General features: G+C 45.4%; 1 long non-coding RNA gene and 1 other non-coding gene across 2 annotated transcripts; both read right to left on the bottom strand.

Annotated features, from left to right (window-relative positions):
* Window positions 1-6,401: 6,401 nt before the first annotated feature.
* TRNAR-UCG lies at window positions 6,402-6,486 on the bottom strand. The gene has a single exon. It is a non-coding gene; the product is annotated as a tRNA-Arg (tRNA).
* A 4,655-nt stretch (window positions 6,487-11,141) lies between these two features.
* On the bottom strand, window positions 11,142-38,093 carry LOC120222854. The gene is made up of 4 exons (XR_005526126.1): window positions 37,980-38,093; window positions 37,674-37,841; window positions 26,486-26,571; window positions 11,142-11,631 (listed from the first exon to the last, which is right to left on the bottom strand). It is a non-coding gene; the product is annotated as an uncharacterized LOC120222854 (long non-coding RNA).
* Window positions 38,094-72,089: the final 33,996 nt, after the last annotated feature.

Here is a 72,089-nt window from a genome sequence, read left to right on the forward strand (position 1 = left end):
ATTGGTACAACTTTCCCAGAGAACTATTTGTACCGAACGATTAAAAAATTATATATCCTTTGAACTCAGTCATACTTCTAAGAATCCTAAAAGAAAGAAATCATTGGTATGTATAAGCCCGTTTGTATAGAATAACTTGTAGTACTAAAAATTGTTATTATCCAATGTCTAATAATAGGAGATTGGTTTAATAGATCATAGGGTGACCATATTAAACAGCTGAAAATCATGTTTTAGAATATTGAATGTTATGGAAAAGCTGTGATAGATTGTAGGCAAATCTGGACAAAACCTAACATGTAAAAACATGAAAATATATATTCACAGCTAATGGGAGCTAAAAAGAAGGGGAAGATATATATCAACCTGCATTTAGTGGCTGGGTTTTTATTTTCTTCTTTTGTGTTTTTCCTGCATTGAATGCTATTACCCTTATTACCGAGGAGGAGAAAAAAGGTTGCAGTTCCTGAAATGACAATCTTCTCGAATTTTTACATTACTTCAATGGGACCAAATTCCAGCTAAACGAAAGTACCCTAACAAAACAAATGCCAAGCAGGGGATAATGAAGTATTTGTATGTGCTGTCTTCTTTTTGTAAATGTGATAAGTAATTCATCATCAGTCAGGCACTTTCAAATCAGAGTTTCTTTATGGGGCTAATGGACGCGAACAAAGACCCCAGCTAACGCTGACCACCCACATCGCCATACAGAGGGTACTCGGTGTCAGGGCCCCAAACCCGGCATAGATACCGTCCCTGTGGGATTCTGACTGATTTTCACCGCGCCTTGACCCTATCATAGATTTCATTCATGTAAACCTGCCCTAATGAATGCCACACTCAATCCTGGATTCTTCTCCAGTACAGCATCCTTACTCGCTTTCCTACCGTGAAAGAACTTCTCAAATATTAGGAGAGTGACAGGTCATTATGTCCGAGCTATACATACGAAAGGAACTTGTAAATTTTATCTGGGGAGTTTATTGTTCACCTGATGTAAATAAATGTAATGTTAACCAGAGAATTTTTAAAAAATCAAACGTGACAGAAGGGCGTAACATGAAAAGCCGGTAATCCCACCTCGTCAGCCCACTTCCCAGAGATAACCACTTTACCATTTTGTTGGGCATGATTCCAGATGAATTTCAGGCGCATGTACAAAGGGTGAGTGAGACTGTATCACATGCATAACCCTACACCATGCTCCTCTCATTTAGTAGTAGGTCTTGGGTACTCTCTTATATTAAGACATTTAGATCTATCTCATTCTTTTGAACAGCTACATGGGTGGATGGATGATTATTTACTTAGGGGATCCCACGGAATAATGTCACATAAATTCATTGACACAGGAGTTCAACATTGGACCCTTAAGCTGAAACCTGGTTAAGGAAGTCAAATGAATAGGGAGTGAGCTGGGCTATGAGAGTGCCTCGCTGGAAGGTCACCCGTTCGTTCCCAGGGTTGATAAGAAATCATGATAATTTATGGAACCCCAAAGAGCTCAGAGATCACTTTCTCCTATCTTCTTCACTTAGGTCCCTGGATTTTAAAATATTACGTAAGCGTCATATTGAAGTAAAATAAATGTACAAGAAATATCTAGGTTCCTTCCACTTTTGAATACAGATGCAAAATTCTGAAAGGAAATAGTAGGGGTGCCTGGTGGCTTAGTCGGTTAAGCGTCCGACTTTCGCTTAGGTCATGATCTCGCGGTTCGTGGGTTCGAGTCCCACGTCGGGCTCTGTGCTGACTGCCAGCTCGGAGCCTGGAGCCTGTTTCAGAGTCTGTCACTCCCTCTCTCTCTGACCCTCCCCTGCTCACGCTGTCTCTCTCTCTCTCCCAGAAATAAATAAAAACATTAAAAAATTTTTTGACAGGAAATAGTAGCCAAATTAATATAAAAATGGAACAACAAAACAAAAACAGATTATGTTTACACCAAGAATTAAAGGAGGCTTTACAACAGACTAAAGGAGAGAAGGCATACATTATTTCAGTTAATGTAGTGAATATAATTTGATATAATTCAAAGTTTATGATTAAAAAAACCCTCAGCAATCTAGAAGTGATTTTTCTGGCATAATAAAACTTAAGAGCAACATTATATTTATGATAGAATATTTAAGTGCATTCCTCTTAACATCTGGGATAGGATTAAAATGCCCACAGGGATGGGGCGCCTGGGTGGCTTAGTCGGTTAAGCGTCCGACTTTCGCTTAGGTCATGATCTCGCATTCGTGGGTTCGGGCCCCGCGTCGGGCTCTGGGCTGACTGCCAGCTCAGAGCCTGGAGCCTGTTTCAGTCTGTGACTCCCTCTCTCTCTGACCCTCCCTTGCTCATGTTGTCTCTCTCTCTCTCTCTCTCTCCGAGAAATAAATAAAAACCTTAAAAAAAATTTAAAAAAAAAATGCCCACAGGGATGCCTGGGTGGCTCAGTCAGGTGGGCGCTGGACTCCAGCTCAGGTCGTGATCTCCTGGTTTGTGAGTTCGTGCCCCGCATCGGGCTCTGTGCTGACAGCTCAGAGCCTGGATCCTGCTTCGGATTCTGTGTCTCCCTCTCTCTCTGCCCCTGCCCCCACTCATACTATGTCTCTCTCTCTCAAAAATAAACATTAAAAAAATTAAAGATTAAAATGCCCACAATAACTGCCACTAATTAATATGGTACTGTAACTGTTAGCCTGAGGCATAGAAAAAGAAATAAGAGGTTAAGTATTAGAAGGAGATATGTGAGGGGTGCCTGGGTGGCTCAGTTGGTTGAGCAGCCAACTTTGGCTCAGGTCATGATCTCATGGTCATTGGTTCGAGCCTCGCGTTCGGCTCTGTGCTGACAGCTAGCTCAGAGCCTGGAGCCTGCTTCAGATTCTGTGGCTCCCTCTCTCTCTGACCCTCCTCTGCTCACGTTCTCTCTCTCTCTCTCTCTCTCTCTCAAAAATAAATTTAAAAAAGCATTTTTAAAAATAGAAGGAAATATGTGAGATTAGCATTATTTTCAGACAAGTTCGTCTCCCTAGAAAGGCCAATAATAAATAAGTTGAGCAAAATTGCCAGATACAAGAAGAGTCTACACAAGATGATATGTTCCACTAGATCAGAAATAAATAATACCATTGGTAAAATAAAAATAATTTCCTTAGGAAACATTTAATCCAAGAATACATAAGACTTCTTTGGAGAAAACTTAAAAATTTTACAAATGACTGTAAATGCTGATCTGTGTAAAGGGGAAGAAATTTCATTTTCTCTGATGGGAAGATGATTTTCTAAAGGTCTCAATTCAATCTAAATAAATTTATAAATTCAATGCAATTCTAATCAAAATCCAAGGTGGATTTTTGTTTTTTAGAAACACCGTATATTTGCTTTAACATTTATATAGAAAATAAAGGTCATAAGGAGCTAGGTCAACCTCAAAAAAGAGGTTAGGGGTGCATCCTACTCAATAATAAGATCTTAATGTCTGTAGGATCTGCAATGATATCCCCTTATATTTCACATTTAATTTGTGGCTTCTCTTTCTTGTTTGATCAATCTGGTTGGAGGTTTTTCAATTTTATTGATCTTTTCAAAAGCCAGGTTTGGGCTTAATTGATTTTTTCTATTGTTTGTATATTTTCTATTGCATTGATTTCTATTCTTTTTTATTTCCTTCCTTCTACTTATTAAAGGCTTCTTTTGGTCTTTTTCTAGCTTCTTAGATAGAATTTTCCATAATTGACTGAATTATTGATCTTATCTAATATAAATATAAATATTTAAAGCTCTCCCACAAACTTTGATCAGCTATATTTTCATTTTCACTCAGCTAAAAATATTTTCTAGTCTCTAATTTTTTTTACCTCTGGATTACTTAGGTGGGCATTAATTTAACATATATAGAAACATGTTTTACAGCCCAAAATATTATCTATCTTGGTAAATATTCCATGTGCACTTGGAAAGAATGTGTATTATGTTGTTGAGTAGAATGTATTATAAATGTCGATTAGAATAAGTTGGTTGACTATGTTATCCAAGTTTTCTATATCCTCATTAATTTTCTGTATTCTTGTTCTATCAATTCCTGAAAAGAGTGTTGAAATCATTGATCAAGAAAAAAAGGGAAAACACGGATTCCTTAAAGACATAAATATGAAAACTGACTCAAGAGGAAACAGAAAATCTCAAGATCAGTATGTATTAAAGAAACTGAATTCTTTTTTTAATTTTTAAATGTTTATTTATTTTTGAGAGAGAGAGAGCAAGAGCGAGCACGAGCAGGGTAGGGGCAGAGAGGGAGGGAGACACATAATCCGAAGCAGGCTCCAGGCTCTGAGCTGTCAGCACAGAGCCCGACGTGGGGCTCGAACCCACGAACCATGAGATCATGACCTGAGCTGAGGTCAGATGCTTAACTGACTGAGCCACTCAGGCGCCCCTAAAGTGAATATTTTTTTATCTCTAAAAACAAAACAAAACAAAACAAAACAGAACAAACAAACCAGACTGAAATTTTAAAAGATATCATTTCTAACAGCATCACAAAAGGTCAAATACCTAGGAATGAATCTCATGCATGATATATTTAGAGTTCTATGCAGAAAACTACACAGAAACTTACACAGTTTCATGTAAGAAAATAAGGAAGACCGACCAATGGTGAGATCCCAGTCTTCATGTACTAGAAGCCTCAGTAGAGTATAAATGTCAATTCTCCCCAAATTAACTACCATTCCAATTAAAATTCTAACTTTTTGGTCAAAATTGACAGTGGGTTCTGAGATTTACATACAAATGCCAAGTGCCTAAAATATCCCAAGCAATATCAAAGAACAACAACTCTAGTGGATACGAAAACTTATACAGCGAGGGTAGTAAAGGTAATGTGGTGCTGGCACAAGAATACTCAAACAGACCAGTGGAATGGAATAGATATCTAGACACATACATATAAGTACATCTGATTTACAACAAAAGTACTCCAGAGCAGGGAGGGAAGTCTCGTTAGGTAAATTGTATAGTCCTCTATGGAAAACTGAAATCCGATGCCTAATGCACCCAGTTTACAAGATCCAATTCCAGGAGAATTGGAGGTTTAAATGGGAAAAGCAGGGGCACCTGGGTAGGTCCGTCGGTTAGGCATCTGACTTTTGGTTTCGGCCCAGGTCATGGTCTCGTGTCTCGTGAGTTCGAGCCCCACATCAGCCTCCTTGTTGACACTGCAGAGCCTGCTGGATTCTCTCTCTCCCTCTCTCTCTGCTCCCCTGCCCTGACTGGCTCTCTGTCTCTCTCGAAATGAATAAATAAACTTAAAAAATGAATAAAGGTGAAAGGCAAAACAATAAAATTTTCGGAGTAGGGAAAGGTTTTAACAGGGAACAAGAAAAAATCGCACTATTGTAAAGAAAAGATTGATAGATTGGGTTAAGAATGTTTGATCATCGAAGCCCCTGAGACCATGAAAGGGACATTAGGGTAAATGATATTTGTAGTAAAATAACAAAAGGCTTATATCCAGGGTATATGAAGAGTGCAATTCAAGTAAGTCATCGAGTAACCCGACCCAATATAAACATGAGCTTGAACAGGTACAGCACCAGCATGGATATCTAAATAGCCAATAAGCACATAAAAAAGTGCTGAACTTCATTAGTCATCAAATTAAATGCGCCATAAGATACTGTTACGTACTTAGCAGAGTGGTTAAAATTAAGACCTACGGTGCTGTGCTGGTGAGGCTGTCGAGCAACAGGAATTCCCATACATGGTTGATGGAAGAGTAACGTGTAGCTAACAATCACCAAGTAACGTTAACTGGCATTATCTACTAAAGCCGACTTCCGCGTACCCTATGAGCGAACATTTCTACTCCTAGATGTACTTCAACAGAATGAGGGCGCTTTGTGCCATCAGGCCACAAATGAAAGGACGTTCGTAGAAAGAATACTCCAGAAATGTACACAACTGGCTACGTCCGTATGTTTACTCATGTAGATTCAGAGGCGACAGACTACAACATGGATACGTTTCGATGTTTTGAGCAAAATAAGTCAAAACCAAAAGATTATGTACGATATGATTCCACTGATACAAACTTCATTACCAAGCATGGCTAAGCTGTAATTTTAGACTTCAGGATAGGAGTCACCTTTGGGAGGAGGAGGGACAATGACTGGGACAGACACACAGGGGTAGGGTTTCTGAAGTCCCAGCCATATTCCATTTTCTGATCTGGGTGGTGGTTACACAAATCTATTCAGGGGGGTTTTCATTTATTTTATATATTTTTAAGTTTCTTTTTAGTGTTTTCATTCATTTCTGAGAGAGAGAGACAGCTTGAGCAGGGGAGGGTCAGAGAGAGAGGGAGATACAGAATCTGAAACAGGCTCCAGGCTCTGAGCTAGCTGTCAGCACAGAGCCTGACGCGGGACTCGAACCCACGCACCGTGAGATCATGATCTGAGCCGAAGTCAGACGCTTAACCGACTGAGCCACCCAGGCACCCCAAGTTTAGTTTAGAACAGAGGGAGTGTGCGCGCATGCGTGCACGTGAGCGGGGGGGGTGGGGGGGGTGGGGGGGAAGGTAGAGAGAAAGAGAGAGAGACAGAATCCCAAGCAGGCTTGGCAATGTCAGCGCAGAGCCCGATGCGGGCTTGAACTCCCAAACTGTCAGAACATGACCTGAAGCAAAATCAAGAGTCAGATGCTTAATCTACTGAGCTACCCCCATTTATTTTATGTACGTTTTCCCACAGGTGTGCTGTATTTCAGAATCTTAAGTTAAAAATTAGAAGAACATATGAACCTCACAGAAAACTCCCGAAGTTCAAATGAATGTGGAAAAAAAATGTCCTTGATCACTAGTAACCGGAGAAATGCAAATCAAAACAGTAAGATGTCACTTTCCATCTTTTAGACTGGGAAAAACAGCTTCATCGTGTTAATTACTGGCAGGAATGTGCATAAGAAGTCTCATTCACTGAAGTTGGAAGCACACTTATCAGGGAATTCCGAGGGCCGTGGGGTGTGTGTTGGGGGGGGTGGGAGATATATCTTCTATGACCCAACAACTCCACCCTTCATAATAGGATCCAAGTAATTTCCTACACGGATCCAGGAGACAGGGGGTAGAACGTTTACTATGATGTTATTTGTGGTAGCAAGGTATCGATTCCCATTTGAGGTCCATCTTTGGAAATGGTATCCTTCAAATGCGGTGGTTCTACCCCATAGAGCACTGTGCAGAATTAGAAGCAACAAATTTGGACAGCAACATGGATTGATCTTAAAAACATTGTGTTTAATAATAATAATAATAAAAAGAAACAGAATGGGATAGAACACAATTATCACTCATATGAATTAAAAATACCTGAATGTCAAAAAGGATTTTTCAAGAACATATAAAAACTAAATGGTGTCCATTAAACAGTTAACTTTGGGTGGGGGTGGGGGGCGAGGGAAAATGGAGAGGACAAGACGGTGATAAAAGAACTTTTTATTTTATTATTATTTTTTTTTTTTCGAGAGGGAGAGAGGCAGAAGGAGAGAGAATCCTAAGCAGGCTCTATGCTCAGTGTGGAGCCTGACACAGGAGGCGATCCCACGACCCTGGGATCATGACCTGAGCTGAAGTCAAGGGTTGGACTTCAACTGACTGAGCTACCCAGGCACCCCAAAGGAAACTTCTTAAAAAGCAAGAAAAATATAAATAGCCAGGATCGAACACCAACTTAACCAAATGGTCAAAGTTAACAATGCCAGGAGTGGAACAAACCAATACAATGTGCTTCCTAATGGTCACTGAGAAAAGCAAATGGTCACTTCTCTGGTGTCCTTGGCGTATGTGTAACCCGAAGCAGAAGGAACCATCAGAGAAATACACATTGAAGGGTATTCTACACAGTAGCTGGCTCGTACTCAAGTGTCAAAGTCATGAAAGACAGGCAGGCCGAGGGGACTCTTTCGGGTTAAAGGAGACGAGACACAGGGCAACCAGATATGGGATCTTAAATGGTTCTTGAACCTGAAATTGGACAATAGTGAGACAGGTGGTGAAATGTGAATTGGGTGTCTTAGATTATAGTATTATATTGTTACTTTCTGAATTTTTAAAAATTTTATTTATTTCTGAGAGAGAGAGAGAGAGAGAGAGACAGCATGAGCAGGGCAGGGTCAGAGAGAGACGGAGACACTGAATCCAAAGCAGGCTCCAGGCTCTGCGCTGTCAGCAGAGCCCCACATGGGGCTCGAACCCATGAACCATGAGATCATGACCTGAGCCGAAGTCAGCCACTTAACCGACTGAGCTACCCAGGTGTCCCTCTGGCTTCTTGGACTTAGTGTAATGTTTTGAAGGTTCATCCTGCATTGCAGTGTGTAGTGTAGTCATTCCTTCTTATGGCTGAGTAATATTCCAGTGTGTGGATATATTCCACTTTTTATCCATCCATCAGTTGATGGACATTTGGGTTGTTTCCATCTTTGGGCTATTATGAAGAGTGCAGCTGTTAACATGGATTCGTTGCTGTGTCTGTTTTCACTTCTTTTTTTTAATGTTTTTATTTTTGAGAGACAGAGAGAGAGAGACAGCGTGAGCGGGGGAGGGTCAGAGAGAGAGGGAGACACAGAATCCGAAGCAGGCTCCAGGCTCTGAGCTGGCTGTCGGCACAGAGCCCGACGCGGGGCTCGAACCCACGAACCGTGAGATCATGACCTGAGCCAAAGTCGGACGCCCAACCAACTGAGCCACCCAGGCGCCCCTCGGTTTCACTTCTTTGGGGTATAAACTTAGGAGCAGAATTTGCCCCGTCATATGGGAGCTCTTTTTAACTTTTGGAGGAACTGCCAAACTTCTCCCAAGGGGCTGCACCATTTTAAGCTCCCACATAAAGTACGGTCTTCTCTTTGTAGTGTTTTTTGTAACTTTTTGCAAATCTGAAATTGTTTAAAAATGGAAAGTTTAAAAAAAAAAAAAGGACTATAACCATGTTGCTGTGCGTCTTTTAGGAAGAGCCAACACACCAAATGTCCATCCATTTCTCGGTTCCCGTCCCTGGCACCTTGAATCTGGCTTTCGGGGTCAATTCAATACTAGCTACATTGCACTTGGACTTGAGTGGGAAATAAAACCCTGACCATGTAATGAGTTCTCCATGGTGGGCCCCGTTGGCAACACTTTTTTTTTTTTTTTTTAATAACAGGCAAAGGGACTCAAAGGGCATCACAACTATGGAAGTAGACAGAGGAGAAAGCAAACTGTCCCTTTGACAGCTATGATTTATTAAATATAAGCCTGCCACCCAGAGACCTTTATCTCTCTTCTAAGGATGTCAAATAGCTCAAGTGCAAGGACTTTCTCTCCCAAAGCACACAGGCCAGTGGTTTCAGTGCAGAACAGATCACAGAGAGGTGGATAAAAGGCTAAAAGACACAAACTAAAGCACACACAAAAAAGTTCCAAGTTGTTAGCTTTATTTTTCCTGAATTCAGCATGGGGTGACAAAAATACATTATGATCACAAAAATCAACTATTACACACTAACATTTCCTTATCATTCACTTTCTACTTTAAATCTGTGAATTCATAGTAATGAAAAACACATGATCTCTGACTAAAATTCTCCATGTAACCAAGAGTTTATAAACTTCTCCTTTAAAAAGTTATATTCCTTTCTTACTGAGAATCTATTGGTTTAAATTGCTTAGGGGATTTACATTATTTAATGATTAGGGGATTACATTATTTACTAGGAGCAGACAAACAAACCATAATGTAAAAAGTTTTCCAGAAGCTCTTCCCATTCTCTTCTTCCGTTTCTCTTGCAAACCGGTGTCTTATCTTTACAAGTTCTCAGTCATGCCATAAAGCTGTTCTTCTGGTTTCATAAAAGAGATGGTGAACAGTGGCATTAAAAAAAAAAAACAAAAAAACCCCAGAACTCCAGTTTATGTAAATTCCAGAGTTCAATTTAGGGAGCAAACGATGGGGTTGAATGTTGGGGCAGAGTGAAAGATCTAGAATCCGGTGAGACTGAGAGTCACTTACGGAAGTTACAGGGCTGTGGTAAAGGGGGAACAAAACTAAACTGGGGATCTGCATATGGGCGAGAAGCCAAAATGAGCAGGGAAGTGTGATCAGACCCATAGAGGCTATGCCTGGTGATAGTAATTATGAACAGAAACCAAATATGAATTAATAACACGTAAGCGACCACTCGTTGAGAGTTGAGGCCGAAGGAAGGATGCATGGCATTACACCTTTTCTCTGGTTCACTAAGTTTCCTAGGCTGGTGTGGGAGAGCATCTTGGGTGAAATCAGAACAAAATAATTCTTTGCTAAGGCGATCAGCTGTCATGAGGTTCTTGCTTAACGCTCTGTCCAATTCTAAAGCCCACTGGTTTCTGCCTCTTGGGAAACACTTATTCCAGACCCCTGCAGGTGAAGCACTGAGGGTATAACCATGAAGAAGATATTTCCAGGTAGCCTGAAACCCAGCAGACAATGTAGCTGTTGCCCAAGAAACACAGATATCTACATTGTATGCCAGGTTCACGCCCCAGACCTGGATGCAGGTCCTCCCCATGCATGATTTCAACACACCTGCCTGCTGCGTTCAGAGTTCCTAGTATGTATCGTATCTACCACACTTTTGAAAAGACACATCAGAATGCACTGCTGGGACCTATCAACTACAAGCAAAATTTCCTAAACTGTCATATGGTAAAATTGTCATTATTAATCACATGATTGTGAAAATGCCATTTAAAAGTCAAGAGATGATAAAGATGGATGGGTGGGTGGATGGATGGATAGGTGGGTGGATGTATGTATGGACGGATGGATAGACAGAAGGATGGATGGGTGGATGGATGAATGGGGGGATGGGGGGATGGGTGAATGGATGGATAGATGGATGGATGAGTAGATGGATGGATGGATGGGTGGATGGATGGATGGATAGATAGAAGGATGGATGCGTGGATGGATGAATGGGGGGATGGGGGGATGGGTGAATGGATGGATGGATAGATGGATGGGAGGATGGATAGATGGATGGATGGGGGGATGGGGGGATGGGGGATGGGGGGATGGGGGGATGGATGGATGGATGGATGGGGGGATGGGGGGATGGGGGGATGGATGGATGGATGGATGAGCAGATGGGGAGGTGGCTGGCTGGCTGGCTGGATAAGGTATACAGGTAGATAAGTAAGTAGGTAGACGATTTTGTGACCAGAAGACACCTTCCACATGGGGAAAAGAGGAAAGAAAAAGAAAAGTCTACGGATTCCTCTTCCTTGTGGTGCTGAAATCAATTCACCTCATCATTCATTCAACCTGGAGGGTTCTCACACTCCAGCTAATAACGGAAGACGTACCACTCCAGAACTTAATTCTACGTGTGCGTGTGTGTGTGTGTGTGTGTGTGTGTGTGTAAATCAAGGTAACACGTGAATTAAGAAGGACTCCCAAACAACCTCGCTCAGGACACGGTCACAGATGCCAGAAGATGCCATCAGAGACCCAGTAGCCAGATGTAGCTACTGATTCCTAAAGACAGGGTCTACACTGGCTACTGAGCCCTTGAGGGCACCTACACACACCAGCAGCTAGGTGATCCGCAGCCTTCTGGGGAGGGGCTCTGTGAAAGGAAAGAGAAGAACATCAATACTGGAAGATTATGGGGACATGATATTTACACAGACAAACACACACCCCAACCCACCCTTTTATTATGGTCTTGGTGAATTTTTGTTTGCTTTTTGCCCCCAATGTGCATCTCTGCTCGATTACCCAAGTGAAAGTGGTAAAAAGCAAACAAAAATGCAACAATGCACACAGGTAAGATAAACTACAGGAAAGAAATTCTATTTCCCCGCTATAAATGGAGGATGATAATGTTATTTCTACCAGATGTCTAACACACCCAAGAAACCTGCAAAAAAAAAAAAAAAAAAAAAAAAGAGATGTCACAAAGTATTCAAAGCAGCAGCTCGCCAGCACGTCAGCTCCAAGCTGTCCTCTCCTAATGCCATGTAGGGAGACAAACGGTTGGAGGCTCGATGTCCTCTCCATGGATTCATTCATTCATTCACCCCAGAAATGCCTACGGAGTGCCTTCTCCGTACTTTCTGCTGGGCACTGGAAATGCGACACCGAGGTGTGTGTAGGCAAAGACAAAGAAGAAACTCAACTGATGTGTATGATCGTTTCCCAGAGTAATGTGACAGCAAAGAGGAGCGCTATTTGCATAGGTAGTCGGTGGAAGCCTCATTTGAGAAGATCCCTTAAGGAGGCGGAGGAGGAGGAACATGTCACAGACCTGGGGTGAGAAAGATCACCGCAGAGAGAGGCAAGAGTGGGAACAGAGGCCCCAGCAGGAGAAAGCCTGATTATTTTTGACTTCTAAGAACATGTAGAATCCTACCCTCTTATGAATTTAAAACGCTCTGGCTGTCACTTTGAAAAGATGGAGGAAAGGGATCATCAGTTGGAAGAAAGCCTATACTTAGAACCTTAAATCACGACAATTCGACCGGACGCGTAGCTAGACCACAGAATGACACTGAAATATTCGTTGCCAGGAGAAGTGCCTTTAAAAAATTGTGTTAGCTGGAAGACAAGATGACCAGCATTCTGGGAGCTCTAAATATATACATTTCAAGGGAATGATTTAACTACTTAATCACAGATGTCTAATTTTAAGAGAGAAGCTACTTGCCAAGTTATAATAATAGGGTTTCACCAGGTGGCTCGCTCTTAGGGGAGGAAGGTGAAATTTATAAGGTGAAGTAGGTTTTTGTTTGATTGTTTCCTTTTTTTTTTTATTTTTCAATACATCAAAACCAACTCTATCTATGAAGTACAATTTGGCACTGCCTGAAAGCCTGGGCATACGTACCAAAGTTGGAAAAAAGAAAAAAAAAAGACTGTTTGTGCAGGTTTGGCTGGATCTCATCCTCAATGTGAAATGAAGCATTTTATAGAACACGCCAATTTATATTTCATAAACCACTAAAACTAAATGTTCATAACTCCACTTTTATGAATAACTGACAATTACAGTGAAGCAAGGGTTCGGTTTGGTTAGTTTTAATGCCAAAACCCAAAGGATTAGCTTTTATAAGTTTTGGTCTACATTTAAATTAGAAGAATGGTATTTTTAATTGTTAAAGCCTGCCCTGCCTATCCTCTGAATGTTCCTAAATTTAAAGAACTAGGAGGTTAAGATGGTCTTTTCCCCCTCTTTTTAAACTTACCTAGGTAATACCAAAAGGGAAAACGAAATAAGATTTTATTAAAGACTATGCTATAGATTAGTATCAGCCACGAACACATTTTTAAAGTTTATGAAAATATAAAGCAGAATATCGAAGGAATATACTATAGCACAGACTATTAACCAATAATACATTTTCAAAGTTTAGGGGTACCCAGGTGGCTCAGTCAATTGAGTGTCCGACTCCTGATTTCAGTTCATGATCCCAGAGTTTTGGGATTGAGCCCCGCGTCAGGCTCTGCAATGAGCGTGGAAGCCTGCCTAAGATTCTCTCTCTCCCTCCGCCCCTCTCTCTGCCTAAAGCACGCACTCAATCTCTAAGATTAAAAAAAATTTTTTTATTTTAATATTTTAATGTTTATTTTTGAGAGTGAGACAGAGACAGAGCATGAGCAGGGGAGGAGCAGAGAGAGAGGGAGACATAGAATCCGAAGCAGGCTCCAGGCTCTGAGCTGTCAGCACAGAGCCTGACACGGAGCTTGAACCCATGAACCGTGAGATCATGACCTGAGCCGAAGTCAGACACTTAACCAACTGAGCCATCCAGGCACCTCCCCCCAAAACATTTTGAGGTAAAAATTTTAAGAAACCATTTTCAAAGCTTATAAGTAAAAGTCAAAGAAAAGGAATCCAGTCCAACTAAAAACGTCACATTATATAATCCCATTATCTAACAATTAAGAAGCCAGCTAAGCCCCAGGGACCAGTGACACAACTGTAACCAAGGTACTTGCTGCTCAAGTCTCGTTCACGATGCAAACAAACAGAATAAAGACAACCACTAAAACAATGTCTGTCCATTCGGACTAAAGACCATTTATCCGAGGTGTACAGAATGGAAAGAGAGTTTAAAGGGAGAAGACTGATTAACAGTGAAGCCTGCCACCTGCTGTTGAAAACGTTAACCTAGAATTTGAAGAGCTCACCCTCCAGAATTAGAGCAGGGGTGACCTATAAACCAAATCAAGTACAGAAGCCCACTGGTGTTTCAAGCTAAGATGACAGATATAAAATGGCATTCGCATCGAAGTTCCACTGGAAATGAACGAAATGCAGGGTGTGTGTGTGTGTATGTGTGTGGTGGGGGGGGGGGGTCATTCTATTTAAGAAGAGTGGGCTTACTGTGTCTCTTTGAAGGGATTATTGAGAGGATTCTGTTTGCCCCCCCCCGCCCCCAAAAAGGACCACTGACTTTAGAAATTGTAGTTTTTGGAAAGAAACGTTGACCCAAGGCACCGTAGGTGGACGTCAATGAAGAGGGATGAATAGAATGTTAACTTTCCCAAGTCAAAATGGTCAAGTGTGACTCCAGATGCCCCTCTCACCCCCACTCATGAGATTTCACATATTTTAGCGCATGTCCCAGCAGCTTTTGGAAACTGAATAGGAACACAAATATATTTATGGATCTGCCAGATCCACCCCAGAAGGCTCTTGTAACAAAGTCAGAGTTTACTTTAGAAGCGAACAAAAAAACGGTCTCCCATGGGGTAGATATCATGTTAAGTGTTCTCAACACACACACATGGACACAAGGAAACTTTAGGAGTTACTGCTTATGTCTGTTACACCTTGATTGTGGCCATAGCATCATGGGTATTTGCACACGCCCAAACTCATCAAACTGCATACAAGAAATAAGGTATAGGTTCTTTGTAGATCAATTATCCCTCCATAAAGTTGTTTACAAAAAACAAAACAAAACAAAACAAAAAGAACTAGCAAACCACCCCCTGTGTGGTTGAAAACAGAAAGTCTACAGAACTCAACGATCGCCCAGGGAAGAAATGCACACATCTACACACACCGTGCACCCTGGGATGAAACCTATGTCAGAGTGGCGGGGGGGAAAAACCCAGGCTTTTAAATACAGGTGACTAATTCAAGTACATTCTTGCGGACTTGGATTCCTTTGGGGTTACGCTGAGTTATGGGAGCCAGGGTCTCACCATGACCAGCACGTGATTGCTGTCCATCGAATTCCTGCATACCTGAGATCCTGTGACCAGACGGACCAAAAAAACATTCACACCAGCTGATGGTCACTTGAAGCCCGAGGTGAACATTTTCTGAGACGCTCCTGCTCAAGACATTGTTTTTTTCTAAAGGACCTCGCCTGCCAGATTATTCTAGTCTGAACAGGCCTGGGAAGGGACGGGGTTGGCATGAGATCCTAAAACAAGCTTCTAAAGGCGAAACCACTTAGAGCCCATAAAGACAGACTCAGACTAGTTTCTTAAAAATACTATTTAGCAATTTAGACACATGCCTTTCATCCTTGCAAACGAAAACCAAATTGTTTTACACAATCGCTGGATGAAAACGTGAATCATTTGACTCATTAAAAACACAGAGCAAAAAGGATGCTTTTCACCTAAGGAACGGCCTTTTTATGGACAAGTTCCAGAAAGCAACTGAACTTCCGTCCATGGGCAAACATCTCCCTGTGTCACTCTCCCCGTTGCTGAAAGAAGCCCTCAATTCACTTCCTACAATGCCAGCCATGTGCGCTTGCAGGGACAAACTTCATCCCTGAGGACGAAAGGTAATTTGCATTCTATCAAAGGTAAGAAGAGGAAGAATCCCCAAAACAGGGTGCTTTTTCTGAACCTATAAATAACAAAGCAGGCAATTCTTCAAAGATCCCTGGACTTAGAATCTTACTTCATCACAATGAACCCCTTACTCCTTTTCCATTCTTATGGGGCTCTTTCAAAATGTGTCAATATCACATCCACCTAAGGTTTGCAGGTTTCATTCATAATCAGACCTCCCCACACCTCTGTTTCGGCCGCGGTACAAAACTCCTTGTCACCAAATGTGCTCCTGGCACAGAATTCTTCGTTTGGTCTTTCTTTGCCCTTGTCATCAAGTTTCACTCAGCTCAGGCAGACCCAAGAGGGGCAAATGTCTGGCCTTTGCACAACTGCAGACCAGCTGCTCTTCTTCCTCTGCTGGGCTGCAGCTCAGAGAGACTCTTCTACGATTCTAGGGGGCCTTCCTAGAGTCTTCCGGAAAGTCAGCTCCCTGCTAGCCAGGGCCAGCTTCCAGAGCACTCGATCTGTGTCTCACGTACATGTGTCAGTAACTACTTAGAACTAAAAAAGTGTGATGTCATGAGGCGCCTGGGTGGCTCTGTCGGTTGAGCGTCTGACTTCGGCTCAGGGCATGATCTCATAGTTTGTGAGTTCAAGCCCTAGGCCGGGCTCTGTGCTGACAGCTCAAACCCTGGAGCCTGTTTCGGATTCTGTGTCTCCCTCAATCTCTGCCCCTCCCCTGTTCGCACTCTGTTTGTGACTCTCTCTCAAAAATAAATAAACATTTTTAAAAAATTAAAAAAAAAAAAAGAAGTGTGTGAGAATGGGGAACTCTTTGAGGAGAAGAATGGGGTCCTATTCTTTTGAGATTCACCAGGTCCTAGAGTAGAACATTGGAAGGCAGTAACCTTTTACTAAATATTTGTTGAAGAAATTGGAGTGAAGTGCTTGGCACCTGTACGAATACACTTTGAAAAATAAACCAAGGGGCGCCTGGCTGGCTCAGTTGGCAGAGTGTGCGACTCTTGATCTCAGGGTTGTGAGTTCGAGCCCCACACTGGGTGTAGAGATTACTCAAACATAAAATCTTTTTAAAAAACAAAATGAAATAGGGCACCTGGGTGGCTCAGTCGGTTAAGTGTCTGACTTTGGCTCAGGTCATGAGCTCATAGTCTGAGTTTGAGCCCCGCATCGGGATCTGTGCTGACAGCTGAGAGCCTGGAGCCTGCTTTGGATTCTGTGCCTCCCTCTCTCTCTGTCCCGCCCCAATGTCTGCTCTCTCTGTCTCAAAAATGAATAAACGTTAAAAAAATTTTTGTAAAAAAATAAAATGAAATAAACCAAAAAACAGTGAGGGGGAATCTCCATTTCAGGAAAATTCTTATATATCTTTATCCTTTAGGGGCGCCTGGGTGGCTCAGTCGGTTGAGCGTCAGACTTCGGCTCAGGTCATGATCTCACGGTGCGTGGGTTCGAGCCCCGCATCGGGCTCTGTGCTGACAGCTAGCTCAGAGCCTGGAGCTTGTTTCCCATTCTGTGTCTCCCTTCTCTCTCTGACTCTCCCCTGTTCATGCTCGCTCGCTCACTCGCTTGCTCTCTCTCTCTCTCCCTCTCTCAGAAATAAAAACAAACAAACAAACAATACATGCTTCCCATCTTAGTTTTATGGTACTTTTCTGGAAGATTTGTGGGCATTTATAGAATCGACCGATTTGCAAAGGAGTGTATTTTCCTAACAGAAGTGCAGGCTAGTGACAGCACAGTTTCAGAGTACATGTTCCTATATAATGCCTTGCGGGTCCAGAAGAGTCCTGGGCATTCAGGAAGGCTTTCCTAAACGCCTTCACTCCATACGAAAAGCAAGCATGATCTACTCTGGTGACATGAAAACAATTGAGACAACTGAACAAGTAACAGTGGAGGAGAGAGAGAAGAGAAGAGAAGAGAAGAGAAGAGAAGAGAAGAGAAGAGAAGGAAAAGATCAAAAGGAACACCCAATTTCTTTTACTTGTGATGGTCACAAAGTGAACTGCATTGTAATCAAATGAAGCCTCTTCCAAAAATCATAGATTATCTACCAGAAGTAGCATGGGACTTCAATTATTATGAGGTCTATGGTAGTATGCTGATTTCTTAAATTATTTGGTTTGGGTAAATGACTCATACCACAAAGGAAAAGGGAAGACAGCTAACGGATACATGTGAAGGTTTGGAGGAGCTAAGAACAACGGTTTGAGGTGATGGAGGGCTACATGTATATTTCATGCTTGCTGATACTATCTGATGACCTAGTGGTTACAATACCCACAAGATATTCACCAAGACAAACAGGATGATAACGTGGATTAGTCTACTGTGTAACAAAGAGAAAACAGGAAAGCTAATTGAGTTTTATAAAGAAAGACTGTTCTGATGTGTGTTCAATAAGGGAAAGGGGCGGAATTGGGTATTTTTAAACTTCTAGAGAATGGAAGAAAGATGGCCTTATCAAGTCCCAACGTGCACACGAAGTATTTGCTCCTCGAGTGATGGCCACCCAGTGGAGGTGGGACCACTTCAACTGGTCACAAAGAAACCAGAAGTAGGGGTGCCTGGGTAGCTCAGTTGGTTAAGGGTCAGTCTCTTGATTTTGGCTCAGGCCATGATCCCAGGGATGTGGGATCAAGGCCCAAGTCGGGCTCTGTGGTGAGCACGGAGGCTGCTTGATTTTCTCTCTCTCTCTGCCCCTTCCCTGGTTACCTTTTGCATGCGCCCTCTCTCTCAAAATAAATAAACATTAAAAAGAAAACTGTTTTGGTGGTAATAACTCAGTACTGGTCAAGAACCCTGAAGGGTCAGGACGACAGCATTTTTCTCCCCTTCTTCCCTCCTTATTAGTTGATCCTGGGCTGGTCTACAGTCCGTACATTTTTGACAATATATGGATGATTCTGTCAAGTACACGTCGGTGTTTAGAGAAACACTATCAATCTAATTAAAATGAGCTGGATTAAAAACATAACGAATAAGAGAACCTCAAAGATCAAGATCTCAACTTATAAGCGGAGATTGATTTTTAAGATCAACACAAACGTAGTCTAGAATGTACAAAGGAAAAGGGAGACTTAAGACAAAGGGCCACTGAAAATGACAAAGAGTTAGGGTGCCTGGGTGGGTCAGTGGGTTGAGCATCCAACTCGCGATTTCGGCTCAAGTCACGATCTCACGGCTCGTGGGTTCAAGCCCCACATCGGACTCCGTGTTGACAAGTGCCAAGTGCGGACCCTGTTTGGGATTCTCTCTCTCACTCCCTCTCTCTCTCTGCCCCTCCCCTGCTCACTTGCACACACGCTCTCTCAAAATAAGCAAATAAACTTTTTTTTTTTAAAAAAGGAAAACAAGGGGCGCCTGGGTGCTTAGTCGGTTAAGCGTCCGACTTTCGCTTAGGTCATGATCTCGCAGTTCATGGGTTCGAGCCCCGCGTCGGGCTCTGTGCTGACTGCCAGCTCGGAGCCCGGAGCCTGTTTCAGTCTGTCACTCCCTCTCTCTCTGACCCTCCCCTGCTCACGCTGTCTCTCTCTCTCTCTCTCCTAGAAATAAATAAAACATTAAAAAAAAAATTTAAAAAAAAAGGAAAACAACAAAAAGCAAGGAGGAGAGATGGAGGTCAATACAGCCAAGAAGAAAAGGGGTGTAAGAGAAGCCGGACACCTAACTTCAGCACCTAGGTACTTATCAATGAGGTAAGGCTTCATGGGCAGTCCTGTTAAACCAGGTAGAAGAGGAAGAGGAGGAGATGGAGAAAACCAGAAGTTGGGGGAGAGGAAGGATACAGGAGGGGTAACCCTCGGGAGTTTAAAAAACAAAAAAGTTAGAAAAGGTGAGCATCCGGAGTCCAAGGGAAAGGGAAGATTATTCACAGCTCTGAGCAAAAGGCAAGAGATGGAGGAAGGAAGTCTTTCTTCCTGTGCAAGGTGGGGGGGGGGGGGGGCGGGGAGGACGCCGTGGCAAACTTTATCGCTAGGTTGAAAGGGGAAATAACAGAAACACAACTGCTGTTTATATTCATGGTAAGTAACAGAGGGGAAATCTGGTTCCTCTTTCTATGAGTGGAGAAAGGGGTCAGGAGAGATACTTGGCACTAAAGGATAATACAGCCTGGAAAGGTCTGGCTGAGAAGGACAGGAGAGAATGCTGTGTGTATGTGGGTGTGCATGGTGGGGGGAGGGGATAATCTAGGGAGCATGAGTGGTGACGCACTATAGCAGTGATTTTCAGCAAGAAACAGCAAAACCCTGTCGTTTACAGAAAATGGCAAGGCATAAGAGGCTAGAAAAATGGGGGCTCCTGGGTCCCTCGGTCAGTTAAGTGTCCGACCCCTGATTGTGGCTCAGGTCATGATCTCACGGTTTGTGAGTTCAAGCCCCACATCGGGCTCTGTGCTGACAGCCCGACTGGGATTATCTCTCCCCTCGCTCTCCACCCCTCCCCCACTTGCACTCTCTCTCGCTCCCTCTCAGAACATTAAAAAAAAAAAAAATTCAAATTTATTTAAAAAAAAACCTTCATAATGAAAGGCAAATCCTCACCTTCTAATGACAACACACTAGATGGAAGTCGGCAAGGCTAGAAGAACAGCGAACCTCAGGGCCTGATGAGCAATCCAAGCCACAAGGCTGAACTTTCCCGGCATACCTGTGGATGGGACAAGTCAGAAATGATCCCGACTCACCGACTGTCCGACTTCGCAACTCAACGTCCCTAGCCCCACATTCATTCTGCTTCCCATTCCTGGCCGGCAGACAAGAGCATCGAAACTATTCGAATCTCTCCCTGACAACTACGATTCATTCTGACGTTAGCTCTCTGTTCAGTCCTGCCCTGATTATTGAACTTTATGTGGTCTGGGAAACAAACTGTTAAAAAAGATATATCCATACAATGGAATTCTTTTCACTCTGAGAGGTCAAATTCATCCCACTGCTGTGCTTCCTAACAGTTAACGTGCCCATGGAGACAGCAATTGGGGCCCAGAATAGGGACAGAATGAATGGAGGTACTTCAAAGGGCAGAATCTAGACGATTTGGTGAAGAAAAAAATGAAATAAAATAAAACAGAACAAAGAGAGAAATTCCTCCACTGACTTTCATCCTTGGGCAAAACCTTACCATCTCCATGCTCTCAGATTACCTCTGCTGATTTTCTAAGGTTAAAATTAACCTGAATGGGTTCTATTTTTTTCTTACTTTTTTAAATGCTTATTTATTTTGAGAGAGAGAGAGACAGACAAAGCATGAGCAGGGTAGGGACAGAGAGAGGGGGAGACACAGGATCCGAAGCCGGCTCCAGGTTCTGAGCTGTCGGCACAGAGCCCAACGCAGGGCTCGAACCCACGAACTGCGAGATCATGACCTGAGCCGAAGGCGCCCCCTGAATGGGTTTTAAAACCATGAATAAAAAGTTCGGAAACTGGAACTCTGGAGACCTAGCTAAGAAAACAAGTCACAGTTTGTTTTCAATGTACCAGGAGGGACAGACAGAAAACTCGAAGGAAAATTGTCATTTTACCAACATATCAAAGAATAAGTTGCCAAACGGCATTTTCCAACGTGTGTTCAACTTTGGAGTATTAAACCAAGGAGTCCACACACACACACACACACACACACACACACACACACACAAACACACACAGTTCTGTGAATCTATTAAATTTGGGAAATGTTACAGAGGTACCATATGCTCCTCTCGAGGTTTCAATACAAACAGAAAAAGGTTCTGAGAAGTCTCGCAGGAAAGAAATGTAATTGAATGCTGTTCAACCCAGCGTTTCCTGAACTTCTTCAACCAGAGTTTTCCCCTGTGTTTTGAAAACAGGTTTTGTGAAATGCCATCCTAGGGAGTAAAACAAGACTATGGTGGTCCCCACATTGTTCATCACATAAGCTGGGAAGAAGTTTGGTTGGCAAGAGACCCATCAGAAAGGAAGAGGGACAGGAAAGAAAGCGAGCCACTGAATGTGACAAAGCAAAGAGAAATGTCGGTCAATATAGCCAAGGAGGAAAAAGGTGCCAAGCACGGACGGGTCAACCTTCCCAGCTAAGTCAACCCCAAAGGCACCCGCGTTCAGCTCTTCAGTGTGCTTTCAAACCACAGGTTTCAGTCTCCAGGACTCAACTAAGGACTGTTTAGTATCTTTTTGTTTGTTTGTTTGTTTGTTTGAGAGTGAGAGAAAGCATAGATGAGCAAGGGAAGGGCAGGGTGAGGGGAGGGAGGGAGGGAGGGAGGAGGTGGGGGGGGAGAGAGAAAGAGAGAGAGAATCTTAAGCAGGCTCCATGCCCAGTGCAGAGCCCCATGTAGGGCTCAATCCCACGAATCGTGAGCTCATGACCTGAGCAGAAATCAAGATTCGGACGCTTAACCGACTGAGCCACCCAGGTGCTCCAGGACCATTTAGTGTCTCTTAAGGAAGGGTTTCCCATAATCCATGGCACAAGATTTCATTTACTATGAAACTCGCGATCTTGACGGAAACCACAATGCAACTCATGGAATTAAGCTCTTTTGTCTACTGGCTGGTTTTACAAAGCTGCTCATTCAGTAGTGCGCCATCAGCAGTCAGGCCTGATAAGGAAATCACATTGTAAATATCAATACCCACTGCGTGCACCATGTTTACGGGCTACTACAGCTCTTTCACCATAGGAGTCCTTGATCTTTACAATATTCTCATGAAACCTGCGGCTGTTATTACTACCCTTCTACAGAATGGGGAAACAGGATTAAAGATCATCGCCGTGAGCAGCTCATATACAAACAGAGGAGACTGCCTGAAGATCTATGAGTGAAGAAGCTTAGCCAAATAGCCAAGGACATGAATTTGGGGAAGCAACGAGGTACAGTAGGAAGAATGGTGACCTCTGTCCAAGAAGGGGAGGGCTCTGTGATCCAGGCAAACAGCTCGGCTTCTCTGGTTCGCAGCATGGTCCCCAAGCAGAGGAAGGGAATGCTGATCCTCCTGACCATGGGATTGTTGAGATGAACACACAAAATGAGGTTTCTGAAGGGTCTTTATCAATGTTCATGTGCTCTGTGCATAGACTTACTTCTCTCTGACAGTGGGAGAATCTTAAGGGGGCTTTACATCTTTGCAGATCTGAACCCTGCTGCAGAGGCTTTAGGACAGCCCCCCCACCCCCGAGCCCTGTCATTTGGCAAGTGCTACAGGAGCTGTGTTAAGTGCCAATGATTATACACCAGGCAGGGAGCTGGCCCCACGGGTGCTGGACAAGATCGGTGTGGATTCATCAGTTTCAATCCCTTGGAAACAGGAGGAACTAAAGTTATCACATCTATTCCATTCAGTTTAACTTCTGTTTCTCCTCTGTTATTAGAAGGTTATAGATCTATCCTCCCCAAATTAAACTTTCATTGGGTATTTTTTTTTCCTAAGAAATGCCAAGTCTTTATTATGTCAAACAAGGGCATTTTTAAATGCTCCATCGACCAGAATAGTGATTGCTCATTTTTTAAAGTTGTTTTTAATGGAGGAATAACTAACACGCCATAAACCGCACCTATTTAAAGTATACAAGTTGATTTCAGTTTTGACAGGTGCCTATACCTGTGAATCTATCACTACAAGCAACATAGTGAAATTATCCACCGGCCCCCAACTTTTCCCTGTGCCCTCTTATAATCCCTCCCACTCACCACCCCAAGCAACCAGGAATCTGCTACCATCATGAATTTCTTTTGCATGTTCTAGAATTTTACATAAATTGAATTGTACAGTGTGTACTCCCTTCTGTCTGGCTTCTTGCACTTAGGGTGGGGTCCTCTACGTTGCTGACTACATTAGTAACTCACTTCGTTTCAGTCTTGAGTACTATCCGTCATACGGACACGCAATTTGTTGATCCATTCACCTGTTGATGGACATCAGGGTTGCTTCCGGTTTCTAGCTATTACTTATAAACGGCCATAAACACCCATGTACAAATCTCTGTACAGACATAGATGTTCTTCTCTCTAGGAGCAGAATATCTGGACCATACGGTAGGTGTATCTTTAACATTGTAAGACTTTGGCAATGGTCTTCCAAAATATGCCATTTTACATTTCCACCTAAATGTATTAGGAGAGTTCTGGAACATCCACAAACCTGCTGCCACTTGGTATGATCGGCCTTTTCCATTGGAGCCATTCAAATAGGTGGATGGCAGTAGATGACTGGTGTTTCAATGTGCATTTCCCTAATGACTTCTGATGGTGAACATCTTTTCATATGCCTGTCTGTCATTTGTCTCTCTTCTTTGGTAAAGTGTCTGTTCAAACCATTTGCCCATTTTTTCTAGGCCCGTTTCTCCATTATTGAAAACCCCATCGGTTTTAATGGGTGGTGCAAAACGGATAGCTAAGACCTCGATCAGCATTTTAATTCATTTAATTCATGGGGTCCCCAAGGGGATAAAAAAAACACAAAACCTCCCCAATGCTGAACTAAAATATTGTCCACACGTTAGGCCAAACCTGAAATTCTTTGAAAGTGAGAAAAGGCTGTGATTATTCTTACTGGCATTGCTAACTCTACAGAGGCTCAGAACTCCATCAGCAAACAAAATAATCGTACATCCGCGCATGCTGGTGGTGCCTAAACCATCTTAGTTCTCCCTCAGAGCATCAGCCACGATCACCAAAGTACCCGTCCCAAAGCCACGGTTCACGCTCTGGGCGCACTGCATTCTAATCTTAAGATTCCATTTTACGAGAACTTCTCCTGTCAAACTTGCGGCCACAGTCAAAAGATGACCCACAGTCAAAAGATGACGGAGGCCAAACCTTTTTCTCACTGTTTGCGCCATCGGTTACAGCTACAATGTGATCTGCGAGCACAAAGATGACGTCTCCTTTAAGATCTATAAAGGAGGCGAGTTTGAGAGCAGCTCTAAGGCTTTCCTTTGAGGAAAAGCAGGCCCAGTTGTGCTGTGCAGGGCCATCGGCTCGCAGCTCAATTGTTACAGTTGATGTGGGTTTCCTTTTAGATGCCTGGAAAATGACTCTGCTGACCACATCCACATTCTGAAATACTTTTTGAGAACTTGTAACCGAACTGCAGGAACTGACTCATTTTGCAGTGCCCGGCCACCACACAGCCCGTTCCAGAATAGACTCCAGTCCAAGGCAGAAATATCACGGTCTCAGAGCACAGGCTGCAAACTGTCTACTGATGTGGGGGGAAGGCAAGGGGGGAGCCCCGGGATGCACGGGGCAAAACGGCTCAAGCCGCGGGAGACCAGCAGACATGACCAGCTTTAGAAAAAGGACCAAGGAGGACACGCCACTTCATGAGTGACACATGTGCTGCCCTTTAAGCTGGAAGGCAGAGGCTGCTTGAAAAGGGACCTGCATATGTAACTCTCGATCTTTCACCTAGAAAGCAGATTCAGTTGAGAGATGTACGCCGGGGAATCTGGGGGAGACCAGGTCTTGAACTCCCATTCCTGAATTCGAACACCCCCCTACCATTTCTCAGGAGCTAAGCAGGAATGGACCCCCAGGTCGAAGATGCCAGAGAGAAGTCACTTGGGCGTTAAGACCAGAAATTTAGAGGCGCCTGGGGGGCTCAGTCAGTTACGCGTCCGACTTCGGCTCAGGTCACGATCTTGAGGTTCGTGGGTCCGAGCCCCACGTCGGGTTCTGTGTGGGCAGCCTGGAGCCTGCTTCTGATTCTTGTCTCCTTCTCTCTCTGCCCCTCCCCTGCTCATGCTCCCCGCTTCTCGCTCAAATATAAACAAACATTTAAAAAATTTGGGGGGCGAACACCTGGGTGGCTCAGTCGGTTAAGCGTTCAACTTCGGCTCAGGTCATGATCTCGCGGTTCGTGGGTTCGAGCCGCGCATCAGGCTCTGTGCCGACAGCCAGCGCAGAGCCTGGAGCCTGGAGCTTGTCTTCAGATTCTGTATCTCCCTCTCTCTCTGACCCTCCCCTGCTCACGCTGTCTCTGTCTCTCTCTCAAAAATAAATAAAAGACACTAAAAAACATTTTTCTTTAAAAAACCAGAAATGTGCAGGTACCCCGGGGGGTCTCCTACATCCTTCCGTAGCTACTTCTACATCTTTCTCTCTCAGCTCCCAAGGTAGCTCAAGCCACGGGGGCTGGCTTCTCCCCACCGGAAGTGGCAACTTTCAGCTACCTTTCTCTCAGTCCAGAGATCCTACCTCAGAGGAGGGTGGACAGGAGCAAGCCAGGCCGTCCGCCAGCAAGCACTCTATGTTCCCCAGTCACTAATTTCTCCAGCCCACAAGTGAAACTCTCAATCGCTCAGTCAGTTTCAGCCAGAGGCAGTGAGGAAATCCGGTCCAGTTGAGCCAAACTATAAATGACAAAACCGGTTGACTCTTTTCTGCAGGTGGGTCCCTGGCTCAAAGAACAGGGGTGCTAACCCAAATGCATAACTAACTAGTGGAAAGTCAGGTGGTAAGACTGAGGTGTCGGGTCTCAAGTGGGGCGAAGGAAGAGAAACGTGGACAAGACGTACAAAGAGCTGCCAAGCCTCCACGACGCTGTGTAAGTGGTTAGACTCGGCTGTGTGGTCCAGTGTGGATAAAATGATGCGCACACGCATCTTACGTCTGCCCTCGCTGACCGCCATGTCTGTTACCAAGAAAAGTCCCAGATGACAGAGACTGTACGTACCTTGCACAACAGGGAGGGTGTTTAATAGCAGATGATGACAGAGCAGAGGACGACAAGGGGCCGCAATCCATCTACAGCAATGAACTCTGTAAGAAATTGCAAAAACAAAATGGCTTTAACGCAGTTATTCCTTTTTTTTTAAATTTTTAATGTTTTTATTTATTTTTGAGTTAGAGAGAGATGGACAGAGCATGAGAGAAGGAGGGGGAGAGAGAGAGGAAGACACTGAATCTGAAGCAGGCTCCAGGCTCTGAGCTGTCAGCACAGAGCCCGACGTGTGACTCAAACCCATGGATCGCACGTTCATGACCTGAGCCGACGTCAGACGCTTAACTGACTGAGCCACCCAGGCATCCCTAACGCAGTTATTTCAAAGCAAATACGCAGAGACACTTGTGTTCATCCTAGCGGAGCAATGGCTTTGGCTTTCCCACGCTCCTCTTCTGCCTCCAGATGTAAATTAAGAACTACAGAACACAGCTTTTTAAACCTGTATCAAGCGGATCTGCGCACAGAATTATGAGAAAATCACTCAAGTCAGGGAACACAGAACTCAGGGCTACAAAAAAGAAGATGCGGAATGTTTAGCACGGAGTCACGTGGAAACCATCAAAGTTTCCCGATTCTCCACTGTTTCAAGGGGGATCAAGCCAGCAACGACATGCCCCTCGGAGAGCGAGGTTTTGGCAGCCAGGAACGGAATGGAAACCGCCCAGTGCTGGACACCTAGGGACCCCACACTACCTCCCTGTGGAATAAATGTGACAGGAGGAATTATCCACTTTTGGCTCCTTAGCTGCTAAGGGGTTGATAGCTCAACTTTCTCTCTCTGTCTCGCTCTTTCCCCCTCCCAAGGTTTTCTGACAAAAGGAGCATTTTATCCAAAGAGAGCCCTACGTAGCTTGAACACACTCCAGTTAAGAGGTGCCAAGGGCTGGTCTCTCTGGGATCCCTACACAAAATCACCCATACTCTCAGAACACCATCCTCCTTCCCTCTCGTTATGGTCTCCTACTTTCCAGAAGCTTCTATGGCCAACAGGGCCCTAGGAGACCTGATATCCACTACTTCCCAGACCTCATCTGCTACCGTCCCCCCTGCTTACTGTTCCACACTGGCCTCTCTTTCCTTAAAAAAAAAATTCTTTTTAAGTTTATTTACTTATTTTGAGAGAGCGCGCAAGCGGGGTTGGGGCAGAGAAACAGGGAGGGCGAGAGAGACTCCCAAGCAGGCTCCGCACAGGCAGCACAGAGCCTCACGCGGGGCTCGAACTCACGAACCAGGAGATCGTGACCTGAGCGGAGATCAAGAGCTGGATGCTTAAGTGACCGAGCCCTCCCAGGCGCCCCAACACTGGCCTCTTTCCTAACTCACGGACGTGACAAGCTTGCTTCCCACTCCACTGGGGTGGTTTTCGTGTTCTCTGCCTACCATCCCCTTCTTCCACATACTCGTGGGTAAGTCTCTGAGCAAAGCATCACAATGGCGCAGAGGCCTTTCCCGAGAGCCCCGGATAAGCTGTCCTTCCCTGGACCCCTCGGATGCTCCTCTGTCTGCCCTGGACGTATTTTTCTCCCTAATTACCTACCTGCCACCTGGCATGTACTCTGCGCCATCACCGTCAGCCACCCTGCCCCCCCCACGCAGGCAGGAACCTTGTTCACGGTCGTATTCCCAGACCCAAAACACCATCTGGCCTGTGGTAGGTGTGCAACACATTTTGCAAAAAGAACATGCCCCCCACGACGTCTCTGCCAACTGCTCCGCTACAAGCTTATGCAGGCTAGTCGGCACCCAGGACCATTTTTGTTAACCTCTCACCTAACAGCCCGTACTTGAGGGGCCCGGGTGGGCCGGAGGTTTACAGGAGGGTGAACATTTCCCCCAAGTACTAAGAGAATTCAGGCAGGGCCGGGGGAGAAAGAATAGATCCCTTATGGGTAGAAGAGAAGGAAGGGTTTTTACCTGGGCTACTGCGGTCAACCCTCCCCAGAAAACTCACCCGGTTCGTGCCATGACCGAGAACCTGAAGGGCTGGTTACGTGTTGCTGCTGCTGTTTTCAAAAACTATGCCAAATGACGCCCAGGTTAAAAATTGCCTCTGTATCTTCATCTCCCCAGAAGAGCGGGTATCCCTACTGCCCCATCACCACTTAAAGATGTTTGCAAAATCTCACAATAAACTTAATTGAGGGCAGAGCCGGGTACCCCCGGCCCCCCCCCCCCCCCCCCCGCTCCAAATTAGCTTAAATTCTACTTAAAAACCTCTTCCAAGACATCGCTGCGGTCTCTTAATGTTCTGCAAACACTCCCTACTAGGGGGCCTTTCCTCCACCGCCATCAAAAAAGAGAAGAAAGAAAGACCATTGCTCTGCATTATTTTCCCGTCACAAGCCTTTTCTTTCCCTTACTTTAAAAAATAAAAGCCCGGCTGCCACAGGAAGATGCTTAAAGACTTTGATGAATGTCAGCGTGTGAAATGTGCCTTGTCGCCAAAATGGCAAAGGGTCAAATAAAAGATGGAGTCGCTGAGGGGAAAGGAAAAAAGAGTGGGTTGTCTTCCCCCAATGGACCCTCACGCTGTCCTTTCTTTCATCTGTCTGCAGGTAGGCGTTGCGTGACTTATGTGACAATATGGGTAAAGGAAGGAGGAGGGGAGGAGGGGAGAGAGGGAAGGGGGGAGGGAGGAAGGAAGAAAGAAAGGAAGGGAGGGAGGAAGGGAGGAAGGAAGATTATTATATCTTCCTACAGGTAGGCTCAGTCCAAAGCCAGAAAATGTTTTAGAGAGATTTCTCTTTTTTTTTTTTTTTTAGTCTATTTATTTTTGAGAGGAAGAGGGAGAGCTCGCAAGTGAGGTAGGAGCAGAGAGAGAGAGAGAAAGAGAAAGGAGAGAGAATGCCAAGTAGGCTCCGCAATGACAGTGCAGAGCCGGATGTAGGGCTTGAACCCAGGGACCGTGAGATGGTGACCTGAGCTGAGGTCGGATGCTCCACCGACTGAGCCACCCAGGTGCCCCCGAGATTTCGAAGCACCGTGAGCCGTCAGCTAGGGTAGCTTGCTCTCCCCTTCCAAGTCAAATTCTCAACCCACATTTGAAAGAGGAGGAAATGCTCAGTGGGAACCCCCTCCCCCATCCTCTGAGAATGAACTCGTCATCCAAATACAGGCCTTTTAGGTACGTCACTCCCTCATTCCCTACAATTCTTTGCTCGGCCGTCTTGCCCTTCCAGAAAGTGAGCGCCCTAGAGCTAGGTGGAGATAAAGGAGAAAGACACCAGTCATTACGGTTCTTACTCATTTCACTTTCCTAGGGATTCGTTCTACACCAGACGGAGGATTCTCCAGAAAGATAAATGACAGTGCATCCCTGGGACCCAAATACTCACACACTTCTCCCTTCCACCCCCACTTTCAAGTGAAAACATTCGAGAAAAAAAAATAGGGGAAGTTGCATGAGTAAATTTGTTAGTGCATGAGATCAAATGAAAACAAGGAATTCCCCTCCTGGCCTTTCGTGGCCTAATTTAAACTCATAAAACACAAATGACTAAAATTGCTCCTGTTGATCTGTGAAATCAGAAGCAGAAAAAGTCAACTGTGTATTTCAATATTGAGACGGCCGGGCCTGGAAGACGTGACGCTTTGCAGAATAGAAATGAGAAGACCATTTCTGAGACTTTCGGGTTCACTCACCTTTTATTCTGCTTTTCTGCCAGAAGGACTTCCCATCCATACCAGCCACAGCCTATCTGGATTTATAATCTGGTTCCACAGCTTCCCGGGTAGAAATGGCCCTACGCGTGTTCCTTTACCCCTATGCCTTAGTGTCCTCATCTATGAAATGGGCCCAGTAATCGCACCAATGGGTTGTCGAGGGGATTCGAACTGCGGACAACACACTTATAGCTGTTGTGACAGCGAGAACAAGGTGGTTAAGTGAGCCGTAAGTGACCGCCACCATCATCCTGTGTCGCTGAATATGACATGAAAAAGAGAGACACAGAACTTAGAAAGGATCGGGGCGCCTGGGTGGCTCAGTGGGTTGAGCGTCCAGCTTCGGCTCAGGTCATGATCTGACGGTTCATGGGTTCTAGCCCCGCGTCGGGCTCTGTGCTGACAGCTAGCTCAGAGCCTGGAGCCTGTCTTCGGATTCTGTGTCTCCCTCTCTCTCTGACCCTCCCCTGCTCACACTCTGTTTCTCTCTAAAATAAAAAAAAATTAAAAAATAAAAAAAATAAAAGAACTTAGAAAGGATCCACAGGCTTTGCGACTGAACTGAAGCCCATTCCTGAAAGGACCTGGGACGGGAACTCAAGTGGGTCAAGGCACCATTATTCCAGGGGCCACAGCACGTGCTCTACACATGTCCTCTCGTTTTCCCGCAACAGCCACAGGAACCTGACAGTCCTGACACCCCGCTCTCTAGGGCTTCGGGAAATACGTGGAGTCATTTACTCAGCTAGCAAGGGGCAGCAGGAGCTCAAAGTACAGGTCTGTTAGTTCCAAAGGCTGGACCTCTTGGGGGAAGCAAACGCTTCAGTGGGTGCAGTGAACGGGCACATTCCTGGGGTCATGGTAACCACTGCCATAGACATGATACTGACTAGAAAACGCCTGGAGGTTTGGAGATTTTTTTTTTCCAGGTAATTAGAACCTTGAAAGCGCCCTGGAAAGTTTCGCTGTGCCCGTACAACCTCAACTCCATTTCTCTCAATTTTAAGGACTCCAGTCTCACTTTACGTAGATGTCACACACATCCTAACAGAGAGGAACCGATGGGCTTGTGTTTAAAAAGCCTTTATGCATCTATTTCAAACAAAGCATGCTTCCGATGCTACCACCAGCAACGGGTTTTTAGTAGAACAGGTGCTTATGGAGAATTAAAGTCTTCCAAGGCGGAAAAAGAAGATCCTTTAAAAGAAAACTTTATCTTCCTATCAGTGACTCTACCTTCTACCTTAAAGTAAGCAGTTACACTTTGTTTTTAAGCAAGGTCTTACTTTATCATCAAAAGCACTGAGAAACTATTTTGCTATTAAAACATAACTAAGAAAAACAGGGGCGCCTGGGTGGCTCGGTTGGTTAAGTGTCTGACTTCAGCTCAGGTCATGATCTCGCAGTTTGTGAGTTCGAGCCCCACGCTGGGCTCTGTGCTGACAGCTCAGAGCCTGGAGCCTGCTTTAGATTCTGTGTCTCCCTCTCTCTCTCTCACAAAAAATAAACAAACAAAAAAAGAAAAACAAGCTGTTGCAAATATTATATTGACTTAGAAAAAGCATATTGTATCCAATTTTATATGCATCTAATCTGTTCCTTGAAGAATTAAAGAAAGAACATCAACTATGTAAATGTTCTAATGAGCTATTTACAGGGCCACATTATTATTTTTTTTTTTACAAATAGTTTATTGTCAAGTTGGTTTCCATATAACACCCAGTGCTCATCCCCACAAGTGCCCTCCTCCATGCCCATCTCCCCCCTCCCCCCCACACCCATCAGTCCTCAGTTTGTTTCTCAGCATTCAAGAGTCTCTCATGGTTTGCCTCTCTCCCTTTCCCCCACCATTTCCCCCCTTCTTCTCCCCCATGGTCCTCAGTTAAGTTCCTCCTAATCCTCCTATACGTGCAAACATATGGTATCTGTCCTTCTCTGCCTGACTTACTTCGCTAAGCATAACACCCTCAAGGTCCATCCATGTTGCTACACATTACAGGGCCACATTATTAACAGTTAATAATATACATGTATTTTTCATTGTGATTATCCTAAATACTTTGGAATTCATAAACCAGAATCGATATAGGATAGAAAGGCAATAGGTTACAGTCCAGAACTTAGGAACCTGACCCAGAAAATGTCCCAAGATTTCATCACTTACATTCTTTTTTTTTTTTTTTTTTAAAGTTTATGTATTTATTTTTAGAGAAAGAGAGACAGAGAGGGGCAGAGAGATCGAGCAAGAGGGAGGGGCAGAGAGAGAGAATCCCAAGCAGGCTCTGCACTGTGAGTGCAGTGCTTGAACTCACTGTGAGATCATGACCTGAGCCAAAACCAAAAGTCAGATGCTTAACTAAATGAGCCATTCAGGCGTCCCTAATCACTTACATTCCTTCATATAATTTTGGAGAACTGTTTTATACTGAAAATTTTCTCAATTTTTCCAAAAGAAAAACACTGGTACCAGTTAGGTGGGTTTCCATGTTTTCAGCAGACTAAAAATTTTGCGTAGTTTCCCAGTTCCCAATCTAAATTGAAGGCAGTTCACAAAATATGAAAGTATTTTACTTTGCATATCCTCCTTAGTCATTTAAAATAAGCCTGATTTTAAAAACACTCAACGATTATATTCAAATTTGGCTAGGTTCCCCTCCTGAATGAGGACATCAGTTCTCCAAATACTGATTGCACAATCAAAACTGTTTAAGAAATTCTCGTGGCTGTGAATACAAAAATGATAACTAATAAGTAAGAAAAATCCAAAGGGCAGGAAAAAAAATGTCATTACTGATAGCAGCCGGAGACTGACGGGAGGGAACAAGTTTCAAGATGGAGCTCAAAGAAAAAATAAATTTAGGACCCTGAAATCAGTTCAAAAATAACATGTCTGCTAGTAATAGAGACATGCGCGAAGAAGAAAAATGAGGCAGAGTAGAGTGATAGGGAATTTAGGAAGTAGAATGGGGAAGCTGCTATTAGCTTGGAATGAATCTTTGTAGCCCCAGAAATGCATAGGTATTGGAGAGATGCCTTATCCACTTTTTTGAAAAGCACTGTTACAAGTGCTTCTTACTGTTACAAGGGCCCCTGGGAAGCTCGTTCAGTTAAGCAACAGACTCTTCATTTCAGCTCAGGTCATGATCTCACAGTTCGCGAGCTCTGAGCTTGAGCCCCTCACAGCGTTCTTTGCACCCTCTGCTCCTCCCTGCCCCTCCCCTGCTCAGGCTCACAGGCTCTTTCAGAATAAATAAATAAACTTCAAAAAAAAGTATCCTTTTGTGCATTCAGGGTCATGCAGCTCAAGTTCCATAAGCTACCCGAATCCCCGCCCCCAAGGGGCCCTCGCTTTGTTCCAATGTGGCTCCCACCCTGGGGTGCTCATCCCTCCGAGGTGGACCCATGTCTTCCAGAGCCCAGACTTCCTGCAGGCATGGGGACCCAGAAAATATCTATGAAAAGACTGAGCCCTGCTACTCAAGATCATTTCCTTGGGGCTGAGCAAAGAGTTGTCCTGTGTGCCTTCATTTTTCAAGACGAAGAAGGCCGGCTGATGGAGCGCAATGCTGGGAAGCCCGGAAAGAGATGAGTAGCCTCGCAGAGCCCCAGAACTCCCCCACCCCCACCCGGGAGAACCCTGTAGAAGTATTCCCCTGCAGGCCCCTGCCCGGTGACCACGGTGGTCAAGTCCTCGGCTTTTGATGACACCAGGGCACAGGGGGTACTAGGTCTCAGGGAAATAGCTGACCCGCCCACCCCTCTGACTCAGTCAACAGTTCCTGGGCCACTCATACCTGAGTGGGCTCACGGAGGCCAGACTGCGTGGACGCTGCCTGTCTTCAAACCTTGGCTCCTGCTACACGCTTTCCGGCTGTGTCGCTTTGGGCAAGTCGCTTCCCCATTCTGTGCATCAGTGTCCCCACATAAAACAGGGCCTGACATACTGGTGATATTGAGTTTTTGTGAGGATTAAAAAGAAGTTAATGTAGGTAAAGCATCTTATACCTTGATGGGCCAACCCAGCGCTGCGGATGCACACATCACAGAAGCTCAATGCTTATCAGGAATTAGCGGTCCGCCCACCCTTATCGGACACTCCGATCATTACGATGACGATTTGATAATGATAACAAGGGGGACTGTTCTACCTACAGAAAACTCTCGGGAGGGAGGGTGGGGGTCTGGTTTTGGCACTCTGTAATCAAACACATCACTATTTCTACAGTAAAACATACCAACGCTTGTACTACGTGGGATACGTAAAGACTATATATAAATAGTCTCCCCTCAGTTCAGGTCAGGATTTACTACCCAGCTTTTCACCTGAAATTCTCTGGGTTTTCAGAGCTTTCAGAAGAGACGGTGGACCTAATATATTAAGCAAGGGCTGAAGCCCATGGAAGTTTTCTCTTCCTTTCTAACTTCCGGACATGGTTAATGACCAAATAGTCAAAAACCACTTAGGAGTTGAAAATAGGAAGCCCTTCAGGCATGGAAAATCCATGACTGTATAATTAATCTATGCCAAATATTATCTAACTCCCCCCCCCCCCCCCCCCAATATAGCACATCATCAGAGGCTTGGTCATTTCCACACACAGCAGGTCTTAAAGGAATTTTTCACTGTGGGATGAAATACTTAGGTTTGGCCACTATTCCCAGGGTACAGCCTTCTTTTCCCACAGGAAACAGACAAGCTATCGAAGGGCAAATAACAGACTTGAAAGCATGGGCCTTAAAAGAATACAGTGTTCTCCGTAGTCCGCCCAGAGGAGATGAACAAATCTTACGCCAGAGCGGTTAAAGGATCCTGCCACCAAAGGAATGTTTCTCCACGTTGCATTTTCGGGAACGATCTGCAGCTCTTGAAGAGCTAGCTGGGCGGTAACTGGTTCAAGATGTTCTCACTGCTGGTCAGCACTGGAGAAGGGATTTGCACAAACCTATGGGAGCCGACCCCTTCCCGCCTCTTTATTACCCCCATATGTTGGCATTTCTCTTCCCCAACTTTTCGGATCCCTTTCCATTGATTTTAGACTGAGGTATTGCTCTGCTCGAAACCTGTGTTTACCGCTCCCGTGGCGAATCCAGACACAAAGGCGAGTCAGGAAGACATGAAATGCACGGAGATACTTCTGTTGCTTCATGGTTTTTTCCCCCTTCTCATTATCCTCCTACTCAATGAGACTGTGGTGGGAGGTCTGAATGACATTTCCAAACCGAGAACTTAAAGCTACATTTCAACACCCAACCCCTCAGTTGTCATAGGAACAATACTAGGCAGTTTATCTGGTTTCTAACAAACAGCCACTTGTCTCGCTGAGAAATTAAAGCTCCCCCCCAATCAAATATAGACACACACCCCATACACCCAACCTCGAAAAAATGCCATGGGACAAGCCTGAAGACTACACCAAAAACTTAAGAAACAAGCCCAAAGGGAACACATTCATATCCCTGAATATGCAGATACCGAATGCTATTTGTGAGAAATAATTTTGAGGTCTGCCACCTGACCTGCGTCCCTTCGGTCTGTCGTCTTAGATGCACATCGATCTCTTTTCAGAGCATACAAAAATCTTAGTGCTCTCCATAACTCCAGCAGAGAACTCAAGGCAATGTGAATGGCATTTATCCCACACGTGTTTCTAAAAATTAAGAAGTTGATAACAAGGGGGCAAAGAGAATTCAAAACGTGAAGAGCTAAAGGAATTCTTCTGGAACATACTTTCTGGCATTTACTGTTTCAACCCACTCCTATTATATTTTTGTCATTCAAAACAATGGCTTCTACGAGAAGGAGTAACACCTCAAAATTAGAGGCTTTTTTTCTCATTAAGCGAGGCACTGGCCAGATTATTAAATCATCGTGTTTCACTGAGATATTTACATGAAATACAGAGGTCAAGGTAACTGCGAATCACTGAACACAAGCGAACAATTGGCTGGAAGTTACCTGTAAATATCTCAAAGCTATACATTCAGGGGCTTCAGGGAAACAAGGGGCGTTTTCCTCATCCTCAGCCACACCTTCTTTAATTAAAGTCAAATAACCTGTAACAGTCCCAGCTTGGAGCACCAATCTGGTTTGCTAGAAGGGCTGCCCTTAATGGCCATGTTCACCTTGCTTTTTATTTCTTTCTTTGAAAATAAATCCTGATACAAGAGTTTGGAGAACCCTTAGCCTGAGCAAAACTGGCCTTAAAAGTTCTCAAAGCGTGTAAGAAAACAAAAAACAAAAAACAGATCCCACTAGATTCATCTCCCTCCCCTCCAACTTCAGAGAGGCTGGAGAAAACTGCAGTAACGGAATGGGAAGCAAAAGTCAGACATGCAGATTCGACTTTTCAGTGTGGCTTAAGGTACTTAAAAAAGAAATCAACAACATTATAGCCTAGAGAACCCCAACTTAACCACTCTGTCAATAACAGCTTTCACTATATATAGTCACATTCATAAAGGAACATCACCAAAACTACCTATATAATTTTGGCAGTTAAATAACATTTTCCCCCGTCTGATTCTATAAGTAGACATCACATGATTGCTTCTATTGACCAATAAGAAACTGGTAAATCCGGTAGCCACCACCATTCTAATCATATTTTCTTATTCTATTCCACTTTTCCAGCACAATCATTCTTCAAAAGCCGAATCAAGAAATCAGACACTATAAAATGCCTGATACAAAACTGTGTGTCTAGTTTACAAGTAAGAACCTGTTGTGTATAATACAGGTATGCAAAGCTTTATTGTATTTTTCTGAAAATCTTAAACACAGGGGCAGCTCAGAATTCAGATCACAAAACTGAATTCGCTTCAGAGAAAGACAGACAGACACATGCGTGCCAGGAAGAAGTGCTAGCCGCAATATCTCCCAACATGATGGGCCGTACAGACATACCCACCCTTTGATTACTAACTGTGATCAAACAGAACAATCCTAAAACTTAGGACACAAAAGTACAAACATCGATTGCCAGCTTAATCGGCTCCTCGCAATCGGTAGGAAAGGTTTCCAATGCATTACTTCAACTTTCATTTTGTAGATTTCTAACACTTGCCATCCTTGAGTAGAGGGAGAGGTAAGACGGCAAGATTTCCACTTGGGATTACACATACTAGTCCGACTAAATGGACATAGATACCCACGGACCATCAGAGCCCCAACTCTACCGAATGACCCATTTTATTTGTTCCTCCCCACTAAAAAGAAAAAGGGAGAGGGAGAAGCCAACTGGTTATAGCCCGTGTGTTTGTCTAAACTGGTAAAGCCCAGCTCGTCATCTCTGTTAATAACCTGGCTTCTTCTCAGACTTTATGGTATATTCTTCGGCTGCTTCTTTCGAGAATCCCTGCCTCTGTTTACGTGTTCTCTGGTTCAACACAGTTGTTAGGGGTCTGTGAACAATTTTACAATTCCCCGCATACGCCATATGAGATCTATTAGGGAGCGATGCCACTTTTCACTTACCAATTCTGGATGAAGCAGTTATTTCCTGGTGACAGAATGCTGCTGCTTCCGTTCACTAAAACTCCCTCTTCACAGCTTGATAAATCTGATTATAAAATGTCTTTGTTCCAGATCACCCGAGGCGCCTTTCCTGCGTAAGTTTTCTAAAGAGTTAACTGCATTTCATTCCTGTTACAAAACGAATAAGAACAAGGGGGGCGGGGGGGGGGGGGGAGTTCAGTTCACACAAGTTCCTGGCAAAAAAAAAATTTTTTTAGCTGCATTTTTCTGAGTTTAATCAGTAAGCGATATTAAAGTGACAGTTACCAGTTTGGGGAGCCAGAGCTCGATCAAGTCAGCCACCGCCAGTGTTCGGTGTCTTCCGCTGATGTGCGGACCCCAAGGAAGAAGTCACTCGGTCATCTATCATATGCAGCTGAATCACTGGCCACCCGCCACCCCTCCCTCCGCCGACACACACACACCTCCGCCCCTGTCGGCAGGACAGTGGCTGGACACCCGAAGCAGGACCTCTTATAGGGACCCGCCAATTAGCTGCTGCCCAATCACAGGCAGCACCTAGTACCTAAGTCACATGACAAGGCAGTCCCTATGACTGCAGGATTTCTGAATTACTGGGGTTACACAAAGGACACTCATTCAGGAAAAGAGAAAAAAAAAAAAAAAGCCATAAGCCGAAACAGAAAACGCCCAGGCTGTGACAACTCCGGCTTTAAAACAGGGAACACACGAGCTTCACACGGACGGGAGAGAAAGCCACAATCAAGCCAGGCTGAAAAGCAGAGGAATGCCTGGCACTTATTAAAAATTAATCCCAAAGCAAACGCTGAGTTTACAAACCCACTTCAGCTATAAATACACTCCTCCTTCCTCTACAGCCTCCCCGTTGTGTTCTAAACAGGACTTTATTTCAAAAGGCGCCGGTGAACCTCGGTAAAACTCCTGTAGGAAATGGTGTCAGAGACGGGAGTCCCTTCTCTCCCCATTCCCTCAAAATGCCCCTAACGGAGAATCGAGGTGCTCCATGAAAAAGTTTCTCAACCAAAATGCCTTTTCAGAACGGTTGGGTAACTCAGGCCAAATTAAACCTCGTCGTGACAAATTTGTGTGGTAACTACCAAATCATATAGGTCTCCCCCATACACACACCCCTGCTCGCTCGCTCTCTCTCTCTCAGGTAATCATTTTAAGCTGCTCACATCAAGAACATTCTTATTAAGTAAATGAGTGCCCCCCCGCCACCATGAACTAGCTACCAATCTATGCTGAACACCTCTAATTTATTGCTTAAATATTTACAGGCTAGGAAAAATTCAACTGTGGAAAACCCCCTACCATTTCTTTGCTCCTCACCCCAAAACGGTACTTACAAACGTCCTCTGTCTGGGCTGTCGGTTTCTCCCCCTCCCCCGACAGCTGAAGCCAAAACGTGCGCTCGACTTCATCTTTCAAACCTAAAGGGCCTATTTGGACCGTGCAGGGCTGCAACAGCTCTTTCTCCGAGGCAAGCCCAGAACACTGTGCCGCTTGCGATTCCCAATTTATGGAAGGAAGCGTATGTCAAACAAACCAGGTGATGACTCACACTGCCTCCCCCAGCCACATTTTCCCTAGAATGGGAGGGGAGCATAAGTGCAGCCCATTTGGATGTGACTCAGTTTTATGAGACTGGTGATTGTAGTTGATCTGACAAGCTCACATTTTTCCTTTATAACTTGTACATTTCAGGATCAGAACGCACGTTCTAAACAGTTTCAAAGAACAGCATCACGTAAACGAGAAAATTGCAAGGTTTTTTAAGGTCCGGCAAAGCTCCGGTTCTAGCCCCAAACAACTTAAAGCTTCCTGATTATCTGTTGGAAAAGTTATAACCGAGGCAAACAAACGTTTGAGTTCACAGCACAGCCGAAAACGAACTGTATACATTTAGGTCTACCAGAGGCTGTCACCGAGGGGGACTCAGACTCTTTCTGTCCTGGGCACCCAAGTGCAAGTCCAAGTCGGGGGCCCACGTGGCAGGTTCTTCAGGAAGTGGTCGGGAGCATGAGAGCCACGTTGAGGCTTTCACTTTTGCATTTACTGCAATTCACATACTAACCTGAGCTCCTCTCTCTCTCTCTCTCTGTCACACACACACACACACTCACACAAATACCGCCCTCTAATCCTAACCTGCTAAACGCTGCAAAAGAAAAAACTTGGAAGTCATCAACTGTCATCTGTGAAAATTCCCATTAAATACACACGCGTGCCTATAAGTCTTCCACTTCAGGAACAAGTTTTCTCCCAAGATGGGAGAGGCATTACATGGAATCAATTGTTCGCAGGTATTACACAGCCATGAGGAAGGCAGCCATCAGAAGTGCAACTCCCCACACGAAAGGTCTGGAAGGCTTGGTCTGAGCAAGCTGCGCGCTAGAGTGATCTCTCGTCAGAGTGCTTCCTTTAACCTTGAGCAAAGTCAGCAACTGCTTGGACTGAGGCTTGACACTGACGGTTGATGGTGCTTTGATGGAGGCCTGATTTTGTTACACTAGAGAAAATAGCGTTCTAGTTCTAGAATACACAAACCTGTTCAGGTATCTCATTTTCAAATAGGTAGGTGAGGCCAGAGAAAGGGTGGACATATAATTCAGGGGCTGACTGTTCACTTTACAAAAGGATTCCCTTTAGAGTTTTACTGGAATAAACGCTACATTAAATATACATGTAGAACTGACTTTCGGAAACTAAAGTCACATGATACGACTCAGAGGCCCATTTCTGAATTACGCTTTTGAAGCCCTGGTATTTTAACTGCGTGCACAGTTGTCATTCAGTTATTAAAACAGACTCATACTTCAAAAGGGATGTGTGAATCTAGCCACGGACTTTTTGAGTAAAATTTAGTGGCTTAAAGAAAGGTGCCTCCGTATGACAGAGAACGTAAACTCTATAATTACATGGCTTCCAGTGGAAATAAAAACAGGCTATGAAAACAGAACGTTAATAAAATCAAACACTTAAGACTCTGGCATCTAAAACAATCTATAACATTTTAAAAGCTTGGAGCCAGACTTGCTGGGATTCGAATCTTGGCTCTACCATTCCTCGGTTGTGCCCCTGGCTTTTCTACTATCGTTATCGAGTAATTTCTACCCTTCTGACTCTTCTTTGTGCCACCGTTTTAGGGTAATACACACCTCAGTCTAAACATTTCTGCACAAGAAAAACACAACCCTGCAACTTTTTTGAAAAAGTCACTTGTAACTATTTTACTAATGATGACAAATACCTAGCCAGGCCATAGTTTCCTACCAAAGTTTCAGTACATACTCCTCTGATTTTGCATCTGACATCTGTTTGGGTCTTTTTGTCCAAAACTCCTCGGAATTTCCAAACCCCGGTACAGAATCGGGGCAGGGCCGGCGAGGGAAGATGTTCAAAGAGAACTTCCAGTCCAGTCGCCCCAGATGGGTCAAGACATGAAACTCATCAGCCAGAAATGAAGGTGAATAGGGCAAAGACTAGGGGTAACACTATAGCCCTGTCTGGGCCGGTGGGGGGCCCCCCAAAACAGAGGTATGAGGAAATGGTTCCAGGCTTGGAAAACAGTACCTGAGGCCCACTGTTTATTCTGTCTACAGGGCCGTGACATAAAACTTGATGACAGTTACCCTGAGGGAAAAATCATGGAACGGAGGGTGTGAAGGGGGTACAAAAAAAAAAAACAAAAAAAAAAACAAAAAACCAAAAAACCTTCAGCATGCATTCTCTCCTATGTGGTCTTTCATGAAGAAATTTCTTTTTTTTTCCTAATATTTATTTTTGAGAGAGACAGACAGGCAGAGAAACAGGGCGCAAGCATGGAAGAGGCACAGAGAGAGGGAGACACAGAATCCTAAGCAGGCTCCAGGCTCCGCGCTGTCAGCACAGAGCCCGATGCGGGGCTCGACCTCCCGAACTGCAAGATTGTGCCCTGAGCCAAAGTGGGACGCTCAACCGACTGAGCCACCCAGGCGCCCCAAGAAATTTCATTTCTTAAAAGAGAGAACTACACGGGTTTCTATCTGAAAGCCCCTACGAAGAAATGCAAGCATCCCATAAACCCTTTGGTACCAAAAGCTCATCGTTTCCGGCCAGCACAGAACACACTGGAAGAGAGAGAAAAACGACAGCAAGCAGACACTTCTGAGGCTCGGGCGAGCTTTATCAATATGCAATTGCTCAAACACGGTGCTCGATGCTGCTCTGGGGATACGAGAAGTAATTCTAGGTTTTGTTCCAAGGCGAATGACTGCTCTGACTTGTCTTTATCCAGGCAATGTTTGCGAGACAGATGGTGACATAATGGGGGGTGGGGGGGGAAGGGCACCGACATGGGGCCAAGGTAGTGAGGACTACAAATGAGTGGTTGGGGGACAGTTTGAGTTTGGTCAGTTCCGAGCCGCCCGGAGATCCGATTCAACAGTTCAGTTACGGGCACATTCGGAGCCCCGACGCAGAGCCTCCTCTGGGCCACCGCTCCTGTCCCCAGGCCATCGCTAAAATACCAAATGATCCAACTGTGTCAGGTTCCCACAAACCAGAACTACAGGTCAGGACGCAAACAACCTGGGCTCCCGGTTCCAAGACCGGCTCTGGGACTAGCATCAGTTGGGGGGGGTGGGGGGGGGGGACATGGGAAAGTCACTTCATTTCACGGAGGCCTTTTTATTTGTTTGTTTCATCTGGAGAATGGGCGTCAAGGAGAAGAAAAGGAATGGACAGAAATCGCTGCCTCATCGGCTGCCATGCCCAGTTACCCATCTTACAACTCCCGGCGGGGCTGGCGCGGTCAGGCTTCCAAGCCACGGCGGCTCCTTCGAAGGTTGAAAGTTACAAAGCAACTTTATCCTCTATGCATTACGATGATCGAAAACCTTTTGGACGGCGGCTCGATGCGCTCTCTGGCCGTGACGAAGCACCCTACTCGGAGCCCAGAAGACTACCTCTGTTCGCAGACGGTACAAGTGACAGTCGCGATATACACAGCATCGTCACAGACACCTGCCTGCGTGGCTTTGGATGCGTGCGCCTCTACGGACACGCGCACAAGCTGGGTCTACACTTACATAAGACGGTCTGAACGTTTCTTTCGGAGAGCTCGCCTCTCCGTTCCACGCTTTTCGTGTTACATAAGCAGCCGCTTCGCCCGTCTTCCTGCGGGGATTTCAGATCTGAGCAGCATACTGTGCTCAGAAAAGTTTTTATTAGTTGTCTTCTCTCCCCACCCATTTTAAAGAACGAACTGACTCAGTTTTCTGATGGCAGTGCCGCTGGGTGGGAGTGAGTATGGGGGCGGCAGGGTGGGAGAAAGGGACGATGGGGAGGAGGTAGTGGTAGGAGCCAAGAGCTGAATCACAGCCATGTGAGTAATCTTAGACTTTTTTTTTTCTTCCTAAGGGTATGAATCAAATTAAGCTTGTTTTGCTGTGGGTGAAGGAAGAGGAATATAATAGCGTGAATCAGAGCAATTATCAAATATGCGGCACTCACTAAAAATTAATTACAATCACTGCCTTCTCTCACTCGTCTGCCAAAAGGGGCCAGAGAGCTTTTGTTCGTCAATAGAATCCTTGACAAAAATTCTTAAGAGTTTGAACTTGATTCTCGCCCGCTTCCCTTTAAAAATTTCCTTTGACACATGAATTTCAGAAACAGGAATTATTTCGGGGCTTCTGTGAGATAATCTTTGGCCCTCGGAGACAAGTGTGAAAACAACGTTCCTAATGCTGCACAGAGACCAGGTTACACACTATGTAGCCGTCAGTGCTGGGAGCAAAATACTGGGTTTATGAAAACAACTGCTCCGAAATGAGTTTAACCTCTCCAGAGCTTTCCAAGGGGGAATGCTGTGCGCGACAACAAACCCTTGGGGGGAAAGTGGGCACTTTTTTCATAATGGTTTCCGGTGAGAATAAAGGTGCCGCATGAAATTTTTGAACTACCTCATGCTGAAGTAAGTAGATCCTCATCATTTTAGGAATGTACAAGGAGGGGCGCCTGGGTGGCTCAGTCGGTTGAGCGTCCGACTTCGGCTCAGGTCATGATCTCACGGTTCATGGGTTCGAGCCCCGCGTCGGCCTCTGTACTGACAGCTCGGAGCCTGGAGCCTGCTTCAAGTTCTGTGTCTCCCTCTTTCTCTCTGCTCCTTCCCCACTCATGTTCTGTCTCTCTCTCTCTCTCTCTCTCTCTCTCTCTCTCAAAAATAAACATTAAGAGAAAGAAGAATTTACAAGGAGTCATACTGAGAAAATGATGGCTCGAAACATACAAAATCAGGTTTTTTGGAATTTACGTAAAGAGTAAGAACATGGCTCAGTTATTTGTAGTCAGGGTGCAGATCTAACCAGATTTATAGAAAGGCACTTCCTTTTAGGCCATATTTTTAAATCCGATCTATTTAGTAATTCATGGAATCTAAATATTACCATGGGGAAAAAAAGTATCTACCTTAAAGAGAAAGGCACGATGTATCTACAGATATTCTACGGATAGGCAAGCGCACACTATGAATTCAGTACCCTTACAGAGTATTCCACACACAGGACCTCGAGGATAGTGTCTTTTATAGTGTCTGTCACGTTCTCCAAAGTTCGTTTCTATGTACGGGACAATGGGTTTTGTGCCAGTACAACCTTTACGGGGGGCGGGAGGGTCCCCAAATAAATGATTTCAAGAGCACTCTGAATAGGCAAATGCTTTCAACTTTTCCATCCCTCTCAATTTGGAAATTGTAATCTGTAATGAGAGCTCTTTAGGGAATCACAATTTGTATGCCTGGGTTTACACATTTCCAAACCTGCCACGTAACATTAACATTTTGGAGATTTTAGTCAAGGTCCATTTACATAATCTAGAAAGATATAGCAATAGAAGTTTCACGTTACGTGAGCCAGATGGATTTTCAGACTAGGCGACTTGGCTATCTCTGTACAGCCACAGCCCTCCAGTTCCCTGCTAGCCGGCCACAGCCAAGTTCATGATACTGCAGTATTTAACTTTCTACATGTCAAGCCAGTAACTCTCCCCGCTTAGGCCGGCCACAGCCAAGTTCATGATACCGTGGTATTTAACTTTCTACATGTCAAGCCAGTAACTCTCCCCGCTTAGACTGTACAGTTTCTCATGCAGCAGAATTAATAGTCCCAAACTTGATTTTGTCACATCCTGAACTGTTTCTATGGAAAGGGGCTAGAAGTGACCAGAAATTTTCTATTTTTTCTCCTTTTCTAAATGTTCTAAACAGTAAGGGCGCCCCTGGGGGGCTCAGTCCGTTGAGCGTCCAACTTCGGCTCAGGTCATGATCTCACAGTTTGTGGGTTTGAGCCCTGGTTCGGGCTCTGTGCTGAGAGATCAGAGCCTGGAGCCTGCTTCGGATTCTGTGTGTCTCTCTCTCTGTCCCTCCCCTGCTCGTGCTCGCTCTCTCTCTCTCTCGAAAATAAATAAACAATAAAACATAAATGTTCTAAACAGTATTGCAGGGAAGACACTGAAAAATAGGTCTTTCCAATTCTCAGATTTTGAAATTTGAGTCCCCTGAAAAGAATCCTTGGGAGTACTCTGCGTGGGGTTTTTTCTGACCCCCAGTATACCAAATGTTTGGAGGTGGCAGTGGGGAGCAGAATGGCTACCACTCTGAGGATTTTAGAAATGGGAAGAACCAGAATTTTCAAAAGCATAACTGGCAATTTGTGCAAATGAACTGAAGACCTACAAATCAGTCACTGACTAGCTGAGGTGACCCATCGGGCAGAAGAATGAAAAACAGCAGCAAAGGATGCCTGGGTGGCTCAGTCAGTTAAACGTCTGACCCTTGATTTCGGCTCAAGTCATGATCTCACGGGTCGTGGATTCAAGCCTGCATCGGGCTCCAAGCTGACAATGGGGAGCCTGCCTGGGATTCGGTCTCTCCTTCTTTCTCTGCTGCTCCCCTGCTTGTGTGTGTGCGCTCTCTCTGTCTCTCTCTCAAAATAAACTTTAAAAATTTAAAGTTTTAAATTTTAAAGCTAAAAATTTTTAAATTATAAAAATAATTTAAAAATGAAACGATAGAAAATGAAAAAACTATTTTATTTATTTTTAAAAAAAACCTTGTTTTAAATGTTTTATTTATTTCTGAGAGAGAGAGACACACAGCGTGAGCAGGGGAGGGTCAGAGAGAGAGGGAGACACAGAGTCCGAAACAGGCTCCAGGCTCTGAGCGAGCAGTCAGCACAGAGCCCGACGCGGGGCTCGAACCCACGAACCATGCGATCATGACCTGAGCTGAAGTCGGACGCTTAACCGACTGAGCCACCCAGGTGCCCCCCAAAAAACTACTATTTTAATGGTGAGCTTTTATTTCCGATCTTGTGCCACGTCCTGTTTATTATTATTTTTCCTATACTGTATCTCAGTTCACTCTGTAATTAAAATACCTGATCATTATCCTCTCTCCAGGATGTGGCCAAGCTATCAAAAACCGCAGCAGCCAGGAGAGTGAGGGGGGCTAAGGGACCGCGGGATTAAAGGATCTAGATGTATTTAAGCGGAAGGAAGGCAACGAGGCACAGAGATACCTGTGTGTTGTGTGATGTGCAGTTAAGAAAAGTCCTGTTGTGTGGATGGGGCGCCTGGGTGGCTCAAGTCGGCTGAGCATCTGACTTCAGCTCAGGTCACGATCTCACGGTTTGGGAGTTTGAGCCCCGCATAGGGCTCTGCGTTGACAGCCTGTCCGAAGGGCAGAGCCTGCTTCAGATCCTTTCCCTCTCTCTCCCTCAAAGATAAATACACATTTAAAAAAAAAAAAAAAAAAAAAAGCTGGAATAAGAACCTGGCAGGGATATTGAAAGAGAAGTCACCCTATCCAACAGGTGGCTGATCTTAAGTCCCTTCTGACACTGCAATTCTAGAACTCCAAGGCGCTCTATTTCCAGAGTTCTGGGTAGAGCCTTTTAACTCCCTCTAAAGCTCGTTAAAAGAAAGCATGTGCTGAAGCAAAAACACAAACTGACTCAGAGTTCCGCTGCTGGAGAAACGGGTCCGCGGCTGTTGCTTTGGTTACGTAACATGTCACCACGGGGAAAGTGTGGGGGAAGGCTATACGAGCCCTCTCCATCCTAGTTGGGGGACTTCCTAAGAGCCTGTAATGATTTCAAAAGAAAGAGGTGGAAAACAAAACCTGCAGCTGTCTGAAAAACTTGCCTTCAACTCATCGCTAACAAACCAAAGGCCAAATTCATTTTTGGATCATGACTCCCAAGGGCGCTAGTGGCTCTCGATGCTGGAGAAAACATCTGGTAAGAAACCCAACAAACTAGGGGCGCCTGGGTGGCTCGGTCGGTTGAGCATCCGACTTTGGCTCAGGTCATGAGCTCCTGGTTCGTGAGTTCAAGCCCCGCGTCGGGCTCTGTGCTGCCAGCTCGGAGCCTGGAGCCTGTTTCTGATTCTGTGTCTGCCCCTCTCTCTGCCCCTGCCCCACTCGTGCTCTGTTAAAAAGAAACTAAATTGGTAAAAAGAAAGAAAGAAGCCCAACAAACTAAAACCCCAGTACCTGACCAAGCCTCCTCTCCCTTCTTTTCGAATGCATATGCTAGAGGCTGCATGAAGTACGCGTTAACCTAAGAGTCGCCGGCACTTTCAAAGCTAAAGTGTAACTGGAAATGACAAAATTACTATTTACGCATCAACTTTCGAATTCCAAGGTGCAGAAAAGGCACCCTACTTCACCCAACCGGAAACGTCACGGACTTAAGCCGCTCCATTCTTCTACGCACCGTTAGGAAAGAAACAAACTTCGCCAATTAACTATGACGCGGCAACACTAGGCCTCAAAGACCGTCCTGAGTGACAGTGTCATTTGCATCGTCTGGGACATGGCCTCTTTCTGGTGCCTTCAGTTATGTCGCTTGGCGATGACTAGCAGTCCCATATGTATCTCAAGCAGCAAAATAACAGTTTCAACGACTTAGATTTTCCTAGTCGTTGCTTTAAAAGAAAATGTGGAGTTTCACTCATTTCTCCAACAATGCACATTTACCTCACTAGTATCAAATTTACTCCCTGCTGTGCTAATGCCTTCCTTTTTACGAACACAATAGGATTTGGTTTCGTGTGCCATAATGCAATTTTATTTCAGGAAGTGTCATCTGACTGGGAGCATATGAACTGGCAGATCCCTCAGCCATTTAGAGAACCAACACTACAGCTCAACTCAACTGCTGCCCATGCAAACAGCTGTGGTCAACTTTGTGCGTGCACGGACAATCGCATCATGACCACTCTTTGGCGGATGCCTACTGAGAGAAGCTGTCCATCCTAATATGCATCCAGAATTTTTGAATGGTCGGGGGTGCCAGGTGGCTCAGTCGGCTGGTTAAACATCTGGCTTCGGCTCAGGTCATGATCTCACGGCTCGTGGGTTCGAGCCCCGCATCGGGCTCTGGGCTGACAGCTCAGAGACTAGAGCCTGCTTTGGCTTCTGTGTCTCCCTCGCTCTCTGCCCCTCCCCTGCTCACTCTGTCTCTGTCTCTCTCTCTCAAAATAAATACATTAAAAAATGTTTTTAAAGGAAAAAAAAACTCCCTTCACAAATACATTAGCCTATTGGTGCTAATGGTGTACAATGGCCAACGTTTCCTAATTTTCAAAAGCAAGACATGGGGCACCCGGGTGGCTCAGTCGGTTAAGCGTCCGACTTCGGCTCAGGTCATGATCTTTCGATTCGTGAGTTCAAGCCCCGCATCAGGCTCTGGGCTGACAGCTCAGAGTGGGGCAATCTAAAAGGGTAACTCATGAGGCAAGGGTAAGGCAAAGCACCCAGCTGTTTAATCCAAATGAGGGGGCTGTCACCTGGCCTTGGTGGTATCAATGGAGCTAATGGTGACTGATCAGATCTGAGCTATCTTTGTTGAATGTTTATTTATTTTTGAGAGAGAGAGATTGAGCATGAGTGGGGGACGGACAGAGAGCAAGGGAGACAGAAGATTCGAGGTGGGCTCTGTGTGGAGAGCAGAGAGCCGCATGCGGGGCTCGAACTGATGAACCAACAGATCATGACCTGAGCTGAAGTCAGACGCTTAAGGGGCAGAGCCCCCCAGGCGCCCCCAGGGTATCTTTTAAAGGAAGAGAAGACGGGACCCGCTGATGTGAGGCAAACTAAAGAGAAGACTCGAGGGGGAGCCCAGGCAACTGGAAGAAGGGAGCTGCCATTTCTCGAGTCGGGGCATGGCAGGGGTGGGGAGATATCCAGAGGCGAATGAAGAGCTGAGTTTTAGACACGCTCGGTTGGAGACGCCAATCAGACCTCCGAGCAGAGATGAAGTTGAAATGGGGCAGAGAGTTGCAAGATGAAATCATCAGTGTGTAAGTGGCATGTAAAGCCAAGGGATTAACTTGACTTTGGGAGTGAGGACAGATAGAGAAGTGGTAGGAGGACCGAAGCACTTGGATCTGAAGAGGCTGGGGCCACGCCAGGAGGAGTGAGCGAGGGAGACTGGCAACGAACACCCTCGGGCGGGCAAAGCACCAAGTAAAGAAAATGATTTCAAGGAAAAGGGCAGGAATAGCTGGGTCAAACCTTGCCTGAGGGCTGGATAAGAGAAGGACTGGGAGGGGCGCCTGGGTGGCTTAGTCGGTTAAGCGTCCGGCTTTCGCTTAGGTCATGATCTCGCGGTTCGTGGGTTCGAGCCCCGCGTCGGGCTCTGTGCTGACTGCCAGCTCAGAGCGTGGAGCCTGTTTCAGAGTCTGTGTCTCCCTCTCTTGGACCCTCCCCTGCTCACGCTGTCTCTCTCTCTCTCCTAGAAATAAAACATTTAAAAAAAAAAAAAAAAGGAGAGAGAAGGACTGGGAGCTAAGGCACGCGGAGGTCCTGGGCACTCTGGACACGAGTCATCTTGGGGGCTGGGGTGCACGGGGTGGACATAAAACCTCACAGTGGAGTATGGGAGGAAATGTAGTTGAGGCAGCAGATAAAAGGCCCCAAGAAATAGCACGGTAGCGGGAAGGCGGTGTGGGAGGGGGAAATGGATGACGTCGCTGGGGAACATGGGTAAGTGCAGGAGCCTCGATTAGGAGACAGAGGGCCGGACTCAGGTTACCACGGAGAGGGTGGCCTCTGGTGAGGCGGTAGAGAACAAGCCCGGGGGTACCCACTGACTTATGCCAGTAGATCCAGAGGTGGGAACGAGTCAAAGGTCTAACGTCTAGGTCATACATCTCTTCAAGGCTTTTCTTTTTAGACATGGATCCGTCTGTTCTCCGTGACCTTGTGCTGTTGCCTTCGTGGCTATAGTAAACCTACAGTCCTAATCTAAATATTTATAACTAAAGAAACATGGGGGCACCTGGCTGGCTCAGTTGAGGTATGCGACTCCTGATCTGGGGGTTGTGGGTTCGAGCCCCACACTGGCACAGAGATTACTTAAATGGGGTGCCTGGGCGGTTCAGTCGGTTAAGCGTCCGACTTCAGCTCAGGTCATGGTCTCACGGTTCATGGGTTCGAGCCCCGCATCGGGCTCAGTGCTGACGACTCAGAGCCTGGAGCCTGCTTCAGATTCTGTGTCTCCCTCTCTCTCTGACCCTCCCCTGCTCATGCTGTCTCTCTCTCTCAGAAATAAATAAAAAAAAACATTAAAAAAATAAAAAACAAACAAACAAAAAACCTTTTAGGGGCACCTGGCTGCCTCAGTCGATTAAGCATTCGACTTCGGCTCAGGTCATGATCTTGAAGTTCATGAGTTCGAACCCCACGTTGGGCTCTGTGCTGACAGCTCAGAGCCTGGAGCCTGCTTTGGATTCTGGGTCTCCCTTCCTCTCTGCTCTTCCCCCGCTCATGCCCTGTCTCTCTCTGTATCAAAAATAAATGAACATTAAACAGGGCTATAGGTAAGGAATGGCATTAGTGTTTACACAGCTAAGAAACACAATGAACTCTAAGTAAAGAGCATCGGTACCAAATAACATTGCGATGCCACTACAGCGACTTCAGCATCAGTATGTTTTGTATCTCAGTCACACTGTTGGAAAAACACCCCAAGTGCATGGTTTATGGGAGATCCATCACCTGATACCATGACACAAACTTCAGATTAAATCTCTCTCTAATGAGACACAGGTCACTCCAGTAAACGAGACACTTCCTCTGTGGCATCTCTCACAAGTGGAGGATTTGGTGGTCATCAGAGCCTATCTGTGGCCACAGAACTGAGGCTGACCGAGTTCCGGCTAAATGAGGACAGAAAGCGCAACTATTGAGCTTCTTGAGTTCTAGATAAATAAGTTACTTGGAAATGGCATTAACATTGATTGCAGAAACGCCAGGCACCATATAGTGGCTGTGAAAAGCAGCACTAATATTCTAACCATCATTAATCTCACACAGACATACACAGACACACACACACACACACACACACACACACACAATTGATTGGTTTACTGGAATTTGTTTACTCTACAACATCTGTCTACTCTGCAGACAGCAGAGCACAGGTTTGAAGAGCCTGACTGTCAGGGTCAAATCCCAGCTTCACCATTCACGAACCGCAGAATGTTGGGCAACTTTCAGAACATCTCTGTGCCTGTTTTCTCGTCTATAAAATGGAGGTAACTAATAGCACCTATTTCCTACGGTTACTAGGAGGATAAAGAGAACTGCTATCCACTAGCAGTGATTATGATAAACTCATATTCTCCCTCTGGGAACTGCAAACAACTGCAGATAAGAGGGGCGCCTGAGTGGCTCAGTCGGTTAAGCATCCAACTTCAGCTCAGGTCATGATCTCGCGGTTCGTGGGTTTGAGCCCCATGTCGGGCTCTGTGCGGACAGCTCAGAGCCTGGAGCCTTTTTCGGATTCTGTGTCTCCCTCTCTCTCTCTCTGCCTTCCCACACTCCCACTCTGTCTCTCTCTCTGTGTCAAAAATAAACAAAGATTAAAAAAATAAAAATAGATTACATGGAAGTAGCATGAGGACCCTCTTTGAAATTCACAAAACCGGGGACTTAGTATGTTACATATCCTAGGGAGATCAACTGTACCCCAACATTTGAGGACAATCAATAATGGACTCTGCAACAATAACTTTAAATGGTTTTCACACAAAAACATAGATGCCTGGTGAGGATTAAAACCCAAAATTCACATTTTAGGGCATGCCTTGAGAGAAATTGTATGGATGCTTGCTGCAGAGACTTTTCTCCTCACAGCCTCTGAGGTTTAGGGCCCTCTGAAACTTCAGGGCAATGCCAGCATAAAGCATGGAGTCAGAGAGGAGACTCCCATACTCGATCCCTAAACCTAGAAACAGCCCTAAAAAAGGTGAGTGCCTGCTGAGAGTTAAATACACAGAATATGGTGGGGTTAACAGCAAACCAGGGCTCCCAAAGCACCAGTTCAGTCATGCCTTCAACTTGACCTGGGATGTGGGGTCTTCCCGAGAGGGTACTCGGTTGCCAATTAGAGACGCCTTGCTGTAAGTACAATGTTTCTTAGTGAGAGTTCGGGAATCCCTGCGTATTTCTGAGAGGGCTGCGGTCTCCACCCTGAATACTGTCAAAGTGCCCCTGGTCCCCGGGGTTGTTCCAACCAAGCCTGTCACCACTTGTCCCTCACTTTTAGCCCTTGGCTTAATGAGACAGAATCCAATGCATTGGGGAAAAAAAGAGACGATGCTATGGACGGCTTCCATATTCAAAATTACGCCAATTTTAAGAGGGGCAAGGAATCCGTGGACCCTTGGAAGACGGTACTAAAATTTGAACTTGTATCATCACCTACGGACTCTGTGCCCTAAACATCACTAAGTGAAATATTGATTTGATTGTGCAACAAATATCTATTCTTCTAATTCACTTTGTGCAGTCCAAGGCTGGGCTCTTGGGTCGGGGACAGAGACCCTGCCCTCCAGAATTCAAGGTGCAATTAGAGAGACCAGACACAAGGATACGGAAAGATAACGGATAGATAATCTAAGGCAATCTGTGGGCTCTAAATGAATGAAACAGACAATACCTTAAGCTCTGGAACGCCGTTGTACAAGAAACAGATCAAAGCAAGTGATGCGGCAGAACCTGGAAGAGCCCGCCTACGCAGCTCTGTTCGCTGCCTGCCCCCCTGCCTGGAAGCCTGCAAGCGCCCGGCCTCCAGAACACTCAAGAAGGAGAGGCGGGGTGTGCTTTCAAAGGTGAGCGGCACCAACAAGCAGTATAAAATGGGCCTACTGGGCACGGAGAACTGCACACACGAGGTGCAGAGGACTACAGAAAGCAGGCAGCACAATTTCCCCTTTCTGACTTAAATTCGATACGTGAACAGCGCATGGCAACTGAGCAGCAAGCGAGAGTGGCCCGGGAAGGGCGGGGTGAAGGGCAGAGTTCAAGAGCATTGCCCGCTGGCAGAGAGAACAGCTGGGAGCCACCCTTCCCCTCCCAAACCAATCTGGCTTCTTGTCTCGGCTCTCGCCCAAGGCTCCCGGTCTCAGAGGGGGATCACTGCATAGGGAGGCGCATAAGGAAGGGGATCCCAAGCAAAGGTGTCCCCAAGAACTAACCTAGCAAATACAAGGAGAGAGGGAGGCCAGGGCAGATTGTAAAATATGTGCCCGTGCTTACCACGGTAGGTATTTCTCAACGCCCCTCCCACAACTGTCCTGACTTCTACCCCATGTGGAAATAGAGTTCCCAGAGGCCAAATCTCCCAATTTTTCAAGAGGAAAAAAAAAACACCGTAGCATTTAGAGCACCGTCTGAGCCAAAGCGCATATACCAACAGGCCAGTGTGCACGCCTACATTAGAAGAGGGGTCTGAGGCTGTCTTGCCCACTACCACGGTCCTCACTTGCCCAGGGTCCCCATGTACACAGTGTGTCCAATACGTATTGTATCTGTTCAATGAGTATGTGAGAACCAAGTATCAGAATAGGCAGCAGACGGTAAGCCAACTTCTTTGTCTCTCCTCCTTTAGAAAAAGGCTGCAAGTCTGGGGGAAGAAGATCAGGTAGTAGGTTCCAAGTAAAGGGAAATCGACGTAGAAGTTACAAAGTCCCCACGAACAGTGTCAGGGTTACTGTATGCGCTCTCTACACTTCAATTCTTCAGGTTCATTTATTATGCAGTCACGCACAATCTCAATCGAATTCCTTCCTTCCTCTTTTTCCCTTCTCGCCCTCTTTAAAGATTGCTGTACCCGAGAAAGTCATTATCACAAAGTAAATGGGGCGTGGGCTGCAGTTCCACGTCAGGGTGACAGGTGGCGCTACATCTGTCTCCAGCCTCAGAAGGTAGCAAGTACCTGGGCTCTGAGTTCCTGCTCTTCAGAGCCCTGTTCCTGGCTGGAAGAGCTTGGAAGGACACGTGCACATTCATGGGGTTGCTAGAAAGATCTCTGGAGCTCTTCTAGCAAAATGTATTTCTGGGGTTTTAAAGATGGACCCCAAGACTGTGTTCTCAATGAGCTCTGGGTGGACTTTACAGAAAGTCAAGTGTGGGGTTTGACGAATCAGGGAGTTCCAAGATGCAACGGGCAGGCTGGGGGGAGCAGTTCTACCTAAGATGCATCCCATACATCTGAATGAAACAGCTCTTACGGGGGCACCTGGGTTGCTCAGAGGGTTAAGCATCGGACTTCGGCTCGGGTCATGATCTCACGATTCACAAGTTCGAGCCCCGTGTTGGGCCCTGTGCTGACAGCTCAGAGCCAGGAGCTTGCCTCACATTCTGTGTCTCCCTCTCTCTCTCTCTCTCTGGCCCTCCCCCATTCGTGCTCTGTCCCTTCTCTCTCAAAAATAAATAAAAACACTTAAAAATTTTTTCAAAAAAATAGTTAACAAAATTGGTATCAGAAGGCAAGTGCCTCACTCAGAGGCACCTTGTTAGAAACAGATATAAGACTGTATTTCAGCCCAAGTTTCTAAAATATTGTAATAGGTTCTTTGAGAGATTCAAACTGAGGAGAAACAAAAATAAAAATACTACACCCAAAGTGAAAATCACTTACCATCCTTTTCAGTAGATTCTTCTCCCTCAGAAGTTTAAAAAAATCAGTAGGCAAACAGATAAAGCAATAGAATATATGTGTTTTCCAGGCAAAAGGTATATATATATATATTTAAAACTATTTATTTACGTTAAGGGAGGAGGGGCAGAGAGAAGGGGGGGAGGGGCAGAGAGGAAGAGGGAGAGAAAGAATCCCAAGCAGGTCTCGCACTGTCAGTGCAGAGTCCAACATGGGGTTCGATCTCCTGAACTATGAGCTCACGACCTGAGCCAAAATCGAGTTGGATGCTTAACCAACTGAGCCATTCGCGTGCCCCCAGGGGGTCTGTTTTTTAAATATTGTTTTAAATGATAAGGTTGTTGTGTATTTTCTGTGGAATTTAAATGGTTAGCAAGCAAGAGGTTAATATTCAGCGAACCATACACCAAAAGCACGTATGTCCACGTTCAAGGTTTTTTCAAAAGGTAATACAGGGAAAGAAATCTTTATTTTTTTAAAATTGATAGTTACTGTGTGTAATTGAGAAGATGGGTCTATTTATCTGTGTGTTACTTTATACCCACATACACTTCTTTCTTTTTTTGGTGGCAACGGTGGTAGAATCTTCTCAAAAGGTAATTTTAAGAGGGCGGCGATCATTTATTTTTCAGGCAACGAAAGCACACTTCCTAATTAACACGAAAAAGCAGACATTGGCTCTTCTCCCCAAGACCTGGATAAAAGGTTTTATTTTATAAAACCAGCAGACTAGATCATTCTATTTGCTGTTCTGTCCACCTGCCCTTTCAGTTTGGGCTAAATTCTATCCCTCCCCGTGCCGTAAAGAACTCACACTTGCTAGTTGCTCAAAACAAAACAAAAAAAAATGTATTTCCGACAGGCAGATGGCACCACTGGAAGGTGGGGGTGGGGAGAGGGTTTATCTGACACTTCCCAAATCTGTGACCACTTGAACTCTGAAGAAAGGAACCTATTTGGATGGTGGATGGGAGCACGGGACCTCTTAACTGCTGAGGCCTTGCAACAAAATCTCTGAGTCTCCAGGCACAAGCTAAACATTTGAAAATAAGAACTCTGGGGCGCATGGCTGGTTCAGTCATAAAAGCATGCGATTCTTCATCTCCGGGTTGTGAGTTCGAGCCCCAAACTGGGTGTTAGGGATTACTAAAAATAAAGAAATAAACTTTAAAAGGGTAAAAAAAAAAAAAAATAGAACTTAAATGTTTTCTTCACAAGAAATTAATTATTAATGCCACTTGATGTTAACAAAGCCTGATTCTTACAATGTATTGTATTCTGGCTTTTCCACCCTCCTATTTCTTATGCTTAATACCAATCTCAGCAATGCTAACAGCGTCTAGCACTCCCCGACTGGTTGATGGTTATCGAAGTCTCAGGGGCAATGTTAAGAGCAGCCTCTAAATACCTGGGACAAAAGAGTCCGTCACACAGAATGGCCACCAGCTAATTATTACCTCCACAGTGGAGAGATAAAATGGAAGTAGAAGGCAAATTTATACGATGAGAAATCTGGGCTTGAGGAGAAGTGAATCCTGAAAAATGAGAACCTGAAAATAACGGACTCCAGAAATCGCCAAGTAAACCCTTTCTGTTAGCGAGCTGTGGTCACTAGTCTCTGAGATTTCTAGAAATAATATTTAGATCTAGCTATGTGCTACGATAGCAAGCTAAAATTTCTTCCATGCAGCTGAGCAACGAAGGGGGGACACTGGTTTTAGGATCTTTTCTGTGTTCATTTTAAGTCATGGTTGTTCGGGGCATCTGGGTGGCTCAGTGGGTTGAGCGTCCAGCTTCGGCTCTGGTCATGATCTTGCAGTTTGTGGGTTTGAGCCCCGCGACGGGCTCTGTGCTGACAGCTCGGAGCCTGGAGCCTGCTCGGATTCTGTGTCTCCCTCTCTCTCTGCCCCTGCCCCGTTTGCACTCTGTCTCTCTCTCTTTCTCAAAATAAATAAAACATTTAAAAAAATAAGTCACGGTTGCTCAACATCAGCACTGTTGACATCTGGGGCCAGATCATTTGTTTTGGGGGAGACAGGGAGGGACGTCCTCTGCATTTAGGATATTTACCAGCATCCCTGGCCTCCACCCATCAGATGCCAATACCATCTCCACTCCCCCCAGTCGTGACAATGAAAACCGGGCTCCAAACACTGCCAAATGTCCCCTGGGGGCAAAGTCAGCAGAGAACAGGTGTTTTAAGTCCCCCAACACACCCATCTGTAAAGCCTCTCCTTCAAATCATCCTCCCACACACACCCAACAAAAGCCAAACTGATCAACCCGTGCACGGATTTTCTTTCAAATCCACAAACTCACTTCAACGATCAGTTGTGAAAAGTAAAAGAAACCATAAGGAGATGGGGTGAGCTGCTTCCAGAAGGGCACGAAACAGGCACTGGAAAACTGCGGCGGCGGGGGGATCCCCACTTTTTCCTTTCTGCCAAAGAATTCATAGCCTCTAGAGCAGATACCTGTCTCTTTTCAGGTGCTTCATTTCGAAGGTAAACTCACATATCTTGAATATGGCAATTACTTTCAAAATAATATCACTAAAGATTGTGATTACTTCTATCTTTTTCGCTCCCGTAGAAGGAATGCAAGTCTTTAATTTTTAGGAAGAACACCGGAACTAAATAAATACTCAGCACTTTAAAGGAAATGCTTTTTACACTTCAATGAATTCTTGCCAGGAGGCACGAACTTGAAAATGCAGCACTCCTCAACAATGATGCCGAACAATAAGAGCTGACAGTACTTTACAGCCTCCCACCCAGGTTTCTATGGTGATACTTGAACTCAAAGGGTCTGAATTTAAACTACCTACTAATCTAAAGAAAATCCCTTTCCTCCTTCCTTGAAGGATTTTTCTAATCGTTTGTTGGTGGGGGTGCGCAGAGAGGAAAGATGAATACTTCCCAAGTTTTAGTAATGCGGATGTGAGACCTTCTTGAACCTTCTCGAACCTTCTCGAACCTTTGCAGACGGAGGATAAAACTTCTAGACCAATTTTCTGAGACTTGTTTACCACTTTCCAACCCGGAAAGACTAGACCTTGTTCAAGCAGAGGCAGAGTTTAAGCATGCCACAGCGCCGAAAGCTCACCAGCAAAATATTAATCACAGCTTGAAAACCGACATATACTCTCCCGTGTTCCATAGATACGGATACATTCCAGCGACTGGAAATATATTCCGTTTCCTCTAAGGGCACATTCAATCTGTCAAACTGGGTGACAAGAGCATAAAGCTGCCACGCGGCCCGAAGAGCCAGCCCTCCTCCAAAAAGTTACAAGCCATGTTAGGTAGACGTTTCAGATATAGAAGCGTCCTGAAATTATGGAAGACGGATTTCAACGTAACCCCCTAATAAACTGCTTGACACGCGCAGCCTTTCAAGTTCTCCATCTCATTTGACATTTCCACACTGGTGGCAAGTGGTACTCAGATGGAAATTCTCCTTGGGCTCCGAAGCATCCCTAAGGGGTTTAAGAGCCCTCAAGCAGACAGAGGCATACACCCCTGAAAACCGTGGGCTGTATCTTTAAAAGGTGTCAAAGGAAAAGCGGATGAAATGCTGTAATCTCCGCCCACTGTCACTTAACCCACGCACTTGCCCTCCCGGGCCAGGACCTTGCGTCCACCCTTTTCTGTCAAGCCCACTGCATTAGACCATGGAAACTCAGGATGTGTGGCCACAGGGGCCCCTGCTCTGGCTCCAGCTGGCCCACCACGTGGCGTGGCCGTGACCTTAGTCACACTTCCCCCTGACATCCTGTGAGTGGGCTCAAGCTGGAGCCAGACCTTCCCACCGTGGCCGCCCGCCCTGCTCCTGGAAATGACGAACCCTCACGCCCTGAAACATTCCATTCTCTTCGGAACAACCCGGAGCTTCCTGCTCCACGCCCCTCTCGAACAACAGGTCTTTGAAGATCATTCACCACCCGGGTGACACCTTTAACCATGGAGCTAAAAGGGAGGGATCTGCGACTTCACTCTGGATGTTCACAGAAGCTTGCTCGCGCTCGCGCTCTCGTGTTAAGGAAATTACTATCGCGTTAAGGAAATTACTATCGCGATGATCACGATCATCACTTCTCCAGGAATTGCAATAAGCACATAGGGCTTTGGGAATGGATGGTGAGCAATGTGCAAAACAAAGCTATCTTCGTTAAAGGGGCGCCTGGGTGGCGCAGTAGGTTAAGCGACAGCCTTAGGCTCAGGTCATGGTCTCATGGCTCTCGGCTGTCAGCACAGAGCCTGCTTCAGATCCTCTGTCCCCCTCTCTCTGCCCTTCCCCGCTCCCGTGAGCTCTCTTTCTCTCTCAAAAAGAAACAAACATTGGGGCGCCTGGGTGGCTCAGTCGGTTAAGCATCCGACTTCGGCTCAGGTCATGATCTCAGGGTTCGTGGGTTCGAGCCCTGCGGCGGGCTCCGTGCTGACAGTTCGGAGCCTGGAGCCCGCTTCGGATTCTGGGTCCCCCTCTCTCTCTGCCCCTCCCCCGCTCATCCTCTCAGTCTCTCTGAAAAATAAACAAACATTAAAAAAAATAATAAAATAAACATTGAAAAAATTCTGTAATAAAAAAAGGAATACTGGAGTTGTATGCGTAACCCTCGCCTTTGAAAGAGGCCGTTCATTTAAATACACAGATTTAAAGAGGAAAATACTCCCCATTTCCTTTTAGTTGTAGAGTCACGAAAGAAGCAATAGTTCGTTTCATCGGGCGACCAGCAGTATCAATCCTACCTTCCTCCTAAAAGATGCTGTCGGTCCTGAGGATGGTTTTTAAAGCCAAGATGTAAAGCTATGTAGAGGGACAGTAAGAGGCAGTTAATGCACCCATTGTTTAGGCTCACGCTGTTCTCCATATTCGCTCACGGACAGAGAGGCTCCGGTTCTGCATAACATAGAGCAAGCACACTCCACCATCCTTTTCCCCAGGGGACAAGGCCAGAAAACCTGGAGGGACTGCACACAGCAGCCATTTGAAGACTCGGAAAAGTAAACAGAAGCAGGCAGATTAGGAAAGGCAGGCATTCAAAGTGCCACCAAACCGCCACCGAGTTTCCTGTGACTTTCTCCTCCGGTAATACCCCACCGCCCAAACGCAACGCACTGTCAGCGGGCGCTGGGTGCTGACAGACAGGGGGCTGGGAGTCGCCCTGTAGCTTTGGCCCCGGGAGCAGGAAAGAAGTCCCGATGCTCAGAGGGCAGGGGAAGTCCCCCGTTTCTTCCCCTCTGCTCGGTCTTCTAGGGTCCCAGCCCTACCAGTGGCAATGGCAGCCTGCAGGGCCAGAATCGGAGGGAAAAGAGCCTTCCCCTACGTTCAGTGGAGCAGTACTTCCAAGAAGATGGGGTGAAACCACTTGGTACCAGAGACATGGGCACGGCTGTGGAAGTAGGTGGCGAGGCAGGGTAACGAGATCGCAGGCTTGCTAGCTCAGTGACCTAAACAGGGAAGCCCCTTGGAACTGGAAAGTACTAAAGAAATCATGTAGAGGGAGCAGCTCAGGAAAGGCACCCGATAAATTATTTATAAACTCCTGTGCTCACCCACATGCTTTGCACGCGGGGATCTCATCCTTTTTTTAAGTTTATTTATTGTCGAGAGAGAGAGAGAGAGAGAAAATCCAGCTGTCAGCGCAGAGCCTGACGCGGGGCTGGAACTCACGAATCGGGAGATCATGACCTGAGCCGAAATCAAGAGGCGGAGGCTTAACCGACTGAGCCCCCCAGGTGGTCCCCTTCACTGCACGCATTTCATCCCAAACAGCCTACCTGAGACTAAGCGATCTGAACTGTCGACGTCGCAGACCGGTCACCGAGGGGCGTACACACCCGACACATCCAAACAGCAGTGCCAAGGCCTAGAAAACCCAACTGATGCCAGGACGGCGGTCACGGGAGGCTGGCTTACGACTCGCTCTCTGAACATACCCAAGTCCGAGTGCCTGCTAACACACAAAAAAAATCAACCTTCTCCATGGGACTTAAACAAGATCCAGAGCCTCGTAACATAACATTCGAAACGTCCTGGCGAAAGTCCAAAATTACTCAGCACGGGGAAAAGACACTCAACAGACGCCAAACGCTGAGATGACACAGATGTTTCAACGATCTGACGGAGGCTTTAAAGCAGCTCTTAGAACACCGTTCCGGCAACCAGTCGTGCCCCATGGTGAAACCTCTGCCACAGAGGTCTGAGCAGAGATACAGAAGCTCTAAGAATGGGTGGGATCTAGAACTGAAAAATGAAAAAACGGAAACAAAAACCTCCCGGATGGGCTCAACACAGCATGGAGAGAAAAGTCCCGAACTTGAAGACACAGCTTGAAGACAGAGCTGCAGAAATTAGCCAATCTGCACAACAAAAGAGGAAAAAAAGACTGAAAACAGAACGGAGCCCCCCAGGGATTGAGGGGACAGTAACAGCAGGTTTGTCATGTTGTGTCCCGTGTGTCCCAAAAAGAGAGGAGAAAGTCCCAAAAAGAGAAGGGGAAGAGTGCATGGCAGGGAAGAGAGAGAGAGAAAAACATCTTAAACTAGTGGCTGAAAACTTGCTAAAATTTCCCAACGGACACGAATCTACAAACTCAAAACGCAGAGCGAAACTCACCTAGGATAAGCCCAAAGAAAAATATGCTGAAAACAAGACCCAAAACAATCTTGAACGTGGCAAGAGAAAAATGGCCCGTTCCCTAGAAGCACAAAAACTCAAAAGGCTACGGATTTCTTGCTAGAAACCGTGGAGGGGACGAGGAAGTGGCCCGGCAGTTTTTAAGCACTTCGGGAAAGAACTGCCAACACACAGTTCTCTATGCAGCGAATCTGTCTTTCGGGAACGAAGGCGAAATACAGACATTCTCAGATGTAGGGGAACCAATAAGATCACTCACTGGCAGCTGACTTCCTCTCAGATAACAGCTCAAGAAAGCTCTTTAGACAAAAGAGAAATGATACCACCGTGGAAACAGGGAACATCAGGCATTTAAAAAGATCAGCAGAAGTGGTGAACATCTGGGTAAACAAAAAACACCAGGGGCACCTGGGTGGCTCAGTCAGTTAAGGGGCCAACTTCAGCCCAGGTCATGATCTCACGGTTTGGGGGTTCGAGCCCCATGTGGGGTTGTGTGCTAACAGCTCGGAGCCCAGAGCCTGCTTCCAATTCTGTGTTTCCCTCTCTCTCTGCCCCTCTCCCGCTCACTCTCTCCCTCTCAAAAATAAACAATAAAAATAAAATAATTGCATTCAACTTAAATGATCTAAACATGTAAATTAAAGGACAGAGACCATGAGAATGAATTTAAAAACATGAGCCAACTATATCTTAACAAAAACTCGCGTGAAATACGGTATTAGTAGGTAGGTTAACAGTAAAAGGAGGGGAGAAAGGTATATGTAAACACTGCTTAAAAGAAAGGTGGAGTGGGGGTGGGTGCCTGGCTGCCTCAGTTGGAGAAGCATGCAACTCTTGGTCTTGGGGCTGTGGGTTTGAGCCCTAAGCTGAGTGTAGAGTTTACTTTAAAAACAAAAACAAAAACAAAACCCCCCCCTGGAGTGGCTATGTATCTACCATCTGTATCTGTATCTAGATCTATATGTCTATATCTATATATCAGACAAAGCTGACTTCAAAACAAAGCCTATTGCCAGGGACAAAGAAAGACATTATATAACAATGAAAGGGTCAATTTGACATGACAGGACACAATGGTTCCCAATGAGAAACCTTCAAGATAGGGGCGCCTGGGTGGCTCTGTCGGTTAAGCGTCCGACTTTGGCTCAGGTCATGATCTCACAGTTTGTGGGTTCAAGCCCCTTGTCGGGCTCTGTGCTGACAGCTAGCTCAGAGCCTGGAGCCTGTTTCAGATTCTGTGTCTTCCTCTCTTTCTGACCGTCCCCTGCTCATGCTGTCTCTCTCTCTCTCTCTCAGAAATAAATAAAAACATTTTTTAAAACATTAAAAAAAAAAGAAACCTTCAAGATAAAGGAAGCAAAAATTGAAACTAAAGCTATAGTTGGAAGCCTCAACATTCCACTCAGTAATATATGGAAATGGTAAGCAGAAAATACCACCACCCAGTTGAATCTAGTATTTGTAAAACAGTAATAAAAACAGAATACGTATTCTCTCAAAGTACTCATGAATCATTCACCAAGACTAACTCCAAGGATAAAACTGAAACAAATGTAAAAGAACTGAAGTATATCAGAGTATGTCTTCTGATCATCATGAAATTAAACTAGAAATAGAAACAAGAAAGAACAGAAAAGAGACAACAGAAAGAGGGAAAACTTCCAAATACCTGGAAATTATGCAACAGACTTCTAAAAAACCTACGGGTCCAAAAACAGTCTCAAGTGGGGAAAAAAAATCTTTTTTTGGTATTGAACAAAATAAAAACGCAACCTAGAAGATCGTCTGTGATGCAGCTCAAATCGTGCTGAGAGGGAAATTTATATGAAACATTTGTATTAGAGAAAACGTAAGGTCTCCAAGCAATAATCCGTTTCCGCCTGCACGGACTAGAAAATAAAGAGCAAAACACCACCAAAGCCAGGAGGGGAAATAACAAGGACAGAGGCAGAAATAGATGAAAGTGAAAGTTAAAACACAATAGGAAAAAAAAAAAAACTTGATGGAAACAAATGCTGCTTCTCTGACAATACCAAAATGGTTAAGCCTCTGGCAAGACTGGCAGGGGCGCCTGGGTGGCTTAGTCGGTTAAGCGCCCGACTTTCGCTTAGGTCATAATCTTGCGGTTCATGGGTTCGAGCCCCGCGTCGGGCTCTGTGCTGACTGCCAGCTCAGAGCCTGGAGCCTGTTTCAGAGTCTGTGACTCCCTCTCTCTCTGACCCTCCCCTGCTCACGCTGTCTCTCTCTCTCTCTACTAGAAATAAATAAAACATTAAAAAAAAAAAAAAAGACTGGCAGAGAAAAAAAAGTCATTTCTTGCAGACCCCTCTGACATGGAAAGGAGACAGGCATGTAACCACACTACACACGGGGGTTTGCCCACTAATATTGCTTGTATCTTTTGACGAATTTTTGGGGGGTCGGTGTGCATTCACGGACACTCGTAATGCTGGCCTCCTGTCACACGCTGGGAAGTTTTTACCTCTTGGTCTCGAACCGGGGTTTTTTCTTCCTTAAATCCTTGTTAGAATTTTCCGGTGAAACCATCTGGGGCTGGACGTTTCTTTACCGGAAGCTTTTTTCACTATGAATCCAGTTTTAGGAATGATGAATAGGGTCACGGAGGTTGGGAGATTCCAACTCAGGTGAGTTTGGCGAGGTTGTGGTTGGGGGAGGGGGGTGCGGGAGGGGCTACTGGTGGCAGAAGGAAGCTCTTGTTGGATTCTTCTTTGATTCCTCTTGGATCGGAGAGGGGAGAATGTGATCCAGGATCTTTGACATGGTCACGGAGAGGCTCCCAATCTTGGGAGCAGTCAGATAGCAGGAGAGGGGGAAAGGCGAAGGGGGAGGTTACTGGGAAGCGTAGGGAAGGCTTAACAGCCTTCAATTTTCAAACTCCTAGTTTCTGAGGCTGGCCTGTCACACACCACCGGTATAGTCCCTACAGTCATCCAAATGCCTACTACCTGGCCAGGCCAGAATGTTCTTCTATGGTGTCAGCCGGGAAGCACAATGCTGGAGATGGTACTGGGGTTGGAAGGGGGGTATGGGAAGATGGGGGCAGGTCTAAGGGCCAACCAACATGGCCTCTACCCACCTATAATGAGGCGTCTCCCTATTTCGCTCATTACTGTGAGGACACTTAGGCTGCCACAGAAAAGGCTGGGAAAACACTGCCGTCAGATGGTCCCAAAGGAGGCGACTCGGGTTCTGACATGGGCTTCTCGAGGAGGCAAGGGGCCAGTCATTCCCAGCGCAAGGCAGGCCACCTGAATGGAATCTGCCCGGGGACGGAAACAAAGCGGTGGCATTCGACCGAGTGGCCGCGATTCCTCCCCATTTAGTCTGACACGAACTGAGACCCATACAGCTGAAAGTGACCTCATGAACCTCCCTGCCCGTGGCCTCATTTCACATGAGGAGACTCCCTTCTAGCCAAGGGAAGCGACTGGCTCAAGGTCGCCTACCTTGTCGAGGCACGACACGGGACCGGAGCTTAAGTTCCAGGGTCCCGGCGCAGGGCTCTTTACGCTACACGCAAAAACGAGTTATTAACTGGACAGCTACTGCCGATGTGACCCAATGGAGGGACAGTTCCTGTTACCAAAGAATTTGAACTTCAGTGGGGAACACAGACATTCAACAATGACACAGAGAACTGAAATAGAAAGGAGGCATCAAGCTCCTGATGACAAACACGGGGAGTACAAATACGTCGCCTTCAAAAGGCTTCCCCATGGGGCACCTGGGTGGCTCAGTCGGTTGGGCGGCCGACTTCGGCTCAGGTCACGATCTCAGGGTTCATGAGTTCGAGCCCCGCGTCGGGCTCTGTGCTGACAGCTCAGAGCCTGGAGCCTGCTTCGGATTCTGTGTCTCCCTCTCTCTCTCTGCCCCTCCTCCTTCTCTCTCTCTCTCTCAAAAATAAATAAACATTAAAAAAAAAAAAAGACCCAAGTCTATTACGCATGATTCTGATAATTCTATTATACGAGGAGACCCGAGTCTCTTAACCATATCAACAGAAGATCAACAAAGTAGGCATGTCATTCTATATGAAGCACAGAAAAAAAAACCAAGCTCGAGCCACCGAGAAGAGATGTCTCTAGAGGCTTCTCAACCACACCGCACAGTTGGGCCAACTGACCAAACGGTTTGGGACAGAAACCCAAGAGAATGTCAGAGACTGTCACCACCGTGGGGAGGATTCAGACCACCCCAGGACCAAACAGGTGTCTGCCCACCTGCCTGGGCTCACTGCTCGTCATTTCAAAACCTACAAAGGCGGCCAGTTTGGTTATAGGTATAGGATTTAAGATTAAAAAAAAAATTTTTTTAGGTTTCATTTATTTCTGAGAGCAAGAGAGGCAGTGTGAGTGGGGGAGGGGCACAGAGAGGGGGAGAGCCACAGAACCCGAAGCAGGCGCCAGACTCTGAGCTGTCAGCACAGAACCCGACACGGGGCTCAAATCCACGAACCGTGAGATCGTGACCTGAGCCCAAGTCGGACGCTTAACGGACTGAGCCACCCAGGTGCCCCCATCCATAATCTAGCCAGTAAATGAAAGGCCATTTGGAAAAAGCTTCTACAGGCTACAATTTGACAGAAACTGCGAGTGAATAGACATCTAAGCTCTCCGAACACCAGATCTGAAATTGGTTGGTTAATCTGGCCTCCGCCACAACATACAGATAGACCTACGTGCTGCTGCAAGCCTCCATTTTAAAAGCAACATACATACTTGTTCGACGCAAGTTTAACAGATTTTTAAAAATCTTACGGTGATCTAATCAGGAGGGCAATACTCACCAAGTTGGGCCAAAGCGTTTCTCCACAAGAGGGCGTTCATCAAGGAGAAGAGGTTCTCGTCTTTATCATCGAGATGAACCATATGCTACTTGAGTTCTCTGCAGAACCTCAAGGATAGCTCAACCTTTCAGGACTCAGTTTCTCCATCGGTCTTAAAAAACAGCAGGGAGGGCGGGATCTAGAAAACCCTGAAACGCCATGCTTCTCTTCTGAAAATAGCAATGACTGTTACTTCTCCCTATGCCAGGGATTCTTTTACCAAATACGCCTATCTTCTAATATGTGGTTCCTCAGAAGGTTGAGGGACCAGGGTTTAAAAACTAACACAAGGAGTAAATGTAGACTTAAAGGGAAATTCCCTAGACACGTTGTTAACCCCAAAACAGGACCATCCACATCCCTCCCCTTTCTTTCAATCAAATTGCCATAACTCGAGGGGGGTCGGAGCTGGGTGGCTCAGCCAGTTAGCGTCCGACTTCGGCTCAGGTTGTGATCTCACACTCACTCCTGAGTTCAAGCCCTGCATCAGGCTCTGTGCTGATGGCTCAGAGCCTGGAGCCTGCTTCAGATTCTGTCTCTCTCTCTCTCTCTGCCTCTTCCCAACTTGCACTCTGTCTCTCTCTCTCTCAAAAAAAAAAAAACAAACAATACAAAAATAATAAGAGTGTGCTGATTTAGGATTGGTGATGAGAGAATATCACATAGTTTTGTAACTCATTCAAGTTAACCTACCTGCAAAGGAGGGCCTCACTTGGGAACACTGTCAAATAATAATGAAGGCAATGTCATGAAAACAAAGGAGAGCCCAAAACGGCCTACTTCAAAAGCATGCAGTATTTACAGTACAGAACCAAAATCTTTTTCTCATAAGTGCCAATATAGAGAAAACTTTAGTATTCATTAAACACCTTGCAGACTCGTTTTCCCAGGCCTTAAATGTGATAATATTACGTGCTCTGGGAACCCAACATAGCTATAGAATATCCAATGCTTCTTACGCGCTACGAACTATACAAACTACATAAAAAGACCGCTCACTCACACAATGTGAAGACTCGAGCAGGTTAACAACGGCCAGTCTCGGGAAATAGTTTAACAGTCTGTTCATTACAAAAGCTTTGTTCTCGAACCACCTGAAATGTTCTTGATTTGCACTGATAAAGGTCCATTTTTAAGAATGGAGCAAACTATTTACTCAGGAGTTGACAAAGTACCTACGTTGAGAGTCAATAAAAGAAAATTCATCACGATTAAGTGGGCTTACACTTAGCTAGTGTACAAAGTGTCGGTCAAGTGACATTTCATCTCTCAATATTTCTTTTTTAGTTTTATTTATTTCTTGAGAGTAAGCTTGAGCAAGGGAGGAGCAGAGAGGAAAAGGGGGACAGAGGATCGATAGCAGAAAGCCCAACGCGGGGCTCGAACTCATGAATTGTGAGATTATGACCGGAGATGAAGTCAGATGCTCAACTGACTGAGCCACCCAGGTGCCCTTATCTCTTAGTATTTCTAAGGGAAGCAGGGGCCCCTCCTTTCTCACTCCAACTAGCTTCTTTGGACCTTAATGTTATGCATAAAATGTCTGACTTCTACCATTTTGAAGAAGGTCTCCCTAGAAAGCACAAAGAAATCTTTATTAACAACTGCAAGAACCAATGCAATTTTTCTGACTTACTGTAAGAGAAGAAATATGGGAAGGGAACCAAAATGTTATTAAAAATGCTTAATGATAGGGGTGCCAGGCTGGCTCAGTTGGTAGAGCACATGACTCTCGATCTTGGGGTGTTTGAGTTCAAGCCCTACCCTGGGCATACAGCATACTTAAGAAAATAAAATAAAAAACTCTGTGGTGCCCGGGTGGCTCAGCTGGTTGAGCGTCCAACTCTTGATTTCGGCTCAGGTCATTATCCCAGTCAGGGTCATAAGATCAAGACCCCTGCATCAGGCTCCGCACTGAGCACAGAGCCTGCTTAAGAGTCTCTCCCTCTGCTTAATGATAAACTCAAGTCATCAAAATAAAATATGGAGATATATGAAAAATAATCACGTTGCTGAAAATTAACATAAAAATTAGGTTTAATTTTTTTCATATTTATTTTGAGAGAGCAAGCACGCATGGGAGGGGCATAGAGAGAAAGAGAGAGAATCCCAAGGAGGCTCTACGCTGTCATCACAGAGCCCAACATGGGGCTCGATCTCGTGAATTGTGAGATCATGACCTGAGCCAAGATCCAGAGTTGGAGGCTTAACCGACACCCCCATAAAAATTATTTTTCACATAAAAATGATGGAACGGTCCAGTCTAGAATGAACATATAGATATACAAGTTTCTAGAAGCATATGGCCCAAGAGACGAGTTCTTTAGTTCTCCCCTAACCTACGGAATGTGTCCATGTAGCTTTTAAGTTCAGTTCGTGAGATGTAATAAAATCTACCTAGGACACCGTATAAATGGCTTCATTTGGAAAGCATTCTTTCATTCTCAGGCCTGACAAATGCTTGCTTCCTGCGTTCCAGAGGAAACTGTATTTATAATTAGTAGTTTCTTAGAAGATTTACTTTGCGTGACGCCTCTCATGTGATTGGACGCTGGCAAGGCCGGCCCCGGTGTGTGCAGCAACAGAGCAGCAGCAAAATGCTCCTTGCTCCAATGTTCACAAACCTAAGGTTAAGTCCTGGGCCTTCAGTTATTACCTCCTCAAGGCTTTGGTTAAGTTTCAACTATTTTACCCGAAAGGAGTAATTGCTAACCGCTTCGTATAGGAATAAATACTACCTGCTAATTTGTTTTCTCAGCAAAGAGGACCCCCAGTGAGAAGAAACGGAAACTACCGCCCTCCCCCACCCGCATTGGGTTGGCTGGACTCAAGGAAATGAGAGGAGGGTTCCTAATAGGTGAGAAACCTCAAACACTGATTTCTCTCGACTTCTCTAGGTTGCCTTCAAAGCCGCCAACTCTGTTCGGCGTCTGTTTTAAGCTCTCAAATAGCCTGACCGATGCACATAGGTCGACGCAGAAATTAAAACGTACTGCACAGAAAATGGAGTCGGTCCAGCTACACAGTTGATGGAAAAGCAACGCCATCTGTATTATTGCCCAGTCAAGTGAAGCATCCTGGGAAAGGAGACACTCTGACTCCCATAAGCCCCCACGGCGTCTGCAAGCTTGGCTACTTTTTTAAAAAAGTTTTTTTAATGTTTTTTTATTTATTTCTGAGAGAGAGAGAGAGAGAGAGAGCGCTTGAGCAGGGGAGGGTCAGAGAGAGAGGGTGACACAGAATCCGAAGCAGGCTCCAGGCTCCGAGCTGTCAGCACAGAGCCCGACATGGGGCTCGAACCCACAAACCGTGAGATCATGACCTGAGCCGAAGTTGGACGCTTAACAGACTAAGCCACCCAGGCGCCCCAAGCTTGGACACTTTATGGGCAGACCACAGCTCAGAAGACTGTTGGCACCTGGGGGCCACAGCACATCCATCCTTCCTTCACGCCAACATCAACCTGACAAGGAGTTTTCTGAAATCAGGTGTCTTCTGTTGGCCAAAGGAGGCCCTCCCGTAACTTGCCTCTTGGTTTAGAAGGTCATTTCATGTCAAGGGACACCACCACATTGGGGTTGACTTGAGAAAGGCGGGTGTGGGGCAGCACTAAAGGAAAATGTTATATCCTCCGTGGAAATTCCAGGCCTTTCCAGCGCTTTCAGTTCCACCAGAAAACACTGTCGCCATTGGATTCAAAGGATACTCCCACAGGGCAAAAGGCAATATTCTTGATAAAGAAGCCATCAGCCAATAAAATAAGCTTGTGACTCTGTCCCCCATTTGTCATCGTCATCTTTCATACACAGCGTCTTCTTTTTCTTTTTCTTAATCTTTATTTTTCAGAGAGAGAGAGACACAGAGTACAAGCAGGGGAGGAACAGAGAGAGAGGGAGTTCAAGCCCCACATTGAGCTCTGCCTGGATAGTGCAGTTTGCTTGGGATTCTCTCTCCCCCTCTGCCCCTCCCTTGCTCATGCTCTCTCTTTCTCTCTCTCCCCCCCATCTCTCTCTCTCTCTCTCTCTCTCTCACACACACACACATATACACACACACACACACACAAAATAAGTAAACTTTAAAAAATACCTAGATACATGGGACAAGTATTTTGAGAGCATTTGAAATCACTGAAGATTTGAACTTCTGAAGAGTAAAACATTTGATTTATTCAATGGTATGAAACTTTGGAAGATTTGTCTTTCAGTCTCCATTTCAGTTACTGTCATAATAAAAAGGGTTGATGAAATGAGGTTTATTTTCAATTGCTGTGTAATTTGTCGTCTTTTTTGCTACCTGCCGGGGTGCGTGAAACTGCTGGTGAAATGAATGCAAAATATACAATTCCCCTATGGCTCGATTTGCTTTCAGGTAAAATGAGAAAATTGTCAAAGATTAGTTCCTGCCTCTCACTACTTTTCAGAACAAGTACAACTTTCTAAAGCATTTTGCGAATATAAAAAAAATGATTTTAAAAGATTGGGCGGTATGAAAATACGGGGGTGTCTGGCCAGCTCAGTCAGTATAGCACACGACTCTTGATCTCAGTTTGGGTTGTGAGTTCGAGTCCCATGTTGGGTATAGACATTACTTAAAAATAAAATCTTATAGGGGCATTTGGGTGACTCAGACCGTTAGGGATCTGATTTCGGCTCCAGGTATGATCTCACGGGTCATGAGTTTGAGCCCCACATTGGGCTCTCTGCTGTCAGCACAGAGCCTGCTCAGAATCCTCTATCCCCCTCTCTCTCTGCTCCTCCCCCACATGCATGCACACGTGTGCTCTCTCTCTCTCTCAAAACTAAACATTTAAATAAATAAATAGAAAAAAAAGATGGGGGGCTCCTGGGTGGCTGGGTCAGTTGGACGACCAACTTCAGCTCAGGTCACGATCTCGCAGTTCGTGGGTTCGAGCCCCGCATCAGGCTCTGTGTGGACACCTCGGAGCCCGGAGCCTGCTTCGGATTCTGCGTCTCCCTCTCTCTCTGCCCCTCCCCTCTTCACACTCTGTCTCTGTCTCTCTCTTGCAAAATTAAACAAACATTAAAAACAAAATTTTAAAGATTTTGTAAAAAAATGGGAGGATGAAATGTGGAAGCAGGATAAATACTTCTAGATCAAATATTTTAATTGGAGTATAGTTTTCTTTTTCTTTTTTTTTTTTTTTTTACAAATAGTTTATTGTCAAGTTGGTTTCCATATAACACCCAGTGCTCATCCCCACAAGTGGCCTACTCCATGCCCATCTCACCCCTCCCCCCCCACACCCATGAGTCCTCAGTTTGTTCTCAGCATTCAAGAGTCTCTCATGGTTTGCCTCTCTCCCTTTCCCCCACCCTTTCTGGAGTATAGTTTTCTAAGTGATCTGCTAACTCTACACATTAAATGATGCTCCCAAGCATCTAAGAACAAAATTCTTATCCTATAACTACCTCTTAATATTCTAAATCCCCTTTATTATCAAATGTATTTAACAGCCACGATCCCTAGGGATTATTTATAATGAACACCCTTTATACTGAGGGACCGACTCAGACTGGAGAAGGATACAAGGTCACTAAAAGGGCTGTAGGACCATGGATGAGATCGTAAAACAGAAAAAGGACACAAGTGGGAAAATGGAGAGATCTGGATAAAGTCTGGAGTTCCGTTGGCTGGTGGTTTTGCACCAGTGTTCATTTCACGGTCTTTGAACGGGTACCACTGCTAACGTGAGACTGAGGGAACTGGGTGATAGGTATCCAGGAACTGTTCGTAGAAGTTTTGCAACTCTTCTGCACACGCAAAATCCGCTCAAAATAAAAAGTTTTTAAAAAAAACACCCTTTGAGAAAGAAAGTCCATTGTTGTAGGTTTTTAGGAGGAACCTAAATCTTCTGAAAGTATTTAATGCAGGGGCATCTGGGTGGCTTAGTCG

The sequence above is a fragment of the Hyaena hyaena genome, unplaced genomic scaffold (genome assembly GCF_003009895.1).
Source record: "Hyaena hyaena isolate Hyena2069 unplaced genomic scaffold, ASM300989v1 scaffold_924, whole genome shotgun sequence".
NCBI classification, from domain to species: domain Eukaryota; kingdom Metazoa; phylum Chordata; class Mammalia; order Carnivora; family Hyaenidae; genus Hyaena; species Hyaena hyaena.